Source organism: Pholis gunnellus, assembly GCF_910591455.1.
Source record: "Pholis gunnellus genome assembly, chromosome: 15".
NCBI lineage: Eukaryota > Metazoa > Chordata > Actinopteri > Perciformes > Pholidae > Pholis > Pholis gunnellus.
The window spans coordinates 12,553,096-12,625,184 of record NC_136542.1 but is presented as its reverse complement, the minus strand read 5'-3'; the positions used below and the strand labels follow the sequence as shown (position 1 = coordinate 12,625,184).

The 72,089-nt window shown below is 41.6% G+C and overlaps 4 protein-coding genes across 5 annotated transcripts; 1 reads left to right on the top strand and 3 right to left on the bottom strand.

Annotated features, from left to right (window-relative positions):
* Positions 1 to 769: 769 nt before the first annotated feature.
* Positions 770 to 14,661, bottom strand: tmem63c (transmembrane protein 63C; the record flags this gene model as incomplete). Its single annotated transcript, XM_079174992.1, has 22 exons — positions 770 to 1,000; positions 1,558 to 1,632; positions 1,719 to 1,831; positions 1,946 to 2,113; positions 2,901 to 3,006; positions 3,108 to 3,270; positions 3,381 to 3,446; positions 3,575 to 3,661; positions 4,305 to 4,411; positions 4,497 to 4,650; positions 5,761 to 5,883; positions 6,053 to 6,186; positions 6,404 to 6,524; positions 6,605 to 6,685; positions 6,821 to 6,894; positions 7,287 to 7,395; positions 7,488 to 7,539; positions 8,424 to 8,566; positions 9,301 to 9,338; positions 11,004 to 11,091; positions 12,522 to 12,601; positions 14,452 to 14,661. The coding sequence occupies 22 exons, from the start codon at positions 14,659 to 14,661 to the stop codon at positions 770 to 772; spliced, it is 2,523 nt and encodes an 840-aa protein (XP_079031118.1).
* Positions 14,662 to 24,339: 9,678 nt separating this feature from the next.
* On the top strand, positions 24,340 to 26,116 carry zdhhc22 (zDHHC palmitoyltransferase 22; the record flags this gene model as incomplete). The annotated part of the gene is made up of 3 exons (XM_079175162.1): positions 24,340 to 24,389; positions 25,197 to 25,742; positions 25,839 to 26,116. Exons 2-3 carry the CDS (start codon positions 25,199 to 25,201, stop codon positions 26,114 to 26,116), a joined length of 822 nt encoding a protein of 273 aa, XP_079031288.1. The 5' UTR covers positions 24,340 to 24,389; positions 25,197 to 25,198.
* A 2,432-nt stretch (positions 26,117 to 28,548) lies between these two features.
* Positions 28,549 to 30,485, bottom strand: cipca (CLOCK-interacting pacemaker a; the record flags this gene model as incomplete). Its single annotated transcript, XM_079175015.1, has 3 exons — positions 28,549 to 29,531; positions 29,767 to 29,936; positions 30,380 to 30,485. The coding sequence occupies 3 exons, from the start codon at positions 30,483 to 30,485 to the stop codon at positions 28,743 to 28,745; spliced, it is 1,065 nt and encodes a 354-aa protein (XP_079031141.1). The 3' UTR covers positions 28,549 to 28,742.
* A 2,383-nt stretch (positions 30,486 to 32,868) lies between these two features.
* pgfb (placental growth factor b) lies at positions 32,869 to 46,135 on the bottom strand. 2 transcript variants are annotated; one of them, XM_079175010.1, is made up of 7 exons: positions 45,827 to 46,135; positions 36,249 to 36,285; positions 34,730 to 34,926; positions 34,551 to 34,630; positions 34,259 to 34,288; positions 34,086 to 34,148; positions 32,869 to 33,990 (listed from the first exon to the last, which is right to left on the bottom strand). In XM_079175010.1, exons 1-7 carry the CDS (start codon positions 46,010 to 46,012, stop codon positions 33,969 to 33,971), a joined length of 615 nt encoding a protein of 204 aa, XP_079031136.1. In that variant the 5' UTR covers positions 46,013 to 46,135; the 3' UTR covers positions 32,869 to 33,968. The 2 variants fall into 2 exon arrangements, 1 of the variants encoding a protein (XP_079031136.1); XR_013767424.1 differs by having other exon boundaries at positions 33,951 to 33,990; positions 34,555 to 34,630.
* Positions 46,136 to 72,089: the final 25,954 nt, after the last annotated feature.

Genomic DNA, 72,089 nt, shown 5'->3' with positions numbered 1-72,089 from the left:
ATCAATGACACCAAAAATACTGTAGCAAAAATAGCAACCATAAATTGATAATAGTTACAACAAGCTGCAGGTACAGCCAAGCTGCTTGTGCCTCCTTGTTGAGAGTGTACATATATTACAGTACATCTCTTGAGTTACATTCGGCACTCCGTCTGTCTGCTCTCTCACTGCAGATGGCTTCACAACTAGCTGCCCTCACCCTCAGCCTCCCTGAGCTCTGCGTTCGAGGAACCAGATATCACCCCGTGCCCAGACCACTCTGTCAGTCTGCCGGGGCAAGCCTGCTCACACCACCCACACTGATGGGAACTTTCACCTCCACTCATGTCCAAGTGGCGCAGCATGGAGAGAGAGTATCTCTGATGGCAACCCAAACGCAATTCCACCCCAGACACACTTTCATTACTTGAAACCTTTCTAACTTGCAAATGAAGTCACAGGAGAAGTTGCGATCCCCGTCATGTAGCATCCAATAGCTTTAACTGAAATAATCTGTACATTTAGGGATGTATCGTCTGTCGAGATTGGTGTTTTAGTTCAGGAGATGTTTGAGCAAACTGCGGTCTATGTATTTATCGTGGCGTTTACATGGATCCTGCTCCTGCATTCTTTCCTCTTCAGGTTCTTCATCAAGCCCGGTCTGTTCTCAGGGTCTGAGGCAACGAAGTTGGAGTCTGAGGTCAGGAGCGAAAATTCAGCATTGCAGCATTAAGCAATCTGTGTTCCCCAGGTGAAGGACGTGTGGAATCAGCTTGGGGGAATTTGTTTTTTACTGGAAGCCTACGGGGCTGTCCATGAGTGGGCTGGAGCAGTAGGGGTCTGGGGGATCTTGGAGTTCAGTCTCATGGGTCTGGGCGTGGCCTTCCTCACACTCCTCTTCATCCGCCGCGCCGTGGCTTGAACTTTGGGAGCTGGCCATGGTACCGTAGCTGTGGTGCGCCGGGGACGGCATGGGAGTCAAAGCCAGCTCTGGCTCCAGCAGCACGGACGCCACAAACAGCTGAGGGAGGAAGATCAACATATAGTTAATGATTGTATCACACAGTAAATCACTCAATTCAGATTGAAGTATGTTTATGTTTTATACTTGGGTTCGTTTACCCACCCTACACTTAACTCATGCACCAACTTAAGATCTTAACACATATTTAGTACGAGTGTGCATATCCTGGATCCAGTCTTTTAAAAAGTAAATGGCAATTATCATAAATCCAGGTTTGGATACATATAACCTATGTGCTTTGAAGGATCATGCAGGTGTTGGTGCATGTTTTAACTCAGTGATGGAAGAAATATGCAGATCATCTATTTATTCTTTGACAGGAAAGATTTTCTTCAGATTATTCCTCTGACATTGCTCAAAAATGCAATGCTCATAAGTGCAACACTGTTGAGCAGCTGAGATCGCAGATGTCAGAGCTTCCCACCAGCACAGTAAACGCACCAACAACAATACCTAATGTAACCTAAAAAGTAAGCAAAAATACTAATATGATCCTGTAAGATATGTTTAATGGTGTACTGTCAGGCTAATAATAGAAATATGAGATGCTGTACACTGGAGGCAGTGGTGGATGTTACAGTACTCCTGTCTGCATCAGTAAACGTCCCTTCTGCTGGCTGATCAGACATCTGAAACAAAGAAATAGCACATTATTCATTCAGTATTAGTGCGTCTTTAGCTGAACTTAGTCTGTGTGGGTTATGGCGGAGCTGACCTGATAGCTTGTTGACTTGTCTGGTTGCTTCCTAAGGCACAAGCGAAAGAGGGCAAAGGCAATACAGGAGAGCAGGGACACTGAGGTGAAGAGGGTGATGGGATGAACTGGACCTGTGACAGTAAGGTGCAGTAAAGTACAACTTCACAATGTTATATTGTACGCTCACAATACAATGACGGTTGCAGACACTGTTTCACAGGATAGAAATGGAAGTGATAAAGTACCTAATCTGAGCATTGAGAAGAAGAGCAGCCAGAACATGCAGAGGATGGGGGCCAGGATGACCTGGTTGATGGCGGCTCTGTGGATCCGTTGGCTGAGTTTAGTGGGAACGTATGCATAGTAGATGTTGTATCGGTCGACCATGTGCTTCAGGATCACATAGAGCAGACCTACCGTGGCAGGGAAAACACATTTAATTATTCAAAACACTAGAACATTCTTTGGAAAATTGACGGCGGTATTGTTGATTTGGTGCGGAAAGACAGAAAACTCTGGTATGGTCCTTTAACATCATAGTGATATTTTATTTGTTGTTCTCCAAAAGTCCACCGAACCCCACACACAAGCCTTAAGGGCCTCAAACACTGAATATGATGCTCAATGCAAAGTTGAATTCAATGTGTAATTACATTATTGTGACATGGCTACAGACTGACCCGATTTAAAACAACAAAAAGGAAAATATGTCTTAAAAACAAGCAATTTACGTTTATTTTTTCAAGTTAATAATTTTCCCATTTAGCTTTGGCAAGTATCTTGAGTTGTTCTTTGTGTTTCCACCCAATGAGATTCCACTCAACCAATGAGAGTATCTGCCCCAGAAAAATAACAACATGCAGACAGCCGCTGAGGTGAAATGCACAGAACAGCAGGGCGGCATGTATGAAAGGACCTGTTCGCAAAAATATTTGACTGCAGTGGCAAATAGAAGCTTGGTGAGCTCTGGGCAGAGACAGGAGCAGAGTGGGCGTCTGGCTCGCAACTCACTGTGTCTGGGTGTCTGGGACTACAGCAGCAAATTCACACAGTCTGCATCGGACTGGCAGGCAGTGGAGGAGAGTGAGGTTACAGCATGAGGGGAGACGACACATACACACACAAGACTAAGAGGGAAGGTGATGGGATGGTGAAGAAAGACAGAAGAGGTAGATGAGGATTTGTAGGTATGTTGCTCACCAAAGGGTGTAATGATGGGACATGTGATGCTGTAGGTCATACTGACTGCAAAGATACACATGGTCCAGGCGTACTCCAGGCCAAACTGGAACTCATAGGCCTGGCTCTGCATATGAACAAACACAGAAGGATTTTTAAAACAGAGCATGATCTAATGAACCTGCAATAACAACCCTGGGATAAACTAGGAGATAAGGCTCAGCTGACCCGTTTGACATGAATACGCTCAGCCTGGGACTTGGCAAAGCAGAGGCGGAAGGCATACACGGTCAGTGCCGGGATACGAAGCAGCTCCATAGACGTGCCAATCAGACTGGATGTGATCACATAGTTCACAAAGAATGCACCGTTGTCAGGAAGAAACACACACCTGCACCAAGAAAACAAAAGAAGCCTGAGTGTTCGGCTGTGACCGAAATGTCCTTTTAGGAGTCACGATACTCTTTGTACGTTTCATTTGAACAAAAAGAGTTATCTTACTGGAATTTGATCTCCTTCTGGTCCAGGAAGTTGACATCGAAGAGCCATGTGAAGAACAGGTCCAGACTACAGACAGAATTAAATAAGAGCAACAAATCAAAACATTGTGTCAACTCAAAGGAATTCTGTGAAAATAAGCATAAAAGCAGAAGTAATATGTTTGTTTTGTGTTATTGGATATGCTGTAAGTGTACCTGGACAGACCAAGAGAGGGCAGGATGATGACCATGAAGACCAGCAGGAAAAAACACTTGTGCATCGTTACTTGGTTCTCCCCAGATCTGACACATTAGATGAATAACATGGGATAGTAAGAACATCATTATGCAATGCATATTTAGTTATGTAAAACACATCTACGCAGTTCCCTTCAACATAGTCCATTTATAATGTGAAATAATGTAATGTAAAGTCAGCTGACTCGACATGTAAAGGACCGTTGGGTTCATTAGCACGAACGACGCTTTTCACTCCAGTAAACAGTTCATTTGCATTCGGTCCTTCGCACACATCACGCCTGCACAACACGTTTGTGGGGGTGGTTATGTAAAGAAAGGGTGCTCATTGGTGCAGCGTGAGGTTGTCTCCTTATGCACAGTAGTTCTGCTCCTCCTCCTGCTAGTCACCATGTGCCTTTCCCCTGCGCATGGTGACTACTGTGCATATCATTATCCTCACATGGAGATCTCTATGACAACCTGCCCAGAATAACAGTGCAGGGAGAGTGACAGAGAGAAGGAGGGAGGGAGTAAAAAGAGCAACAGGGTGAGAAAGAAAAAAATAATTGAGATGAGAAAAAAAAAAGAAAGCAATGCTGAGAGTTGAGAGGAAGACAGGCAGCTACACATGAGGGGTCTATTTGAAGAAGCAAAGGACGGGCATTTCCATTTCAGAGGAGAGAGATGGCTGATGGCTGGTGAGTACCTGGTCCAGTGGGACTCAAAGAAGGCGGAGTAGTAGACGATGAAGGGCAGGAGTACCGAAAACGCCCACAGCAGGAGGGTCGGGAAGAACTGGGTAATGACAGGGCTCTGGATTGAACAGCAAAATGAGTTATTAATGAAAACGGAAGAGAGGTCAAATGTAGCATTACGGTCATTACAGTTAAACTCTGACCCGCAGACTTTCCACAGGCCTCGTGACGTTGAACTTGTCCATTGTGTTGACGATGATGGCGGGAGTGGTGAGGAAGAAGAGCAGCAGGAAGAGGAGGATGTTGAGGAGGACGCATCGGAGCCACCAGCGAGATCCGCACACGGACAGGTTTTCCCTGGTGACAGGAGAATTAATGAGCGTCAATACACAATCATCCAGCAGGACAGACCGGGCATTTAACACACTACTCTCCCCTGACAAGCCTGTACTGTATTGACATAAGCCTGAAATAGCCAGCTCAGTTGCCTCTTGTATGTGAGTTGTGAGTCGTGAGTCGTGTTTCCACTGCACTGGACTGGAGAGCGGGTTGGGAACAGCACACTTCAACGCTCAGTTTTAATGAAGGAACCAAAGTACCTGCTCAACCCTGCAGCCTGCGACTGCTCCAGTTGTCTAGTTAGTGCAGAAAACACAAACACACTGCAGCCAATCAGGTGTGAAGCAGAAACACTGAGCAATAGCATGTATTTGGTTAATATCTTATGCATATGCATCACTCACTTGTTACATAACTGCTGTATTTTGTCTACAAGATGAGAAACATGCCTTATAGCTATAATTCAATCATGGATAGGGAATGACTTTGACTTGTTTTTGACATCTGCTACAAACGTAGTATATACTGATCTTAATCATCTTAAGTGTTGCTGTTGGTTAATTACATTTCTAAAAGAACAGCACAGAGCTCAATGGGTAAAGAAATAGGAACAGTATTGTGAATGTAGATATTCAGATTTGTGTACCTCTTGTCTAAATAAATATACTCTTTAAGATCCGTCATCACAAGCTGATGTTACATTAGCAAAATTACAGCCCGCGAAACATTGGTTTAAAGTCTAGCCACAATCCAGAGGTTTCCAAAGATACCAAATATGTCAAGATGAATTACAGGGAAATGTGTCTAAATGATGCGTAAGACATGTACAAGTGGATATTACACGCAAAATATGTGTCTGCATGCGTTTGATCCAGTTTTCTCCCACAGTCCAAAGAGACATGCAGGTTTGGCGAGTGTGAACGGTTGTCTGTCAGTGTACCAATGCATGCTGGGATAGGTTACAGCTCCCTGCAACCATGCACAGAACACATATTTGTAATGGATGGGTGGATTTCTAACTTGCAACAAAAGTAGTAGATGGTGTCAGTGTGAAAAATGTTGACTTTGCTAATTAAGGGAAAATAAGGTTTAAGAAACTGTGTGAGTACCGGTAATGTCAGTACTGACCAGATGATGTCACTGGGAGCAGGTGCGTAGGTGACCCCCCATGTTTGCGACTGCACCACAGTGGTGATGCTGGACTGCTGGGGTCTGCGACGGCAGCGTACACAACCGTAGTCCTTCACAATGCTGGAAGACAAAACAAGATGTACAAAAACGGGATCTGCATCAGTGCTCAGTAACGTCTGCTTTTATGCCACTCGGTGAATTTTCTGGTTGCTCCCAGAGGTGACGGGGGTTTATGTGAGGAGAGGACCTGACAAACATAAAGCCTGATGTCATACTGTTGTTTACTCACACAGCAGTCATCCTCTCATCACGAAACGTCACAAAGGCAATGCTGAGCCTCTTCATGGAGATGCGGTTCTTCTCGGCATTAAACTCGTCTGTCCGCTTCTCTTCTAACTCGCTGTAATACTGTTCTGCATCCACCTGCAGATAAAAGTTGGAGCACACATTACTCACTGCTCATCTTTCATTCTCAGAAAGATCTTCAGATTTACAGTGGCAGGATATCTTGTTGCTGCACGTTCTTATTTCTGGATCGCAGTGCCATCCAGTGGAAACATACATTCTGTGCAGCACAACTGAGCTACAAGTATATACAGGCAGTCGCCCACTAATCCCAATTAATGCTGATAAAAAGTACCTTTTCAAAGCCACAGATGTCGCAGCAGAATATCTGAGCACATGGATGGGTCTTGATCATGATCTTCCCATCCTTTTGGGCCTTTGTGGCAAAATACAGCCTCCCTTTCATTGCCTTGCGTCTGCAAAACACAGCATCCTCAGACAAGAGCCTCACACTGATCCCCAACTGTGTTGGTCCAATCTGGAGCAGCTACTGTACCTCTCCAAGTCCAGCCTCATCAGGTTGTGGACATCAAAGCAGAACCGGATATCAGTGACAGTACAGCTGGGGTAGGCCTCACTAGTGAATGGAGCAAAAGGAGTTAATCATGACGAATGTGATGAGATTGTACGCGTACAATGGTTTTGTGACATGAACTAAACAAAAAGGAGAGGATTTAACTTAACAATGAAAAAGAGAAGAAAACATGTGTACTGGAAGTGTTTGGTGATGAGTCCTGGGTCAGAGATCTCTCTTGGTATGGAGGTAATCATCAGTGTCCTGGCTACCTGAAACACAGAAAGCAATCATCATGAGGAGTAGATACAATAAACTGATCACATTCATTGTCACTAGAGGATGAATCTTAATGACTTTGGCGATCCTCTGACTTTTTTTTCAGGTTGACGTTTGTGTCCTGGATGGATTTCCATGAAATTTGAAACACACGTTCACGTTCCCCTCGGGATGAATTGTAACCACTTAGTTGACCCATTCACTTTTCATCTATTGCAACCATCGTAATCTAGTTCATGAGCTAATGACCTTCCATCCAGCCTCAGTGGTATTTTTTTGTTTAGCCCTAATTAGCATGCTAACACGCTAGACTAGAGAAATTGACTGAATGAAATGGATATGTATGTATGATGTATTGAAACAGTATGATGTGATGGCGTCAGACCTTCTCATCTTCTCGGTACTCCAGCCGTATCAAGTGGTGAGCCATACACAGCAACGTGATGATGAAGTAGACCAGAGCCAAGATGCTGTGGAGCCACAGAAAGCTGTCCCTATGAGGCACAACAGGTGTTTAAACGAATATAGATATGGTTTCTGTGCTATTTCATGAGATGTGATGTCATTCCCAAAATGTAAGACTTACTTTGCACTAACATTAGCCAGTGTTGTTCTTCCAAAGTTTTCCGGACTGTCTCCTGTAGAGATAATGAAACGTGACAGAGAGCGAGACATTTTAATTTTCTAACGACTAAAAGGAAACTCCTCCTCTTTTGTCTGTAGGCAACAATGAAGCAATGCCACTATTCAGAAAAAAACCTTCCCATTTAATTTAATGACATCTTTCTCATCCCAATGACATTTCACACAAAATTCAAACATGGCGGTCGTGCCAAACTCTGGTGTTTTAATTCGGGCACCCTTTATTTGCTGTTACCATGGCAGCCTGACATCGGTTGTTGGTTTATTTAATGACTTTGGTGACACACTGGTTCATCACATGATAGCCAGCAGTAATAAAAGAAAGTGTCTGTGGACAGCCCAGCTCCTCGTAGACCCCTTAATGACTCCTGCCTTCATCCTGTTATGGAATGGCTTACTCAACACTTTCTGCAAAATAAGCACACAACTAATCTTCTGCACTATCCCACCCTTCACACCTACATGTGTATGTTAAGAGGATATGAAGCGCCTTCTATTCCTATAATCCGAGGCTTGACGCTACAAACTCCCATTTGATGAAAGGCAGCCTTTGTGTGTATAAATAGTAGACCTATAGTTTCACTTCATAATCTTGTTTTACGAGTTATTTTAAGTTAAAATTACCTTTTGAGTTGATTCCAGCTTTGATCTAATTTCATGTATGCTATATACTTCTATATAAACTCAGCTTTACCACAGATTGTTTTAAGCCAAAGTTTCATTGCATTTAACCTATACATCCCCTCACGCTTGTGATTGTCTCTGTGTGGCCTGGCTTCTCTCCCTGCGAGATGCCTCTTACGACTCTCCTGAGGTTAAGGATATCCCTTGGCTTTTCAAATAGTCGGCCCACTCGACCATCATCTAAAGATAAACATACCCAGGAGGTTCCCAGAAAGGTTGACCGGCAGGATGATGGCCAAAGACAGCAGGCAAACCACTGTCATGAGCAGGATGATGTGGCGCTGGAAGGACAGGTATGTGACGGCGTCAATGCCGCATTTGCTACGGATCTCGTCATCCCTGCAGAAACAGAGAGATGGGAAACTTTCAGAATCCCTGAATCCCATATCCAATGGATCCCAAACGCTCTATGCCACATGGCAAACAGAGAGATTGTTCTTGAGGTGTCAATAATGGGATTTCCACACGTGCACATGTGATGGGACACAGAGCGGTGCAAATCTCAATCTGAATATGTCTGCAGCTCTGTCTATTGCCAGGACCCATCATGAGTAAAACTGTGGCACCACTACTTTGGTGCCAGAAGCATGCGGTTGCCAGGCGGGAGGTTCAGGAAACCCAGTGTCACAAAATAGAACAAAAAGAAAAGCATGAAAAAAATGAAAATGCAGAAAAGAGGGACACGCTGGTCACATGGCGGCCCACACATTGCGAACTCTCAGGGTGGGTTTGCACTTTCCTACGGTGAGCCACTTGCACGGGAGCTAAAAACAGAAGCACCCAAACTCCACCATAATACTATGGAAACTATGGGCACTGTGGAAATCATCTTTTCTACAAGCCTAAATCTGTTGTGTGTAGTCAGACTGGAGCGAGAGCGGGAACGGGAAACCACGGCACCAGCGGTCGCATGAGCCCAGACTCGTTTGTTTTTGCTGCTAAATGACATATAACAAGAGACTTTACATTTGCCGGTGACATCAGCTTTGAAGACAGAGGGCCAATAAAAGGATGGAAGCTAAGATGAGAGAAGGGTAGAAATAATTACAAGGGAAACTGCTTTGTATACTTACTTCATATGGTAAAGTGATGACAGCCACGAGCAGAAGCCCTGGAAAGAGAAGAGTATCGTAAAGCATCCCATTGATTAGATATTAAAGATAATAGATGACATATGCATACAATTCTGTGCACACCACATCTGGCTGCTTGCAAGCATCCACTATTTGCATAGTAATAAGGTCTGCAGAGCGACACAGAGGGGGAGATTTAATAGGTCTAGCCTGGAGCAGTAACCACTTTACTGCAGCCTCAGCCTTGAGTAGGAAAAGGGCGATGACTCCTGTCTGACTCTTTGTCTTTAACATGCAGGGAGTGACCTCAGTCTATCACACAGGTGTCATGGAGTCACACACTCCAGATGAGTAATGAGTCAAACTTTCCTCTTACAACAGTTGACGCAATGCCATCTTAAGACAAATGGACTTATTTGTAAAAGTGCAGTAGGCGGCATTTTTAGACATCAAGATATCATTGGTAAGTTAACTGTGACACCTCGTTATAATTACTGTAAATAAATGAGAACATGATGAGGAAGACTGGTAGACAGTCTATCATCAGTGGTATTGTTGATGATAGTGATGTTTCTGCATTTCCCATAATGCCTACTGTTTTATATTTTGTGCACAGAGAACTGGAGTCTGTCAGTCTGTCAGTCTCCTCAAATGCTATGTACGCCTATTCACACATCCGGCTGACAAGGAGCAACATTAGCATTCATTCAGCATTGTGTTTGTGTCCATCTGACTACTCTAAGTCCAATATTCACTCTCCTTTCAGCTCTAGTCTCAACCAATCAAATATGTACTCCTGCGAAATGCTCCACTGCAGGTTGCTAACTTTGAGAATGGAGCTTGAGCGCTGTGAAACCAAAACAATGAGATGACTCATCTCGATCTGTAACCTCTTTCCCATTACATTTAGCTATTTAATACATTGTTAATGAAAACATATGACTAAGTGCAGCTTTAAAGTAAAGCAGCAGAACCACAGTCAGAGGTCAACTTAGAAATGGGACCAATGCAGGTTTCATCACACAGAATAGACAAATATTTTTTGAGGTAGGAAATGCATTAAATGAAGCTTAAGCGCAAGTTCAGTCAGGCAGACTCTCTCCTCTCCTTGTAATTGCTCTATCAGCTGATTGGGTGCGTGCACTTTTAAGTAACCAACCAGATTCTGCACACGGTTTCCTTAAGCCAATCACATCGTTGCTGTCAAACTTTGAATAGTGTTCTCCTCTCTGCTGCTGTCAGTTGTCATTTCAGCTTTAAGCAGACGCGACCCTCCTCCAGCCCCGTCACCTCCAGTCAGCATCACAGCCATGCTCCTGATTCATCATCAGATTGCAGGAACTCCTTTCACCACCACCACCAGTGTCTGGACACCAGGGGGGATTAGGCCTATTGGACCTCAGTATCTCTACCCTCGGTGATAGCACTTCAGGATGGAGTCCAATCGCCAAAGACTTTGCACTTTTCATATTTGATGCATGTATAATAAATCATTGTTAAATTATAAAACAAGTCTCTCCTGATTGAAATATTTTTGTTCGACCTTTAGGACACATGAAATGTGTTTTGTTGAGAGAGGCGGTGTCTGTGTGTTTGCTTAGGATGAAGGATACCTTTAAATGATCTGAAAATGCTGTTAAGGGGCTCCTTGTTGCTTTTGGGAGCTGATGAAAAACTCTAAGCCAAACAAAACAAAAGCTCACCATGTCCTTGGTCTCAGAGTCGGAGGGGCTGGACTCTGACGGAGACTTCTCTTTCTCACTTGGTTCTCCATAAAACAGGGATGTGAGACTGAAAAGACGAGCAAAAGATTATCATTTTGATCGTGGCCTGACACGACCTTATCAATGCATCCAATATGTAATATGTCAGTGCTGTAACAGTAAAGACATAATGTAACTGCTCTAGACGGTCCCACAGTCCCAAACTGTATACGTAAAGAAGACATGAAACAGATTCAGTATGGTCGAATCTAATAAGCCAGTGTGATGATTGAATTTGTGGATATTGCTCTCTGGGCCGTACCACTGACAGTTCAACATTGTGTCAAATTAAGCAGCATAATTTAATCAGTGCGAGAGAGGGCCGCTTGGCAAAACACACAGATGCTGCTCGCCCTTGGGTGTTATAAAGCCCCTGCCGGTCATGCAGAAGTAAGCAAGCCCGTACTCCAGTAAAGAGGCGACTCAGGTCAAGCAGAAGAAAACTGCTGCAGACTCGCGCAGACGGCCGGATGGTCATTGACTCATTTTGTATCCTTAAAAAGGTATTTGATAATTGATTACTTGTTTAAAGGGTAAGCCTGGTGATATTCTTTTGTTTTCTTACCATCAGCACATCTAATGAAAACGCCAAAAACAACAGTGAACCATATCTTAGCCTAACAGGCATTGTCTGGGTAGCCAATGGTTAGTCTAATGCATGTTAATTCGCAGTTGAACATTCGATACACAAGCATTATTTTCTTGTGTTTGAGTAACATTTGCTAAAAAACTACAATGCCTTTTATAGAAAACCTGTTTACAGATTTACCTTTACTAGGAACCAGTGGACTTTGAGTGCCACAGACAGGGTACAAAAGTATTGAGAGACAGATTACAGATACATTGTTTTGTAGTGATGTTTTCATGGGTTTTGTTGACAATGAGAAAAATACAGAATAACGCATTATAGCTTTGTCCTTTAAGTTTTTTATCAGGGTGAATTGGCCAAACATTGGCTCGTTCAAGCCTCTAAAATGTGAGGATTTGCTGCTTTTCTTTATTCTATATTGCTGTAAATTTAACATATTATGGTTTTCGGAATGTCGATCAGAACCAAACACGCAATTTATTTCCAAAATGAGTTAAACCCAATATGGAAATAATTATTAGTTGTAGCCCTAATATTAAAAAAGAGTAAGACGACCATTTATTCAACCACTTTATTCATATACTCTGTATGTGTATGTCTGATCTGTGTTAACATTTTATTTTCACCGTTAATACAAAATACATGAATACATTTGCATTCATCACTAAAATAACAACAAATGATTATTAGAAGCAAAGGCAGAGTAGCTCTGTGCAGTACTTTGCCTCCTACGCAGTACCATTACGACTCAGCAGAGGGAGCTGGAGGCCTCAGGGTCAGGACTCGGGAGAGGTTCCACTCAAAATCTTAAAATGTTCCACTGGCTCACAAACCAGAAGTGTATGAGCTGTTATGTGTGATGGATTCACCTGTCATTCTCCATCAGCAGAGCCAGGCGGCCATAGTCCCATGCAGCCTTCCTCAGACAGGAGAAGATGAGCAACAGGAACTAGAACACAGAACCAGAACATGAGTGCATGAAGCTGCTGAGAAGCTTATTTACACAATTGCACACACACACACACACACACTCATCTGCTCTGGGCCTTATCCAAAACCTTTCCATACTGCATGTTCATAAGGAGCCTACACATAGTAGACAGGTTCAAAATGCAGCAGCAATAATGAGCCATCGTCTTTCTTTAGAGTGGTACGTGGTTGTCTTGGAAACTACCAGAGACAGGTTAGCATGCACACACGAACACACGCTGTGCACTACAGCCAAATGAGTGTGGTCAATAGCAAGACTGAATATGAATAGCCTCTATTCAGCCACAAATGGAGAGCTAAAGCGTAGCATCACAATGAAGTAAAAAAAAGCCTGTTCAATGATATATTATAGTACCCAATAGTGAATTCATGCTTAACAGCTCCGGTTGAATATAAAGAGCATAACTGGGCCATGATGGATGAATGTTGAAAAATAGAAAAGCATTAAGCCATTAATTAATTTGAGTTTAAAAGACATTTGGTTTCGTGGACAAGGATGACAGCAGCGTTAATAAGAAAAAAGCCCCCATTAAGGATTCATTCTTTAGTGATCTAGAGCCACGCATAGACAATCACGGCAGCCTTGACTCAGGCTTGTAGCTGAATAATGAGTGCATGTTCACATTAACAGTCAGAGTCCAAACTCCTTCTTTGAATAAGAATCCCTCCATTATCTCGCTCTTTTTCCCAGTGTCTGTCTCCTCCCTGTTGTTTTGGTCTGTTTGGTCTTGATGCGTGGGCCTGCTCTCCTTCAGTCCCACAGATGATTAAATCCTATTCTGTATGATGATGGAATTGATGCAGAGGCGTGCTCCCGTCACCTGGGGTGGGGGGGTGGGAGCACGCTTTGACTCATGCTTGTCATTAAGAGACAGCAGTCGACCCTCTGTGTTGTCTTGACAACTAGGCAGCGATAAAATGAGCCAATTAAAACACGGAGGTGGCAGATTGAGAGTGATATCAGCGCAGAGATTAAGTTTGACGAGGCCTGACAGCCTATTTTTATAGGAGGAAAATATGCAATTATGTTTGTAATCAGTGTACACACTGTATTATGCTATGTGACGGGAAAATTCTAAATTGCAGATTTAATGCAGTTTGATATCTATGACATGCACACAATGTGTGCATTTGTGTGTGTGTGTGTGTACTTGTGCATCACTACGAGGTCCAAAAGCCTCGACAACACTCGCACCTAGGAGCAGCATAAAGTCTCAAAGTTTACCAAACCACATCTCTTTATACTGTCGAGGGAATACAACACATTTATAATGTCATATCCAATTTCATATGGAGGAAACCCATGCAGGGGATGAACTGCGTGACACCTCCAGACAGAAAGGCCCCAGCTGTGTGACCCCAGGGGCTTGTTTTTGTGTGGTGACAGTGCTAATCACTTCACCACCTAGGACTGCATATGACATTTGCAATACTAAAGTCCCAGTTTACATGTTTAGTTTGTTTGCTCATCATAATTGAAGATAGACTAGTGAAGGGGTTCTAATAGCGGAACGCAAGAGGGGCCTGGGTTCGATCCCGGGCTGTGTGGAGTTTGCATGTTCTCTCTGTGTCAGTGTGGGTTTTCTCTGCATTCCCCCGGCTTCCTCCCACAGCCCAAAGACATGCAGCTAAGTTTAATTGATGATTCCAAATTGTCCGTAGGTGTGAATGTGAGCGTGAATGGTTGTCTGTCTTTATGTGTCCTGTGATAGTCTGGCGACCTGTCCAGGGTGTACCTTGCCGTCGCCCAATATCAGCTGGGATAAGTGGTTAAATATAATGGATGGGTGGGTGTGTGTGAGTCAGTACCATCCATAGCACGACATTGATGGCGAGGACCGTGGGCACTCCTCCAAACGGCAGACCCTGGAGGACGCTGCTGCGGGAGTGCGAGCGGTAGCATCTGTCCGCAGTGCTGTTGTCTTCCCCAAAAGAATCCAGGAAGCTGAGAACATCCAGCTCCACAGCTGTCCCCTCCACAGGGGAAGCTTTCGTCACTAACAGCTCAGAGTGCGCCATCAGCACTGGACCATACCTGAAGAACAGATGAAAGAAAGTGGTCATTAGCCAAGCTGTTAAGACTTACTGTTCTCTCTCTCTTTAAGCCTTGACACACACCTGTTGAAGCTCCCAGATGATTGGGCTTTACCCACCGTGATTCATAATGTAATCCCATTGGGTTCACTGATAATTACTACAATGTCTGTAATAATACAATGATTGTTTGTTGAGATTGAAGTGACACTTTTGCTAAGCCGCTGCGGCTAGTTTATCTAACCTACTGTTTAGCATTTAGCTAAAACACTAAGCTACTTCTACTTAGCATAAGAGGAGGAAAGCCTGCAAAATTAATCCGTAATGGGGTTAAAATAACAATATTGTTTAAAGTTTTCCGGCCCAGCTGGGTCAACAAAGCAAGGAGAAGCTCTGGTTACATCACACAGAGGGAGAGTGACATAATTCTCTGCTGAGGTAGACATTATATCCACTGTATCTTTACAAATATAAAAGCTGTTTAATGCTATATTAATGGTCTGATTTCAGAATATTGCACCTTTAACATACAAATGTTGTGACTCATTTTTCTCAGACAAGTACCTGCCACTCACTCTAAGTGCAGTATTGATAAGTATTGAAAGCATTTGCAAGGATCAGTCTAATGACCATCACACTCCATTAGCAGCTATTGACCGCCGTGTCCGTTTCTTTATCTGACAAATGGAAGTGGAGACCTCACATGAAAGCGACATGCTGATTGGATGACACTGCAGGATCTGTGAAAAACCACAATATGTGTCAGGAAGATGCCCATTTAGCCATTTAACCATGTAGACAAAAGCATATTTCTGTTGTGAGAACTACAAGAGTCAAAGCTTAAACTGTTTACTCCACTGCAATTTTAAACAGCTTGTTGAGGATTGGCAGTTTATGCGTATCCCCTCGTCTACAGAGGCATGTGCAGGATATGATCATTCACTGCCATGGCCACAGAATGGAGGACTGGACCATCTGTCCTCCAGCAGCACACACTCTTCACACGTTCGATCAATACACTCCAGAATCCCAGCTGCGCAGCTTGTGTACACTCCTCACCGAATAAACAGTCGGAGGAAATGGGGCAGCAACAGAGTGCTGACAAAGCTTTGCATCAATACAGCGGGTGAAAGGCATCAATCATCGGATTTCATGGGAAAAGAAGTGAGATCCCATGATATTTTGAGAGATTGCAGTGACAGGGAACACAGTAGTAAACAAACCCGTGCGCTACGCAGCAGTAAATGGCAGACAAAACTGCATCACAACCCTCCGCTGTCCAACTTTCACAAGAGATGTGAGGTAATACGAGATTGAAGTGAAAAAAAAAGCTTGAGGAAGCTAAAGGCCTCCAAACTGGCACACATTACTGATCCCAATGTGTGATTTATCACCGCGCCAATGATGTCACTTCCTGAGAGGTCTTGTGAGGCATTTACCAAACAGCACTCATTGAAGCCACAGCAGGATGTCTGGTGTAGGAGGGCGAGCTGATCAATGGCAGTGCTGCTGGACTTCTGTACATCACACTGTCAGAGAGGTCTGGAGATTTAGTTTAAAAATGAAACCCAGTAATCTTTTTGCAGCTCTTTCTGCACCATTGTCGTCTCTTATACTTTCTGTATAGCTTGCAGTCAATATTCAGATGCTGTCAGCATCTAAGCCTCCCCGTGGAGACAACTGGGGAGGAGATCTCCTGAGGATGGACCACAAAGCAAATCCATAATGTACACACACACATGCAGTCTGCAGTGCTGTGTTTCCACAGAAGCTGAGGTTTCACGCTTTCTCTCTCTGCCAATAAATAAGCCAGCGATATGCACAAAAAGATTATTTTACAGCTAAAAGTGGATCAATAACCGCATAGGCTTACAGTACAAGGAGAGAGCATTCGGTTCTCTGAGAAAAAAATAAAACAGTTTCATTAAGGACATTTAATTCACAGGATTGTTTCTATCTTACAGTAATGAAATGGTAAGTGTTGTGTCACATTTTCAAATAAAATGATGACACATGATGATTGAAAACTAACAAAGTGATTTACAGGAGATGTTGAAGTCGTGGGATCAATACAACAATAAATCAACTAAAGTAGGTTGTATTTAGATACAAGGCGTTGCTAGTGATAACACTATGGTGATACTGTCTGCAGCATTTGCCTGTTCTGTGATTAATTCAATCATCATGTTGAAAAGCCCAAAATGGAAGAAAGTAAACTGTTCTGTGCCTATTTTTATACTCCTGTGATGAGCTAATGGCAGCAAACAAATCAAAGAGGAATTGTGTGAACTGTGACATACAGCAACAGGAGCTGAATCAAACAGAATTGATGCCTTATATGGAAGAAAATACAACTAGCTGTAAACAAAATTTGACATGCAGAAGCGTAAACAGACCTTCATCGTCCCATTGCTGTTCCTTCTTCCTGCATCAGACGAGTCATTCACTTTGAGCGCTGCTCGCTGCTGATGCTAACAGTTCAACTCTTCCTCTCCACCTCCAGAACAGAGCAGGATGCTGAAGGATACAGGCTGGCTGTGGTGTGGTTTCACACAACATTTGGACAAACGTCACAGCATGACTCGGCAGTTTAACAACAAGACTCCGTGGATATTATTTCTGTCTCACCCATCGTATATAAACACGCAAACAAGCTCACAGTTATCCCACGGTATCCATTTCGTCTCCAGCTTATTGAAGTCTTTCTAATCCTTTCCCTCTGCTCATTTCTCTCCTCCTCATCCCTGACTCAAGCTTCCAAGCCAACGCGGCAGATTACAAAATGATGTTTGGCTTGGTTGGCACCGTTGTGCCTCCCGCTGGCAGCACGAGTGAAATCTCTCCTCTGTGCTCAGTTAGACTATTACGATCACAGATGCTGAAGTCAGTACAGGAGCCGCGAGCTGGTGATGAAATAACTGAGTTTGAGTCAGAGAAGCAGAAAAAGAGAGCAAAAAGCTAGCTCAGGTCAGCTAATCAGCTCATTGCGCCAGAAAAAACAGCTGAGGTATCTGTGTATGTGTGTGTGTGTGTGTGTGTGTGTGTGTGTGTGTGTGTGTGTGTGTGTGTGTGTGTGTGTGTGGATGCCATCCTTGACGTGATACAGACAAAACAATTAAGCTGTAAGTCGGAAGGTTGATAACTCGCAATAAACCCTGATTCAATCCAGATATATTTCATCACTCCCTCGCAACCTATTGATTAAATCAGCTTCTGCTGTAGCCTTACCGTGAATTATTTAAAAGCGTCATTATTTCGGCGGTGTCACCAACTGAAACTACTTGTCACATAAAGAGAAAGAAACAGACTACAAGAGTCCACAGCTACCAGTGAGGTTGCACTTTGGCACAGACTCTGAGCAAAATGACAACATGCTTACAATGACAATGAAAAGTTGCTGATCTCCAGCAGGTATAATGTGTAAGATGGTCACCATCTCAATTTAGCATTCTAACAAAATCAAATTAGTACTATATACAACATACGGCTGGGGGTGAAGGGAATGTCATTAGTTTTGGTCCTTTTAGTCCTATTTAATTTTGACCTGATAATGGCACTAGATTAAAAGCCTGAGGATCACCAAAGTTATTAAAATGTGGATATAAATGTCTGTACCATATTCTGACCATCCATCCAGTGGTTTTTGAGACATTTAACTAAAAACCACAAAAAGTGAACCTCATGGCGGTGCTACAGGAAACGTCTCACCAAAGTTATTAGGATTCATCATCTTGGCACCATGGACTCCTTTAACCGTGCCATTAAAAAATAGCAGCTGGTGCTCAAGAAAAAGACAGGAAGTTGCCAAAGTCAGTAAAATCGATCCTCTGGGGTATTCTTGTACAAAAGAATCATGACATAGCATTCAATAGTTATTGAGATATTTCAGTAGACTAAACTGCTGGACTGACCGACGTTGCCCTTCATGGCTTAAAACACAGGAGGAAACAGAGGAGGATGGTATGTGTGTTGGCATCCACTACTCGCATTTATTATCCTTTAAATCACTTTACCAGACCCCTCAAGTGCTCTGTGATGCTGAAATCAGAAGCTGAATGTTACCATAAACAGATGAAACATCGTTACATCCAAACATGTCTTACAGGGGTCGGGTGCTATTCCCAGCTGCACCAGAACCTAATGATCACCATAAACCATTTGGTGGACAGCCCCCCGGAAGAGCTTCCTCTCTCATCATCAAACATTCAGTTGCACCAAGATTCATTGCCTGCCTGAGGGAATGAGAGAAATGACCCTGTTTTGCCAGAGAGATGAACCATAAATAAAATGTGAACTTGTGTTGACTTCTAAACCTCTGCACCGTATCAACTGTCAGCTACTGTGAGATAAGACTGCCTCCCAAGGAGAACTTGCAATCACCATAAATAAAAGAGTAACGGCTTCAGAGCTGTTGTTCTCTCCTTGACTGCAGCCTTGTTGAACATGCAGTATTCCCATGCCCTGATACCTGCGTGGCAGTGAGAGGTTTGACGTTTCTCCTGTCAACAGCTTCATCTCAAAGGCCCAGAGCCGGTAGAATATTCATGAGTGATTGTTAGCTGTGCTCCGCATGTTAATCTAAAACTGAGCCGCTGATTATGGAAATCCTGGTGTTTAAAAAGGTATTCTGTTGAAACAATCCTTCTCTAATGAACTGTCAACAAGCCAATAAGACATGAGTCATGACACGAGATGACACATTGTGGAAGCAGATGCTGAGAGGCATGGGGGCACACTAAGAAGGCAACAGTGGGTAGACAAAATAATGTGAACGCATCTTGACTTGAAGAATGTCGGCTTTAAAGATGTCTTATCACACCAGAGTTGACGGCGTATATTTGCTGTAATGAGACCACTCCAGCTTATCAATGCTCCCATTCACTGTACATGAACTACACGGCAAGCAGGGACACCTGAACACGATCTCGTTATAAAGCTCTGAGCACTAATACGTTGCCTCCACTGTTCTGGGAAGGCTTTCTACAAGATTTTGGAACCCGATACAAGTATTTGCTCCTTGCCATAAACACACCAGTGAGTGAAAATTTTGCTTGAAATATGATTCTATGCTGTAGCATCAAGACTCATTTTCCCTGAATTGATACTGAGGAGCCCACACCATGAATATGAGCCCCAGTTTGTGGACAGAAACGTACACATGCTTTTTTTTTAATAGTGTATCTTCTCTGTAGCTTGTTGGGAAATTTTAATGGGGATGCCATGTGTGAGTGCATCTTATTTTCAGCTCTACAGGAGCTCCAGGCCCCTGCTGTGATGGTTTTAGCTGGAGGGTGGTGTTGGGGGGTGTGGATGGGCAACCCTCATCAGGCTTAGCCTGAGGGGGGAGAGGAGGCGGAGAGGTAATCACAATCTGCTCACCACCTGCTCAGTGGAAGAGGGAGGAGGCTTTACTCTTTTCATACCTCACTCTCTCTATCACACGACACACAAACACAGATCACCGAGGTGTGTCTGCACAGGGCTCACAGGTTTTGCAGCATCCCCCAACCAGCCTCTTTCTGAAGGCTGAATGAGCCAAAGTATGACTGGAGTGATGACTGCACACACGGGCCGTGATCAACAAACCAAACACCTGCTTCCTGTCTGGCTGCACATGCTCAGTAGGCCCCCAGGGGAGGGCTGTCTGTCTGCACCTGCATGTGTCCTGGATGAACCTGACTCAGAACAAATAATCACAGAACAATCTGTGTTTTCTCTGCAACTCAGAGCTTCTTGAGGATTCCACCCACAGCTTCTTATACTGCTGGAGCTGATCCTAAAAAAGGGCCTGAGAGACCTGAGAGTCTAAATTACCTTCACTCCCACATCTACAAAAACTGCTCATCTTAACAGATGCCTTGAGATAGATGTCTACTTTTGGTGGGCATCTCGAACACATCTAAAAGGAATACGCTACAAATCAAAATACAACGTGCCTCAACATACTGACATAAGGTCAACCACGCATTTAATTAAAAAGATACTTCATCAATGCTGTTTTCCAATAAGCTTGTTAATTACTCCCCTTTATAACATTACACTACTATTCCAAAGAACAGTATGAAGGCAGACAATTGCAGACAAATGCCAAATGTTTGGAGGAAATCAATCTAAACACATACAGTCAAAATGGTCAGCAATAATGTGAAGTAAGGCTTAAAATACTATATCTGATATTTGAATTGAATTTGAATTGAATTTCATCCATAAAATGGCACAAACTAGTTTGTGCGATGCAGAGCTCATGTTGACATGTTTCAATATCTTGTATTACTCGAGTAACAGCACAAAATCCAGAACAATTGATCAATAATCAAAGTAGTTGTTGTTCCTGTCATTAGACTATTTAATTCATTGACTGATTGTTTCAGCTATAATGGGCCATTTCTTTTTCATTTGTAGTTTATGGATAAAATGAGCAGTGTCATCATGTACAAATAACATCTGGATCTGGATCACAGCCAACCAGAAGAGTGCTCATATCACAACATCTAATACATACAGGATATCTATTGCTACAAAAAGAGGTCCTATATCAGATGGGACAACTTGTCTTCATAGTCAGCATAACATGTGTGACAAGTGAGAGGACAAGATAGTGTGACATCTGTGAATATCTTATGCTCCATGCTTACTGGTGTTTTAATAAGCTTATGGCAGCGTGCATTTTTGCTGGTGAATATCTGTGTATCATATAACAGTTACAATGCTGCATGTGTCAGTATCACTGTGATGGACCCCTGTGGAATAGCAGGGAAGTTCACAGCAGGCATCTCAAATAGCAGGGAGCCTCCTTTCCACCGACGACATCAAAAGAACAAAGCCGTGTCTATGGTACATTACTGCTGTGGTCAGATGGCAGGTGGAATACAAATGGAGGTCTCACAAAATCATCTGCTGTTTTGTTCTAATATTCTGTGTTCGACTTCCGATCAAGAGGCTTTCACCAAAGTGTTTCCTGATATTTTTATTCATACACACCACCACCATTAGCATTAGCATTAGCACCAACAGAGAGGGCAGGGGAGGACAGTACACGGGAGTGCAATCACCACAGTCCTGAGCTGAACACACTGAAAGTCTTTTCATTATTAAACACTCAATATAAGTGAACTCCTGCACACTATCAACACTTCATTATGGTAGTAGACTTTCTTCAGGCATTACAATTTGAAAGAATAATATACTTAAGCCTCACATTGAACAAGACAATCAAAAGGAGTCAATTGCACTTTCAATAAAATACTAACATTTAATATTATGCAGGGGTTTAGGGAGGGTTATCAAACATTCACCACTTGTTTGATTAAAAGGGTGTGGTAAAAAAAAGAACAGTTTTCAAAAACTACCATTTTCATTAATGACTTTCCCTGAAATCCTTCTTGAAATGTCTTGTCCTTAAACGCACAACATCTCTATTCATGAAAATTCATAAGCCTGGGAACATGACAGATCTCTCTGATTAACAAACTACTGACACCATCGATTTCATTTATCCTCAGATCTGATGAGCTGTTTGTTTACGGACCTCATTGAAATACAATTAGGTACCTTAAATCACTTTTCACCCTTTTCCACATGCATGAAATTAAAAAAAATTAAAACGCTTTCAAATGCTACGCACGGATGACCCGCTAAAATGTCAAAAACCCATTAGAAATCTGACATTTCAAAGGCCACTTCCCTTCATCACAGTCAGGTGCAAAATGGCAGGAGTTGTAAACAGCATACTATCGAGTCTGCCTTGGCTTTACAAATGACAAGACTGCATATACAAGATTCAACCAACACAGACTTGTGTTTAGATTTAAAAACATCATTATAAGTTACCGTCAAACGAAATGTACTCAGTATATAATCAATTATGACCTCAGTTTACCACAGAAATGAATATCATTGCCTACTAGAATGGATTATACTAGGAGGCAACAGAGCCAGTAACACTGTTAAACCTGCTGAATATGCAGCAGAAAGATGAATTCAACAGGTCAAACTACCTGCGCACTTGACCAATTAAAGCTTTATGTCAGTGTAAATCCAACAGAAAAACAGCAACAACAACAGGCTACAGCAGAGAGAGAGAGAATAAACAGAGAGAGAGAGAGAGAGAGAGAGAGAGATAGAGAGAGAGAGAGAGAGAGAGAGAGAGAGAGAGAGAATAAAGCATGGTCACAGCATGGCTGTAACCCTAAAGATTTCGTATGCACTATTATTACTATTAATACAGTTGGGAGTTAAGGTTGCTCATTAACGGTCTCCCACCCATTTTACTCAATTAGGAACAATAGATGTTGTAGAGCGAAGATCTGTTTTGGGTGTAATAGCCTGACACGTTGGCAGAAACATCTTCATCCTGACTAACCAATAACAACACGGTACTATAGTGCAGGGAGCCTTTGGACGTTTAGACTCAATTCTAAAATCGTATTGTCATAACTGAAAGAAAATGTGCCTCTCTCTCTCTCTACAATCAAGACACATTTCGGCGACTGTGTTCGCCCGCTTACTGCAGCACTCACAACAGTCTGCACACCCACCTTCCTCCTCCTCCAGCTCTGTAACTTGATGGAAACGATTGCGCCATAAATAGCGCATTAAACCCCTCCAGTCCACGTTTAGATCACCACACGGATACATTACTTTTTTTTCTTTTTTTTAAATCACATCGTTTACCTCAGAAAGCTTCCGGATCGCTGGTGTCTGGTGGTGATGGGTGCTGCTTTGTTTTTTTTTCCTCCAACACCAAGAAACAAGAGAAACTCCCACCTTCTCAGGGGCCGTCTGACAATTAAACACCTGCCTTGAAGGCTGCTAAGGGAGCGTCAAGGAAACACCTATAGCTTGTTGTCGTCTCTATTTTTAGGATATACACTTGATTACTATATCATTACCAGTTTTCATTATACAATAATTTTGCTGATGTAATTAGTATTGTATCTCTAAAGCTAAACGATACCAGCAGAATAACTGAGATAACATAACGTAAGTAAAATATAATAAATCTATATCCCTAATGTGACAGCACTCAGACTAAAAGGTAATATAATTGAGGATGCATTACTATGTTTTTCATGCATTGTGTCAACCTTTTAGCCCTATTAGCCCAGACAGACCGAACTAATCTATTTTCTAACCAACCTTGCATTACTATTAGAGTTCATGAGCCAACTAAAAGTAACAGTAAATGCATCGATAATAATATCAACATAATAACTAAAAGTATAGCACTCATAGAGACCTAAGTATTATCAAATGTAAGCTACATTTATTAAACGTATTTTAATAATATTTTGCTAATAACACTGGTAATACTTACCAAAGTGGCAGATTTATTGTATTTTTATTTTTGTATAGCTTTTTTAATGGGGTAAATGTTTGGAATACCTCCTCCTCCACTGTCAACAATCAAATTTCAATAATGTACCAACAAAAAAAAAGATCAATACCATATAAATGCCATATTTTCACACAACTTCTCCTACGTCAGATTTGGGCTGTTACTATAACCAGTGAGCTACCCAGCCAATTAAAAGGAAGGACGCAGACGCATCCAGACCAGCAGGCGGCGGTAGAGAAAGGAGCTGACACCCCAATAATAAAAAAAGAACGTCAATGTGGATCAACATGACCTTCTCTGCGTTTGAATGAACGTGCTCTGAGCCGAGGCTCCGCGGTGCTGAAAGGACAGCTCCTCCGCTCTCTGACATCTGCAGGTAGGCAGCCTGGACACCACGAGGGTGACTCTTTTAATTGTGTCGTCATGGGAATTAAATGATTGACGCCATCAGTGGCACCGTCTGAGAAAACACGAAGGAGAGGAAACCGCGATAGAGTGCTTGTGTATGCTCTCCGTTATCTAGGGCAGTGATCGACCCCACAGTAAAGCTTCCCACCATTTACATAAACTAACATAAACATTAATGTTTAGGTTTGGTCTGTGGGGGCCCCTTCCTTCCTTCTGTATGTGCTTTGATTCTCTGTGATTTGCTCATCTGTTAGTGCTGTACGTTAGAAGATCACAGAGAAAAAAAAGGTGAGATATTTTTAGTATTCTCAGTGGCCCCTTAGAGTCTCTAGACCCTACTTTTCAGAGAAATTAGTTTTTCCTCAGCAGCAGACTCACATTCTCTTTATCAAATGAGCAGCCAGAGAACACATTTGTATGAGCTATGTGACCTTATAGGGCGTGTGCTACTTTCACTAAGACGCTTCATGTAAATAGTCCTCTGTAATGTGCGTATTTCCATCAGAACTGTTAAAGCAATTTGCAAGAGCCATAACAAGAAAAGAAGATATGTTGTAATAAATATAATGTACATAATAAGTATAATTATTTGCTGTTGGGAATGTTATTATATGTTCTATCAAATGTTATGTATTAAATAATAACGTAGACAAGACAACTTTTCTTTTTTCAAAGTAAACTTTTGAAATGGAGATGTATTTTGTGTCAAACTGCTGCTACACATTCGCTCCTCTGAGGCTCTGATAACGTTCTGCTTGTCTTCACTCTCACACAGATATGTTCACCAGGATGTTAAAACTGAGGCTTCTCAATGCTGTAGCACCTGCCTACTTCTTCATAGCTACAGCGGTCACCTTCATTTTACACTTCTGCTTCTTCATCCCAACAATCTTCCCAAACCTGATGGCGTCTATGACTCTCCACACAGTTGTTTTCCTCTTCTTGATGTTCAACGCACTAGGAAACTACATAATGACCATTAAATATCCGGCTGAAAGCGCCAACGAGAACGTGGTTCCGGTGTGTTCGGCGCACTGCTCGGACAAAGTGGACGCACACTACCTCCTGAACGGTCGCCACTTCTGCAAACTGTGTAAGAAAGTCATCCTTAAGAGGGATCACCACTGCTTTTTTACTGGAAACTGCATTGGCAACAAAAACATGCGCTACTTCATCATGTTCTGCATCTACACATCGTGCACTTGTTTGTACTCGTTGGTTCTCGGTGTGGCCTTTCTAACAGTGGAGTACTCCATCTCCTTTGAGAACCCGCTGACCTTCCTGACTCTTCTCCCCCTCTCCACTAGTTACTTCTTCACAGGTGACCTGATCAACTATTTCAACTAAAGCTAATAATCCAAGATACATGTTGACTTACTGAGCATTACGATTTTCCTTTATTCATTCTTTCCCACAGGAACAATCTCAGGCTTGCAGTTGTTCCTGGTGCTGATGCTCTATGTGTGGCTGGGCATCGGCCTGGTCTGTGCAGGCTTCTGTTGCCAGCAGGTGCTGCTGGTGGCCCGGGGACAGACCTGGTGTCAGATGCAGAGGGGGCAGCTCGTGGCGAACCGCAGCCCTTGGAGAAACAACCTTAAGGATGTGTTCGGTACCCGCTGGATCCTTGGCCTTATCCTGCCTGTGCAGACTGCGGACACAGGCTCTGAAGACACAGATGCACATAAGCAAGACTGAGTGATAACCACATGTCATAAAAAAAGCTCCCAATAGGTCACACAAGTGGCACGAGTTGTAGGAAAGGCTTTCTTGGGATCCATGTGGTGATTGATTTGAAATACTAAATGGATGCTTTATGACCTTCGCAGTAGTTTATGAATTAGGTGGCTGTTAGCACACATTCCTTTAAGGACAGGAGCCATATATCAAAGTGAAACTGTTGAATAGGTGCATAGTGTAAGTATATCCTTTAAGTAAGTAGCTTTTGATAAGGCAATATTAAGACTAATAAGTTGGTCGTTGGGGACATTCATCCGTTTTACATGCACCGCTACACACTTGCATCATCATATAAAGATGGCTTTTCATAAGTGCATGCATTCCCCGCTTTACATTTTTATATCACGCTATCGATTTTGAAGGCCTGCACCACACGGTGCTTTGAGATTACCAATCAAGTGTGTTGTTCCTTGTAGGCTGCTGCAATGTGACGTTCAGGAAACTTGGGGTAGTTTTCACAACAATAATTTACTTTGACATTAAGGGCTAGGAGACAAGGGAACTACAGTATGTGTCTACAGCATAAACTGCCGGGCTTGACAGCATTGTTTTGACAAGGAACTGTCACATGTTGAGACAGATTTGTACTAAAATGAATGTGACTCAGACAGTGCAGTGATCTTCCTTTATAAGAATGGGTGGGGGAAATGTAAAGATTACCATAGTATTGTATCCAGGGTATTATTCACAATGTGCCATAAACATGTCTTATATGCTTACAGATGACCCCAAAGATGATGTATTCACTACACTGCTAATGATAGGGTCCTTTGTTTAATAAAGATAATAATAACGTTAATAATAAGGACGTTTCACTGTAAGGCTGCTGCTACAGTTACTGGCGTATTCAACATCATGTCAAAGCTGTTTTGGATTTCAACAAATGTACTTTTTAGAGCTATTTTGTCTATTCCTGTTATACCAATAAAAGTATTTAAATCCCAACAAACAGACGTTCTGTGTTTTTAAAAACTGAGCTAGGAAAGTGAAATAAACGACTGAGAGGAAATGGTCTTCAAACAGAGCTTTATGACAGTCCATTATCAGTCAAAGTGACATTTGCTAAAGAAATAACACAGAAAGCACTTTTCACAATAATAGGAAAAATAGAAGAGTAATCCTAAAATGTAGTTTGTAACCCATTTTACAACTAAAGCTAGTCTGATTATTTCTTAGTTTTATATTTACTCGTGATTAGAAGATATTGCAACAGCAGCATATTTTTGCTAAAATAAATAATACAACAGTTAACTCAACTTAACATGTAAAACTGAAACATTAATGACTTAACTTACTTGTCTTCCATGTTATTCTTTCTACATTAACTCTGGACTTTGTTTTGTTTCTGATATGAATATCAAATCTTTGGAAACCTTTAAGTACATTCAACTTCCTTCCACACGAAGCTCACAATTTAAGCTGCTCAAGCATATTCATAAGCTTGAGCAGTGAAGTGCAAACATGAACATATTCATAAAGGCACAGGCATCCAAATAAACACGTAAATTCACATTGGTTTATCAGACATCATTTTCCTTTAGGGATAGAAGCTGTAACGTGTCTATAAAAGTTGTCAGCCATCTTATAACTAAAGTGAAAGTGTCTGTAATATGAAACTATTTAGTTGTCATTCTTTGCCTCGATGTTTCAATTTACACACAACACTAACACTACGCTTAAGCAGCAGGAACGAACATGGCAGCAACATATAAAAAGTCAAGAGAAAGAAATGTATGGCTACAGCACCTCACTTGCTACTGTTTAAGCTTTTGCAAATGCCTGTGTGGTTCTTAAAGATATATTTTCAAAAAAGGAAATTGCTTTACCAGTGAACTGACAAACTCCTTATAATGTGCTTGGTTTGTTTATGGTCATTCACACAGCTTAAGTCTCGGGTAGCAGAAAATATTACAAATAAATAATAGTGACTCGAAGTAACAAAATGATATAAAAAAAGGAAACAATGTTATGGTTTTGCCAGCCATCAGAACGCTCACTGAGCTACCAAGGTTGGTATATGTACTTCCTCACAAAGGAGTAATCTGCTTATTCACTTTCATTTAACATCCAATTTAAAAACAAGGTAAATGGACACTGTTGTTGATTAAAGATCTCAGTAAAGAGGAAATTGAAACACAGGCCAAATGTATCCACACCGGGTTTAAAAATGATTCTTATATTTTCTCTACAGCCATCCCATATAAAGAAGTAACCTGTGCCTTCATATGTAATGTATACTTACTATACTTTCTATTTTGAAAAAAGCAGAGGCAAGAAAATGAATTATAGGCAAGGGTTTAAAATGTAAGCATGCTGCTTAACTCCCACTTGGTTTTTATATGTGCTTCTGCTTCATATTAGACCAGCAGTTCTGAATGTTTAGATGATTGGTACTGTCCTACTTATAGAGCGTGAAAGTAGAGTTTAGTTATAAGTTATTTTATGTATAATGCTAGATATCGTAACTAGACTATTTTACACAAAGACGGCTTGAGTTAGACAGATTTGAGATGTATATTTTCACATTCAATAAATCATCTTGTGACCCTCTGATTGAGAACCGCTGGTCATGCCCATCACTACGCTACACCAGGACTCTCTGAGCTTTGGCTCCACATTGCTCCTTGTCTGTGTGCTGCAGAGAAAGGTGCAGTTTAGTCCAGAGATGCGGGTCTCCGCTGCTCTGAGCCTCCAGCAGCAGAGCCATTTGCTCCTGAAGCTGCTGCAGCTGGCCTTGGGTGCGCTTATTCTCCTTGATCAGCTGCTTTGTGCGCATGGTGATCTCCAGCAAGCCAGATTTGTTGAGAATGTTGTAGGTATTACTGAAACGTTTCAGTTTGTTAACGTCCATTGAGAGTGCGTCGTCCTGGTCAGCATCCATCCTGTTGCTGTCAATGTCTGTCATGAATTCATCCGCGTAGGGGAGCGGAGAGTTGCTCCCTGCCAGCGCGGAGAGACACTCGTCACTGTCCTGACTCTCGGCTGCCTGTGACTGGTTGTTTGCTGCTTCAAAGCTCGAGATGGATTTGATTGTAGTCTGCAGTGCTGGCTGCAGGCTGGGGGAGCTGGAGAGCCTGTGGCCGCGGTGGCGCCTCTTCTGTCGCTGGTCATATCCTGACGTCGAACTCACCCTCACCTTGGAGGATCCCGCCCTCTTAGAGGGCTTGTCTGAAGGGTGTGGGGCAATTTTGGGATGTGACTTGAGGATGGGCATGCAGCTTTTTGACTGTCGGAAACTTTCAGAACCCGTGTTTGAGGAGCTGCTGCTACCATTTGATACCATGGTTTGAAGGAGAACCATCTGTGACTGAGGCATCACTTCCAAGGGTGAAGGAAAGCCCCACTGTTTTTCTGCTGGAGCCATCGCGGATGGCTCGAGGAAAAAAACAACTTTAAATATCATGTTTCAACCTATAGTGCAAAACATATATTACAGTACTTAAATACAAGGAGCATACATAAAATGAACAAACATATAATGGTGAAATCACAATGTACAAAAAAGACTTTACATTTGCACTCTTAGCCAAAGGTGATTTCACCCTGAATTGACAATAAAGCCCTGGATTAGTGCTAGGCAGATGTAGACACACATTGCTGTATTTTACCTGCTTTAATACAAAGTTATTCATGATGATCATTGGAGAGAGTCCAGCATATGAGCCTCCCATCACAGCCACCTGCGGACCAATCGGGTCCTGGCCGAGTATGGACCCATTCCTTCTTGCATCTTCAGAGTCAGTCAGATCGACTGTACTAAGGTGCTCAGAGCTGGCATCTGACAAAAGAGGGAGACAAGCATATGGTCTCGTCAGGTTTAAAAGCAAGGTATTTACCTCTCTATTGTGTATAGTCCCTGGGGCAGAACATTAGTACTATGAAAACAGTGGCAGATGTAGATAAGCGTCTCCAGAGTGTCTGGAAAAGGATACCATCAACATGATAAGGAGGGCTTAACCAGATCCAGGTCAGTCTTAATAGTGAATAGAATAAAGGTCATATGAAAAATTAACAGTATACCCTCCATAGAAAATGTGACCTAGATCCCTACATCTGATTATGGCTGACCTTGTTGATAGTTATTTATTTCTAATTATGGAAATGCTAATTATATACGGGTACACTCAGTTTACTACACTACTATGTCAAAATAAAACATACATCTGGACAAACCCAAAACCTAAAAGTCTATAACTATAGAGTAACATAATTTAATCAAACCTGAGAAGCCCGAATCTCTCTCCAGGTCAGACTTGGATGCTCCAAAGTGTGTTGCCCTGGTGAATGACGGTGTCCTGTGTCTGTCGGGTCGACTAACACTGCTCATGTTTGCCTGGAAAAAATGGAGAGTTAAGAGTTGGAACGTAACTGACACGCTCAACACATTGCTTTGACAGAGTTCAATGTGCTTTAGCCTTGAGTTATGGTTATGCAATGGCAAAATAAAAAAAACATTAGGTTGGTTAACACTAAACAAACTCCAATTGAGACTGAAAAAAGTGAAGAGACAGAGTCAACTTGTAAACACACAGTTTACATACAGTTTGTGCATTTATTTTTTACACTCGATTACTTTTTATTGCTATATTTTAATGTCTTTTAATGTCAGATCATTGTTCACTTCAGTTTGTTGTGGAGGAAATTTCACTGACTGAATTAGACAATACAAGAGAAAAACTACAAGCCTACAAATAGGATGTTGTGTTTTGACATTAAACATTAAGAAGCCTGTACCCCCCATATAGCCAGTTTAATTACACAGCTACTGTAAGACATGCTTTTCAACATTTAAGCATGTTAGCGAATAAAAGATGCCAATGCCAACAATACACATGATAACCTGGGATAACCTGCAGCTCACACTTGCTTTTTATTCTTTATTTTTTTTTAAATACCATACACCATTTAACTTTAACTAATTTAGATAAATACCCTGCTTCTGCAAAAAAAAAATGGTGGTATGTGAAAGGCAATATCATCAGTTATCTGTGTTCACTGTTTCCTGTCCTGCCCCTGCGCTGCTAGCTCAGTTAGCTCAGTTAGCTGCTAGGTAACGCTAGCTACCGCAGCTTCAGCTTGGCCACGAGACCGTTGATTGGGATATTTGGCTGAAAGTATGAGCTTACACACCTTATCAACACGCCCTTTGCTTGAAAACAAATATCCGTTTATACCGGCATCCAAGATTGGCTACAACGTTAGTGTGTTTTTCCTACAATTGTACTCGACTCTGGTTGAGCTTCTTCTCATTTAGGTTTAACGACAGCTTGCATCCTTACTCTCGCATTACTGCCATCTTCTGGAGTTACTTAGTGTCCTGATGGTCACATTTCCCCATCTATCCTGTTCTCATGAGGAAGCCATACAAGCATATCCTGCAGTCACAAGCGGGGACTTAATTGGAGAATATATATGTATATATAATTATATTTCAATTATTATACATAATAGAAATGGGGGAAAGAGAGAGAGAGAGAGGTGGAGGAACCAAAGAAAAAAACTTTTTCGATATAATTTGAAAATGTAGGTCTATAAAATGCATTTATGAGAATTCTGCAGGTGTCATATATGATAAATATGAGCCTGCATTAACATAATAACCAATACATAACACTTACACATGGGAATTGCATATCTGATGGCAGTGCTCACAGCGAATGTTACAAGAGCAGAAGGGATGGCTTTGAATGCTTTTTGTTTGTTAATACAAACCATGTGATCCACAATAAAAACATTCGTGCTCTTGGTGTGTGCAGTTTTGTATTTCTACTTAAATTAATAAAATATGGTGCTTTTGTTGACACCACATCCTTTTCACACACACAACAGTGTGACATAACAGTGATTATATAAACGGTGTTAATGTCGATATGTATCATCATTATACACCATTTGGAGGACATAATATGTCAACAAGATTTCACTGACAAGCGCAGCTTGAAGAAAGAGTGGGTAAACAGTGATGTTACTGACATGAGGAATACGATAAGAGGTCAAACACATGATGATGACACAAACACACATGATAAAGGGAGAAGTTGGAGCACATCAACTTACAAAAGGAGATGGAAAAATACAGGAAAAAGCAAGTCTTGCTCAAAAACCCGAAGCAGGAAATGACATTAAGCTGCGATCTGTGCCAGCCACTCAAAGTCTTGCAGTGTTAGGCTCTGTTGACACCAGGCTGACTGGAGAGGGCCTGATGGAGGACGTTAGGATGGCCCCGGTGGCCTGCAGCCTCATAGCCACAGATCCTAAACCACCTCAAGCCTACCGTGAGCTTTGTGGCAGACACCAAACATGGAGATGAGTCTCCATATAACCACAACATCTCTGTCAAAAGAGAGGACATGTAAGGCCTGGCTCTAGACAACAGGGGGCCCTTAGTGAGTTATTCTTTGGGGGTCCTCCTTACTTTTTGTGTGTGTGTTTGTGAGACAAGTCAAATGTTTGGACCACACTGCTGGACCTGACAAATGTCACCCTTAGTGTGACATATGTAAGAGCAAACGTGCATATGGTCAGTAATACGGGTTAGTCCGGTATATAATGAAAGAATCACACAAGACAAACTGACAACCATAACAATTTAATAACAAAATAAATATCTAAATGAAATAAAAATACTAACACAGTAGAAATGTTACTTTGTACATTTTGATAGAGATTTTCTTTGTGTAGTACATGAAAAAAAAAAATACAAAAGGACAGAATTTTACATAATTACTTCAACTGATCCCTTCCAATAGCAGACTAAGAAAGACACCTGTGCTCACCAGGGAGGACACACATGTGTGCTGTTTAACGCCACAAAGCACAAAAATGCTTTTTTATCTGTGAATAATTGCAATCACAGTAAAACAAGAGATCAATATGTCATCACCAAATTAGTACGGCTTAAGTGTTTTGGTTACTGTCGTATTGATCTGCCCATTCCTCCTGGGCTTGCCACGTCCATTCTGCAGTCTACAACACACTTCCAGGTGTGATTTGAAATAAACTGATGAAATCTGATTTGATCCAACTCTCCAAAACAATAGAGAAAGATAGATTTCAAAGAACAATTTCGATTTTTGACAATTTGATACTTTATAGTCATTTTTTCATACACAATCTTGTGTGGACACGTCTTCAGTTGATAGATTTTTTTGATCAATATTGCTCTTATGTAATGAATTGACAGTAAACACGTTATAGTCATGCCTGGTCACATGGCAATACTGTCCTAAATCTAATCTTATTTAATCGATCTATACAATATTTGATCATAGAGCAGTTTTAAACACTAGAGGGAGACATTTCATTGTTGCATGTGCAAAGCAGCTGCACACTCAGTCCAACATGTGTTGCTATGACAAGTCAAGGTGTCTTAGATAATGTTTAACAAAAAAAAATGACAAACTTTTTAAAGATTGCTAGTCCAAATATATTCTGCTGTATCAATAAATATAGATTTAAAAAAAAGTGTAACCATCTTTAAATACCAAAGAAATGACCAAATTACAATAAATGATACAGTAATAACTAGTATAAAAGAGAAGGCGTCGGTCTGTTTGGTTCGACATTGCACTGGCTCCCAGGGATGTCCATTGTGTCAGGTGTAACAGCAGTGTTTCCACCAATCAAAACACGCTTCCGGTTGAAGCTTGTCATTATAAACGCTCTGCCCATCAGCAGGAGGGCATGTCAGCAAAACAACCCAGCTGTTTGAGTCTCTGGCTGCAGACACGGAGGAGACTCTGGATGCTGTCACTGGGTGGGAAATAAATAGTGAGCCACACTGCAACTGAGGGTTGGACCGCCACTGCAGTTACCTGCGAGGGTTCTGGCAGCTGAAAAAGAAAAGAAAGAATGATGGGTTATTTAATGCTTTTAACTGCTAGTTGGAGGGTACATGAATATCTTACACTTGAGATTGTGCCATCACCTGTCACAATCTTTCGTTTTCTGTCTCTCCTTTCTCTTCCTTCCTCTTCCTCTTTGCCTTTTCCTAGAAGGGGAACACAATTAACAATGCGCCTGCATTCTCTCAGATGGAACATTAATATCATTTTTAACAATCTAAAAACGGATGCTATTGCAATATATACCTGTACTTACCTTTCAACAGTCACAATAGGTTTCCTGACTCTGAGGAACAAAGCAATACATTAGGTAATAAATAGTCATTGTAAGTATTTGTCAACCCTGTCTCCTAGAAATTACATTTATGCATTCATTTGTTATACCAAATATGTTTTGTGGTCAACGTAATTGCTGGATTATGTTCCAATCATACAGTCTATGTAACTCAGATGTTATTACTTTGCTGACATACATTTGAAGGCTATAAATGTCATTTCTAAGTAGACACGGTTGATATTTGAATACAAATTATGACTTGTTTTCTTACCTACATTCACATGTCTGATGCTCCACAAATGTCATCTCAACATATTCTTGACCCGGCTCTGATGGCCTGATTTTCAACAGCTGAGGGATGAAACCAGTTAACGTTACCATTAGAAGCAAATTAGGTAAATACAGTAAATTGAACAAGAACAATTATATTTCACAGAGCCCTTGTCTTACCTGCATGGTGACGTTTGTGGTGTGAGTGGGATGGCACTCCAGGTTTTCGTCCCCACAGCAACCTGCACACCTCACCAGCGGCACACAGGCGGGGCTGTAGATGTGCTCCACCTCTGACGGGTACTCCTGTACCACCTCCACCAGCTTCTCAATGGTCCGGCAGAAGCTGCGACCCCACACTTCTTGGAACATCAACACTAGGATGAGAGGAGGAGGAGGCTATGGGCTACTTTGCAGTTACAAACGAGTCCGCTTGTTTCGTGTGGGAGTACTTGCATGCAGGTCAGATAAATGTATTTTGGTTTAAGAGCTGCTTCATTTTCTGTCTCTCTCGCTTATGTTTAAAGTGCAGAGTGCAATCGACGTCCAACTTATTTGAGCTTGTGTATGTGACTTAGTACTGCCAGAAAAAAAAACCCATTTGAATTTGAATTGAACTGCACTGTTAATGATCATACACAAACAGTCTCAGTAATTACTTCAATAACCCAACAATGGCAACCTTATACCATGTACACAGAAACATGACACCAGTTGCAATACGCCAGTGTGTATCCTGTTTTCATTTTGAAGTAAAAATGTTTGTGTAGTGTACAGTACGCTTTCCTGTGGGAGCATATGTGTGAAAGTGTCCCAGTTGCACAGTCTGTGGGGGAGGAACAGGGAAGACTACGTCCGAACAAACAGAGAAGGAAGAGAAAACAAACATTGGAAACATGGCCATGACCAGAACCCTGCTGGAGCTGGAGCTGAGCCGCCCAGCAGGCACCTCTGGGACTACGGTGACCCCCGGGGTCACCGAATGGAGCCTCACACCACAACAGCTGTTTATAAAAGCAGACAGGCTGGAAGGAGAACGGTGGGGAAGCGTCTACGGTAGAGAGATGAGGCCACAAACTTTATTGTTATACAGCGCAAAGGGCCAGTTCACTGGCCAGTTACAGCTCCTTATCTGCTGCTTGTTTGGCCTTTTCTGTTTCATGCACTCTAATCCTCTGGCTGCAAGTTCTACAGTCAATCCATTTCTCTTTAAGTAGCATTACTTTATAGGGAGGAAGAGGATATGAAGGGAGAAGTTAAGCAGTTGTGTAATCTCTGCTAGTCCAAAGTTGTCCTGCAACTCGCAAAATTCAGATAAAATTCATTGACTAACTTATATGCAAGACTCAAGAGCTTGGTCATTCATAGTTCTCAACTGTATTTTGTCAGTGCTGGCATTGATGTATTTGGTTTGCATCAGACTACTTTTGTAACAGTCTATTGTGGGTCTGTTTTTTGTCAAGATTCGAGTGTTGAGAGATGGAGAGTTGAATGTTTCTTTTTTAAATATCACGGTTGTTATTACCGAGATATTGCGATACTCCAACATCAGACCATAGTTTTATGACAAACACTGTAATAATCTGGTTTGAAAAAATAGTTAGAACTACTTTTTAGTATTGTTGTAAAATGTAGTTTTTAAATTACACCTCCAACGGTCAGAGAAGATTTCATAAGTAAAACAAGCAGGAATTCTTACCTTCAGTTGTATTGCTTATGTGTGACAAGGGAAGACTCTGTGAAACAGAAACAAATGTTGGTTATTTATTCAGGTCTCCTGTGACTACATGTCATAGTGTAAAACCCTAAATCTTTTTAGTTGAGCAATCAAATGAAATGGCTGAGACTGAAACACGGATGGTGCAAACATTCCTCACACCTTTCAAACTTGAAAATGCAATATATACAAAATATCCTGGATATAAAGACAGCACCAGTCTGCAGTGTCACCGATATCAAGTATATTTGTACTCCGGTGGTGACAGCTGGAACTGCAGTGAAATTAAACCGACGATCACGCACCTTTTTTTCCACCCTGCAGTGGAAAAGTCTTCCTGACAAGCAGCAGATCCAGTCTGTCTTATACAGTATATCACGTCCCTCTGTGTGCCCAACTGTTTAGGTTCAAAACCTGTTTCCTGTGGTGTAAGATTCAGTTCTTTATTTATTTTCCCCCTCCGTCTTGATTTTTTCCCATCATCCCATGATAAACAGAGTGCATTTCCCATTCGCCTGGGAAAACACAAAACCTCTAGTTGACTCCATCTCAGGAAGGGAAATCTACGTTTGATAAAATGCCCTCCAGCAGAAGAGCTGAACCGGCGACAGACAACCTGCCTCTGCAATCCCTCCTCATCACCGGTGTCACATTTCAGTTTTTATGTAACACACACACACACACACACACACACACACACCTGATGATATTTATACTGTAACACTGTCTGTGAAAGTAAGACAGATGGTGAGATTGAAAGTGATGGACCAAAACTTGTTATATAATAGCGCACAGACAGACAACGACAATCCCAAATGATGCCAGTAAGGAATGTTGCGTCTTACACCATCTGTCCGTTGCTAAAATGTATCTACTTCCCGTAAAAGACCAAAATTAGTTTGAGGGTGAAGATAGCATCTGTCAGCAGCACAGTGCGACACAATTTTTTTTTTTCTCTAAGTATTGTGATTAACGAGGTATGTCCTGCTTTGATGATGATGCATTCACACTTACACAGACATTTCCGAGGTTCTTGTAAAACTGTCACAGAGATAAGTGGCAGGGAAGGCTATGTATTTAACAGAATGTACTGTACCACAGACTTCATATCAATAGAAGGACAAGAGCTTCCAGTAAACCACTTATAAGGTTCGGTTCTTCACGAGTTAGGGGATCTGTTCAGGCATCTCCCCCTTTTTAAAAAAGTGTCTGGTGATCTGGCCAAAGTGTACAGCTGTTCCTCTGTCAGAACAGCTGTTCTATTGAGTGGTTTTCGCCGAACTGTGTCGGCTATACAACAGCACCACAGGATATAAGCTCCGCTAGCAGCGTCATTCACAGCACGGGGACGTCACAGTTCAGTTTAAAAGGTTGTTTTAAAAACTTCCACTCTCTGGGGTATTGCTGTTTTTGTCAGCATGTCCAGCAACGCCGGGCTTGTAAAATAAATCCTTTTCCAGTATTAATTGGCGTATGATCTGTACTTCTTTTCTGTTGCTGCTCCACATCACAAGGGCTTTTTGGCTCTGGCTCCTCAGTTGCCGTTCAGAATGTGGAGAGGTATGGGGAGTTTTCTGACCTTGGTCATGGGTTAAGCCTTGACATGGCGAGCAATCATCTTTGGCACCTCCTGTGGTTGAGAACAGAGGAGTGAGCTGCCCACAAGAAGCTGCCAGATTATGAAAGGCTGCATGAAGATCCTCACGTAGACATTCCGTCCTCCTTGTGCACTTGTAGTAATACTGTGTGATTAATAGTACCTGTGAGGTAATTCAGCTCTGGTGGGAAGGGAGAACCACTTAACTTATGTGTATAAACTTGTCTTAAGGTTTCTTTCACTTCATTGCCAGAAGACCTTGTTCAGGGAGTTTGACTCTAGCATTGCTGCACGTCATTTTCATTTATTGATTTCATGAATTGAGTGTTAAGAGCTTTGAGGCTTAACTGTGATTAAAGGATGATGGAATACCTCTACTTTGTGTCCCGTGCAATCCACGAACAACATCTGGGTTTTGGGAAACACGAAAACTGCTGTGAAATCAATTTAAAAGCTACATTCCAATAACAACAACAACAAAAGGAAAAGATTTCTACCATATGCCGAAGGAAGAAATATATGAGCAAGCTTGATTTCCTGCACAATCTAATGCTAATTACTGTTGATGGTAAATTAAACATCAAGACAAGCGCATAGTGCAGAAAATAAACTGCCGCAAAAGCAGCTGTTGATAAATTGTAGTTAGAGGTTGATTTTATTACAAATGATTTAGCAATATAAAATGTTGAGTGATATGGTGCTGGGGTTAAAAAGTGTGCAAACAATTAGCCTACTTTCTCACTGGATAATTAACATGGTTCCCACTCTGGTCACTCTCCCATAGACGTTGTTTTCAGCTCTTGACATCTGCTTCTCAGAGAACTTTTGCTTAGCAGCATTTATCTCGAAGCCTCTGACCAGATTGTGTTGCAGAGTACCAGTGAGTTTGATCAAAAGATTAAAACATCTACAGCAGTTAATAATGAAAATGTGGCATATGTTTCTGAAGTCTCTAGTGAAAGTTTGTAAGCTGCTGGCTGAGAGTTTTCTCCGTCCTCTGGGTCAGATCAGAGGACCTGTTGTGTCCCTGGGCTCCTGCTGTCAGGCCACAGAGGCTCCGGGCCTCATTACGCTCCACTCCCACACAGCTGAACTATGTCATCTTTAACCTCTTTGCTTAACTCCATCTGTCAGAGGAAGGGCAGCATGCGTAGGGAGCAAAAACAAAACATGATGGGGACCCAGCGTAATGGTCATGAAAGATTTTTTCGACTTTGAGGGTCAAGCTGGGGAGGGGGGTGATGGGCTATTCCACAGCAGGTACTATGGCCACTAGCCAGACAGATCTGGATACCAGCCAGCATATTGTACAGTGTGTTTCCTAAAGGGAAACGGAGACGACTTCCAGATGAATGCCGATAGGTTTCTATGTCAGTTGAGCCTGTATAGATTGGACAACTTCTCCTGTGTGACTGGACTGGAAAATTACGCAAAACTGTGTTAAGTAATTTAAGTTTCTCTTCTCACTTGGATTTCAAATCATTGACAGTAAGGATGAACCATGGTGTGTTTGAAAACAGTTTCAAAGGGAAGGCATTCTAACAAGCCAAGTAATACTGATGACACGCTTTTATTCACTTTGAATGACAAATGCAAAACAGTGTGTAGTAATACACGTACTAGGACGAAGTGTTTTTCATTAATATATTGTTCATATAGTATATCCATAGTCAAAGCTGTCATAAAAGATGCTAATTTAGGTTTGAGGGTGACTGGCTCGTTCGGTCACAGCTCTTTTGACACAATGCCAAAATGTTTGGAGTTTTCTTTTTTGAGTGAAAATGAGTCTTTGAGAAAGTTGGCACGCTTTGGCTGAGAAGCAGCTTTCACAAAAACATATCCATATTTGGTGTAGTTTGAAGAGTAGAGGGATTTCAGTATTAAATCCAACAAATTAAACCACTGACATGTGATTGTCACCTGTCAGCACACAAATTCTATCTTGAGTAATAAAAGGTGTAAACTGATGCTACTAGCTGTAGTATCAGTGAGTAGTGATGCATTTGTAGTCCTAATCTCCTTCGACAAACATCTTGCACACTGATCACATTCAGGCTGAGTCAACTGCCTGAGGATTGAGGAAGATTTTTCTGGTTTAAGATTACGATAATCCGGAGTGCTATGTACTCGGTTTGATTGGGTTTTTGGAAAACCCCTCTTCAATCCTTCTCTAGCAAACAACGATCCCAGCTAGATTGAGATTCATGCCATTATTTACATTGCTTTCCAAAAGGGTCTACTTTCAAACTTAAGGGTGACAGTGTGGATAAACAGACCACAGATGAGATGCAGGCTTCTGTCAACTAAATCTGGTCTTGAGCAGAGTTTGGTAAGTTGGGGGGGGGGGGGTGCCCGCAGAGAAGAAGTTTAGCAAAATATGTAGAGCTGGCAAACATACTCCAGACCAGTAAAGCACCTGCATCTCCAGCTCACTGAAAACATATAGGTCAGGAGGAACTGTGTCCTGGTTTTGGCTTGACTCTGAACTTGAGACCACACAGGGCAGAGAGCGCTAAAGCAGAACAAGTGAATACAAACAGAGACGGCTAGACGAGTGAGAAATAGAGCTGCCTCCCTGCCTCACTGAGCGTCCTCGTCCATCCTTTATCGAGACCCAGATTCCACATCATCGACACCATGACCGTGACATTTATTCTCAGGCCTCTTACGTGGCCTGCAGATCACTGCGTCTATTCTCAGCCACTACAAAATAAGCAGGTTACGTTTTGTATATATAAGGTGGGTGAACCTACAATGACAGCGGTGCCATTACAGGTCTGAGAGTATTCAGCAGGGTCACTATGGTGGTCAGGTCTGGGCTTGTGATCATAGAGCACTGCCAAAACACCAACAAGCTTCAGCGGAGCATGTGGTAAACGTGCCACAACACTAAGCTCCTCTGGGTGAATGGAGCCTTTAAATTATTCCACAGATAGACACACTTTTAGTTGGGGTGTCACACAGATTCAAAGCCACACAGTAGCATAAATAAAGAAATCTGTTGCTGTTTGATTTTGAAATAAGTCTAGATTTGGTTTTACTGTACCATTTCATGGCTGGGAGCAGTTACTTCTTTAAGTCTCAGCTGGTTTCCTGACCTCACTGTGATGACATGAATCCAGGAAGAAACTGAAGAACTTGTTGTTACACTACAGTTTTTGTACACATCACAAGCTAGTCTTCATGCTAACCGTCCCTTTGCTCAAGCTTATTTAATGCACAAATCTGAGAGCGGTATCAATATTATCTACCTCAACCTCGCAGCAAGAAGGTTAATACGCATATTCCCCAAAATGTCAAACAATTTATCTAAGACTACTTCTTAAACAAATATAATTATATTGTTTAATATAATGATGTTGAGACCTTCTTCAAGATTGCAAACATTACAAGCAATCATGTTTTCTCGGAATAGTAATTTTTGAAAAAAAACAACAACAGTAAAATAGGGTCAAGTGACAGGGGAGAGGTAAAGGTCCTTATAAATGTTGATTTAGATAAACACCATTTCCTCAGTATAAGTCCATTAATTCATGCACAAATGTTCCCCTAAAGACACACACAAACACACACAACCACTGTATAAACCATGGACCCCATCCACAAACATACATACACACACACACACACACACACGACACAGGTCTTGAGATAAGACTGACCGGTGGTAATTGTGGTCTCTATTACAGTAAACGCTGTTCTCCCTGTGTAAACCATAGTAAATTACATCCAGATGGGAGATTAAAGCTGAGTAGACGGCTGCCCCGAGCGCCACCGCTCCTCCTCCTCTGCAGGAGGAAGGAGAAATCCATATTTCCTGATTGCGATTGCGGCCCTCCCTTGGGCCGGGACATTACAACTAGAGAGAAATACCACAACAGTGCAAATAAGAGCCCTATCAGTCAGCAAGTCACTGCCACTGCGTAGCCCAGCATGCAGACATCTGGACTACAGCGGTGAACAAGCGTGTAAGAAAGACAAAGAGAAGGGGGCACTTGTTTCATTGTCAAACACTGAGCTGCATCTTGACAAAAACTGTTGCTCTTTGATTCCGAGAAACTGAAACCTACACCTGATGTTTACTGTTGATGTTTGAGGAAACCTGCTGATGAAACTCTATTGTAACAACTGGAAATGTGACGTCATGCCGTCTACACTTGGCTAGTTATGAACAGGAATGAGAAAAACACACAATGCACACAAACACGGCACACGTGTGCGACACAGATGGTCAGACTCAAGTATTGTTTTGCTGCCGGTGATGACGTAAAGGAAACACCTGTGGAACGTCATGTCCTCACACATAGAGAGCAGAGGAACACGCTTCACTGGTGAAGTGGTGGGTCTAACTGTCTAGCAACATCAAATGAGTTAGGCAAGAAGTGATTCCTTTTTCAGATTTCAATGGTTTTATCCAAGGAAAATGCTGTATTTTGACACATAATTCCATCATCTCATACCTTAATAATCTTAATTTCATCCGACACTGATTTTTCTTGATATAATGGAAATATGTCGACTGCTTTGCCTATAAAATCCTTACTGTTGTCAGTCAAGTTGTTTTGATGCAATATTTTACCTGCTTTTATCACTATGACAATAAAAAGGAGATACTGTACACAAACGGCTCTATTGCATTTTTACAAGGTGGGTGAAAACAGGAGGTAACAGGTACTGCAGATTTTAGCAAAGCTCTATTGAGTGAAGTACAAGCTAAAACTAAGGGTGGATATCCACAGTGATGTAGACACACACACACACACACACACACACACTGTGCATATACAGTATGTGGTTTATATGCACAGGAAGTACCAATAATACACTGAACCGGAGAATGGAGAGTGTCTTGGAACAAAATAACCGGTGGACAGCATTGGTAACTGAGTGACCAAGAGGCCACCATTGTTCAGAGGGAAACCCAGGTGCTTCCACTCAGGGGCCATACATGAACGGGACCAGGACCGTTTTTAAGAGAATGAATCACATCTGACAGAGTACACACCTGACTTGAAATCACAGGAATTGGAAGAACATGAGTATCAGCAGTGTTGATTCTGCTTGCTGTTAAATCCCAACATACAGTAGCAATGATGTTTCTTGTGCAAAAGGTAACTAACTGACTGACTGACTAACGGTCAGTGACTGTGTGCAAAAGGTAACTAACTGACTGACTGACTAACGGTCAGTGACTGTTTATGCTTTCATCAGCACTGGTTTAGATACTGAATTTGTTTACTCAGCTTTAATTTCCTCAAATCTCATCACGCCTGTACTTGTCCTTTACACATTTTTTACCAATCTACAACACCAGTGACAGCTTGCTTAGATGTGTGGAGCTGTCATTTAGAACATGATGATAAATTAAAGCTTAAAAGGAGAAAATATATATAAAACAGTGGTTAATTTCTACAGTGGAACAACTACTGCTGCTGCTAACATAGACTTTGTTTTCTCATGGTTCCCACCCTTAGTGTGAGTACAATAATGTGAACATTTAACCTCTTCTGGTCTTTACTCTTTGATTTATCTGGCAACAATCTACTGACATGCAGACAATGTTTATGTCAAATAAGCAGACATTGTTTTATCAAAGAGGTCACAAGCCAAAAAAGGTTGGGCACTACTGCAGTGCACTGTGATACCAATCACACAACCTCAAGTCAATATGAAGACATGAGGAAGAAAACAACATGCAGGGGCCACAATAAACATCTCACTTGTTTCATCAAACATATTCAAATGACAGACCTTTGTTTAAAAGTCATTAAATGTTTCTACAACACACGCACTGGGCTATGCTGTAAATCCCTGGTAGTAAAGTAGAGATATTAAGCACATGAAGTTAACCCCACCCTCTCTCTTGGCTACTCTTAGCGGACATGAATGACTGCATGAGTCACAAGGCTGCTGACGGCAGCTCCAGCTGCGACTATAATGAGAAATACTCATAATCAATAAGTGACACTTATTTATGGGTAAAGAATCCCAAAGAGAGACATTTATAAATCACATTCCCAAGCATATGGCTGATGTATACTTTTTCCACTTTGGTAGGCCCAACAGTTTATTTTGGGGGGGGCTGACAGGACGGACACCTACCAGAAGAGTCTCATTTTGCCACTATGACTTTAAAAGAGCTGCTAGAATGAGTGTCGCTTGTCTGCTAAAAATGTGGAATATTTGGGTCTTTAGGTGCATCTTTGCAAAGCAACCGTTCCTTTTAAAGCTAATCTTTCTACATAGGCAAATATTGAATGGCAAACGACGGGTTAGAGAAAGACCTCAAATATAACAAGCTCAGATCCTCACAGTCAATCTGTATCAGCGGACAGGTTGTTGAATCTTAGAATTGAATGGTTTACATTTGCTGTCAGTCTCTTGGGCAGCGGAGGGGCATTTAACCTGCTTCACTTTATGGGCCCTGGATTTTGTCACTCCTATTTTGACTGAGCAGGCCATGAGCTGATTATGAGGATTAGTGGAGATGTGGTGATCCCATGCCTCTCCCACTCACGCTCAATTCAGCAACAGCTGCAAAGTCTCCGGCTAGAGAATCTGGTGGGACATGGAGCTTCTTCCAACCTTGAGACCCTGACTTTGTGAGTGTAAAATGTCTAAATGTGAACAGCAGTCTGGCAAAAGGGAAAGTAAAACAGTGTTACTTAGTCCAACGGGCTGCAGCAGTGTATGAAGTGTGACTGAAGCACTGAATGGACACAACAATGACCTGGTTTTGCATTGAACATGACAGGCATCAGAGATAGCTGCCAGCAGTCAGCCACCTTGGGACGAAATCAGAAACTGAATGGGTCCAAGAGCCTCAGCGCAAGTTGGCACAAGTCCCGCTGTCCAATGGCACATCCTCTTACAAGTGTTTCTAGCCTTTGAATGAGATTCACTCCAGTTTCAGCTCTGTCCTGTTCTGGCACATTTTCATTTTAAGACTAAAAGGCAATGCCAGGCAACAGAGAACAGAACATCTTTGTACCACAGTAATCCCCCGCCAGCCTGACAGTGATATGACTGGCCTGAAATTAAGTTTCAATAGATTTTTTTTCACACAGACACACACACACACACACACACACACACACACACACACACACACACACACACACACACACACACACACACTGGTTCATTTTTATCAGCTTGATTGTTCACACTGCACGTACATATTTAACATAATATATGCTGAGATGAAACAAGGCGGGGAGGAAAAGCTGCAGTTGCAGATGAAAAGAAGAGAAACTAAAGACTGGAAACTTGCTTACCAGTTTTACCTGATACACTGCAAACAGCTTGAGACGAGCTTAGCAGCTTGTCAACTCACCAGGATCTGGTGAAACTATCGGTGTTACCTTTCAAATATTTATTGAGGATTGCTTATTTAAGGGAATTCTCACCAGCATGGGAATCAGAGTGTTTTCTGATGGAAATCTACACTGCAAAGAAGAAAAGAAGAAAAGAAAAGAAAAAAGACCTGATACAGAAGTGGGAATGTGTGATGCATCTGTAATTATAGTCTGAGTAAGAGCTTAGAGGATCTGCCACATCCAACAGTGAGTCACTTTGCATCATGTGTTCTACAGGCAGAGTAGTGCAGTTTGTCACGTTTCATTTTATGAATGAACTGAGCAGAATGGCGCTCATTCAAAACGGTACGAAGGTGTCAAAGCACAATGGATTATTATCACTTCATCTACGTGGCTTCTGCTGACTCGACCATTTAGCTTACATTCTGAGACTGATAGCTGTTAACATAGAATAATCTAACAATAGGCACGTTTTTTCAATATTCTATCAGAATGATGACTTTGTAATTGTAATGGCAACACGTAGCAGATCCAAATAATCGAACTAGTGTGGAAATCCCAACGTGATACATCACAAGTGTGAGTTAAAATGATAGAAAATCCAACTTCTTGCTGAGCATAACGTCTCACTGAATGTAACTTACCTGTGCAGGTGAGAGCAGCAGATACAGCGCCACCGCAGCCTGGATGACAAGACCGAGTTTCATTTCGCGATGTCTGCGAGTGGAGAGGAGGTGATGGCTCCCGGTGTACACAATAAAAAAATCCAAACAAAGTGCCAAACTACTCAGAAAAGAAAAAGAGATGCTGACCGGGAATTTCCAACTCATCCGCCCTCCCGGTTCAGCAGGGCTTGCCGCGTGTAACCTGATGAAGTGGATTGTGCTTACTAAGGCCCCAGAGGCGAACTGAAACGTGCTGTGGCAATAAGATAATACAACTAAAGTTCTCAAATCCACTGAATAAACTGAATCAAAGCGCAAATCCTACAACGTCTCTGCAGCATGAAATAGTGGCCACCAGTTTTGACAAATCATATTCAGTGCAAAAAAAAAAGAAAGAAAGTAGTCTATTCAGTCCAAAAACGTGACGATCCGCTCCATGTGTGAAGTTGCACCGACAGTTTCAGTTTTCAGTCCTGCTCTGAGCTGAGCTTTTGCTTCTAAGTGCCACTCCGCCACCTTTTCACAAGCTGACCATTTAAATCTCCTCCCCTTCTCTGTCCTCCTCTTTGCTCGGCCTCATCTGTCCTCACACAGGTCCCTGCCCCTTTCAGCTGCAATATGTAATGATAATTTATGTGATGATGCAAATGGTTATTGCAGAGACTGTGGCACTGCTGCTTTATTTCTGGATGGTAGACTATACACCACAGGTGATTTACAGAGTATAAGCAGACTTGCTAAGAAGCCTCTCCTGAGGACTTTCTTTGTGAGAGCTATTCAGGCAGGGTAAACATTAAGAGATCCTTTGCAGTGGTGACATGGATGGTATACTCATTGCTGTCTCGGGCTCCAGGACGCACAGAGATTTTCCTCTGAGGCTTTAGTATTTGCAGAGACAGAAGGGGAGATTCCATTACTGTTGACCCACAGAGTTAATCTTCAGTGTGAGACTTCTGTGTTTGGAGAAACCCTGGAACGAAAGGATTCCTTGTGGGCTTCCACACATTCCTTCAACAGTGCTGAATAGCTCCACTGCCTCCTGCTATTGTACAGACCACACTCAGGAGTGTGGTGTTTCTAAACATCTCAGACACTTTGGTGAGAGTAAACCATCCCCCCATTACCATCGTCCCGGACCGAGCATCAGTAAGTGCAAACAATCAGGGATTGTGAAAGACATTTCCTCTGATAATGCTGGGCAGTTTCACAGGAGTCTTTTTACTAAATTGTATCTCAACATGGCAATGATGGATGCTCTTAAAAACTCAAGGAGAGGACAGAATGGAAGTAAGAAAACATTGACTATTCAGGGAATTGGTCTCTACAATTATTCCTTCTGACTGTTTTACTATCCACCTCATTGCAGATTGACGAAATATTGCCCAGAGGCTGTTTTCTGTCATCTAAGAAATTAAATGAATTCATCAACTCCAAGCAAAAGAAGGCTATGCTGATGTACTGCACATGATTTTGTTTTATATATTTTGAATAGAAGAGCTTGAGACCATTACGTCTCCTCTCTGCCTGCAGCAGCAGCAGTGTTGACTATTTGCTCAGATGACATAGCCAGACTCTTACTGCAGTGCTGCCATCTGTCCAGTGATCTATCTGTGTTTTTAAAGGTGCAGAAGCTGATGTGGCCTAATAAGATCACTGAAATTGTTTGCATTGTAAATACACGCTGACAAGATAAGCAAACCGGGCTTGAGTGATAGCGTATTCCAGGAGGAGAGCAGATCTCTGGTCCCGTCAGATGGTGAAACAACATTGAGGCCAAAAGCAATGAGAAAGATGAGACTTCATGTTGTTGTGTTTGGAGAAAAAAAGACTGCATTGATTCAATATTCTTTCCAAAGATGTATTCAATCAAGATGTTAACCATTTGAATGATGCCTCTTTAACGAAATCAAGTTCTAAAGGGGAAATAGGCTTCTGTTTCCTTTTCTGCAGATAGATTGTTATGATCAGGGATAAAAAGAAAAGACTTTCTTCCTGAAGTCACTGATCCAGAAATTCAATATAAAGATCAAAATGTCAACTTCACCTCTTCGCTAATTTGGTTTTGCAATAAGGCTTCATGATTGAAGGAAGGTCAGCTGGTCGAATAAATAAGTCCCTCGCTGTCCGCGATGTCTCTTGATGATGTGAAGACCGAACGGGTGGCTCTCAGAAACTAGAGTGCCAAAGTGAGCACATTTCCCTTTTGCTGTTGACCCCTCATTTTCCAAGATTGCAGAGTAAAAGGTAAACAGATGAACAACATTAATGATGTCCATTCATCATTGTTGGGGCAGCTTTGGTTTCCTCCACAGTGGGGCCTTCAAGGGGAAGGTGGGAAGCCAGGGAGCCCCTTACTTTGAAGGATCTCATTAACAACAGTTAGAGCCCTACAGGGAGACCGAAGTTTCTGATTATCATCTTTGATTTAAATAACGTGCCTTGAAACTGTGAATGTTACTGAATACATATTTAAAACACAAATCCAAACGCAAATGGATAAGAAGGCAGGGGACAACCTGCACAACAGGCTTCTGGGAGATGATGTAATCTGATTTTACTCTTTTTCTACCACCTGGACTGCAGAGCCAAACAGGATACGACAACATGTAGGATCCAGACCCTTTCTTCCTGTCATTAATTAGATGTGACAAACCGTGAATCTTTTCCTTCTGAGTCAACTGCATCATTGTGACGAAAACTATATTTTGAATATCTGGTAAATAGGAAGTGTCCCAGCCATGAGTAAAAAGCCGCTTACCGTTACCTAAGGTGATTAGCATTATATCACAACACATTCCTTCATTTAAAACGTGTCAAATCCTGTTTACTCTTCCAAGCTACATTGACATATTTCGAGCACAAACACATTTTTGTTCCAAGGTTGTCAGGTGTCATCCTGTTTTCATGCCCATGTCTGTGCATGTGTGAGCATTGTTTCATTCTGTAGGAAGTCAGTCAACATGTAAACAGACAATTGGAAGTTATTTTAGTCTGGAGGTACCATCAGTCATTGCAGAAAAATCTAATCTAATCTATAATACTATTTAACTTCATGCACCTGTGTCTTGGACGTAACAATGTCAGTTGGCCTTAGTAACCACAGGCCACATTCTTGATGTCACAAGGAAACGTGGCTCAGTTTATTCTGTTTGATATGAGGAGCAATTACAGCAAACCATATGACCTTAAATCATTGCTGAACACAAGTTGTCAAAGGGAGAAACGCTAGCGGAAAAGAGTTGAGACACTTCTGTGCTCTGGCTTTGACATTTTGGGAAATACACTTGTTGGCTTTCTTTCCCCAAGATTTAGATGACAATATTTATACCACACTTAATATCTGTGCGCTGGGCAGTGGTATCAAATCTCTCAGGTCACTCTCAACAAAACATGTGTGTTTTCCAAAATGTCAAACTGTTCCTTAAGCAGACAGATGAAAATTCAGCTTAAAAATGTTCCCAAAGACACTTTCACTCACATGTTTACTTCAAATCACATCTAGTAAGGAATATGCATTTTCTCTTTTAATTAACAGATAGACCGGCTCAGGTTTGGTAACATCTATACGTAACATACATGACAGATACAATGTAACGAGGTCTATGTCTTTCCACGAGGCTGTGCATCCCCCAACTAACTGTGCAGAGGACCCTGGAGCACAGCGACAGCAGCAGCGCTCAGAAAGGAAACTGAGTGTTTGTCCAAGATAAAATTTCAGCACCTCTACAAGCTGCGGGGACAAGGGCCTGCAGTTGGTAATATAGAAAAGGAAAAACAGCACAGAGTGAGTTATCACGGCTTGTGTCATTGCCAGTTGTAAAAGCCGTTAGCTTTATAAATGGAGAGCGAGCGGCGCAAACTGCGCGGAAGTGGTCCCGCAGTCAGTGAGCAGGTTATAACTCAGGCCTGTGGTGATACTCTAAACTCCATTAAGAGGTCCCACATGTGGAGCACATTCACAAGTTCATGGGTTGATGCTGTTGGGGGTGGTTCAGCCTGGGCCATTAAAAAGTTCAATTTGATAATGTTTTACAAATGCTTCATGTTAAAACATTCTCTTCACATTAAAACCCCCCAAAAAGATGTTTAATGTAAATATATTCAATTTAGCGAGTTCCATCAGGTGTATTGCAGCAAGTCTCAGATCCTTCTGTAAACACGCTTGCTTGTAAACTGTTAGGATTTATTCAGGCCCCTGACATGTTATTAAAAGAGATAAAGGAGGCAGACGCTAATGGAATACACCCTGTAATAGTACGTGTTGCACTGTGATCGATTGGAGACTAGATTTATTCCTAGAAGTGGGGGACACTTGAGTAAACATGAACACAATCATGCTGCAAGATTTACAGGACTGCAATCGCACTTGAGTGCTGCTGTTTATTTTTTCTGGTTACAGAGTGTTTTTTTAAACTTCAAATTAGTTTATCCTCCCTTTGGGGCTATGTGTAAGAGTTTTAAAAGGTTTCCCTCAAAAAAACACACACACACACACACACACATCAGCCACTTTCATAAAATAAACCTGCAGTGACAGTAGCTGTGTAACACTTGTGCAATTACCCTAAACATGGCATTCAAGTTTTTGTAGCTCAAATCAACCTTTCTATGGCTGCACATGAACTCAAATGAAAAACATGTTGTAATGCTTGACTATGTAGTGCTGCTGCACACAATTACAACATAATCATATACAAACACTGCACCTTTATTGCTGTCTTAAAGGGGATTTGGACAAATACTCTTTTTGTTTTCTTTTGCTGAGAGTTAGATGAGAAGATCAATACCACTCTCGGTTCTGTAAGGTAGTGTCAGCAGCCTTAAGCCTAGCTTAGCATAAAGACTGCAAACAGGGGGAAACAGCTAGCCTGGTTCTGTCCATATTGAAATCCACCCACATTATCAATGCCTCTAAAGCTCAATAAATAATGTGTTATATCACGTTTGTGTAATCCGTTCAAAAACAAATGTAAAATGATTCCTCTAATAACAGAATACGCTTGGATCCAGCATAGCGGGATCGGTAATTATTCATTTACACTGTTAGGTGTCAACACAATGCCAGAAAACTGGAATGACTCACACTAATTCTAACCCACGGAGATTATTTTTTAAAAGCAGTGACTTCGAAGTATGGTGATAAAATGATCGATTGACTGTCAGAAGAGGAGCCCTTAGAGAAAAAGTACAGAAGTAGGCCGTGGCCTGAGCAAGTGTTAGGTGAAGTTCATCTGTGTGCAAATGTTTACGCAAACTGCAGCCAAGCAAAGTTGTGCACTGAGATTTGTTTATGTGTAGAGAAATATATGCACTCAAATAGCTATAGCTTGTAGAACAAGGAACAAGAAAATGGGAGCAGAGCAAGGAGAGGGTGGGTGGAGGTCAAAGAGCAAGGGAAAGTTAATAACTTGGAATAATAAATAATACAACCCACCGATGGGAATTTGGCAACAGGGCCATTTATTATCATCAGTTAATTCAGTTCGCTTGACAAAAATGTCTGAGCTCCTTGCTGCTTTGTGGCTACTGTGCACTTGCTGGGACAAGGAGATTTCATTACCCAAGACAATGTGTATGTTTGTTGTTTCACTCCTGTGATTAAGTGTCTGGTCTTGAAGTGTTGCTGCCATGGAGATGCTGGAGACAACTAATCCCAGATGACGCTGTGCCCAGAGGGGAAGGATAAACGAGGACCACCAGGGTGGATAAAAGAGCTTGACGGTGACACCGGCTCATGCATTATATTAACTTAAAGCAATGCAACGGATAGAGAGCTTTGACCAGTGCAACTCAAATTATATTCTCACTTTGCTCAATTAAATCAGCCTCAGTTCTCTGTGACAACATCTGCATCATGGCTTTCAATTTGTGACGGAAACATTTCCAGTGACATTGGGTGACGTTTAATTTTCCACTACCCTAATAAAGAAAATAAGCAAATAAATACACAAGCTCCAGGATGGTGAGGCTGGGGTTGTGAGAAAGGAGGAGCAGACGTTATTCTTTCCTTGCTTTGCTGATGTCAGCTACGCTGCACAGAAACAAACCCTCAACTAATCCAGACATACCCCTCAAATATTTGGAAATAATTGGGGACATAAAATGTAGCTTTCTGTGATTTCTTCAAGCTGCATCCCAAAAATCAAAGCTGATCACTGATATGTTGTTGCTACGAGTCCTTCACAGTTCTTCCATTGCAACATAAGACCTTTCAATTCCCTTATTACATTTGCAGAGATTTCAGTAATGCAGTGTGTTTAGCAGAAGAATATGTTGCAGAGCCAAGACTCCTTTCTTCAGAAACCAACTGTGAGGTCCTTCCAATATGCATCTGTGATGAAGAACAGGACATGCACCCTGTCTGTAAGACTGACATCCAAGAAATATCAAGCGTGATTACAGGCATGATTGCTTTCAGACTATACAAATCTGTTACCAATGGCAAATGCTTTTTATCTCCTGAATGATCGACTCGGCAAATGATTGAAAGCTGGTGTTTGACAATTCCAGAAGTAAGATCAACAAAACCTAAACGCTGTTCTCGTCTGGGTGTTCAGGAGCAGATCTGGCATTGAAAGGGTTGGGGGGGGGGGGGGGGGGGGGGGTTTAGAAGGTGTCATGATAAGCTTTGAACCACAGTGGAAAGAGCTGGTGTTGAATGAACACAGACCACTGACTGACTCCTGACACCCTGAGCCGTGAACGAGTGAAAATGTGCAGCGCTAATCAGGAGAAAATAAACAGAGCAGCACCCTCCGGGCATCGTGGTAACAAGAGGAATGACTGCAGCATGGTGAGGCCTAGACGTCATGAGACATTCAATACATATTCATGTCAGTCTTGTAGTTGTATGTGGAAGCAGAAACACCAATAGACCAATGAATCATCACCTGATTTAGTTTTTACAACTATAAATTGGTGGGGGTGTCACTGCGATGCAAGCAGAGGTTCACTCACTCACATGGGTTACTCTGGATTAAAGCCAACGAGGCCTGAGGGAGCCTGCTTACAAATGGTGAGCCTCGGAGGAGCCAGCGTGCTCTGTCTGGGGGACTCCATCCTAATCGCCAGGATCAGGGGAACTTTCCCATCGAGATGAGAAGCAGATGTCTCTTTCTCTCTCTCGCTCTCGTGCTGTCGGACCGACTCTGTTGCTGTCTCCCTCCCTCTTTCAGTCAAACCTAGCCCTTCGTCCCCAGAGGGACATGGGGAGGAACATGAGCACCATGGGAAGGGTGGCTGTCCCCAAGCCCGATCACATGACGAAGGAGCCCTTTTTGTGGGAGGCACTGCTTTAGGTACAGAGCTGTGAGCACATGGAGCCGGTCCAACAGCTCCCAACTTTCTCATGGAAAAACACAAACAAGGCGATTTGATACAAACGTCATGTTCTGGCAATTTCCACTTAAGAAGGACAAGTGCTGGCTAGCATGCTTTTCTAGGTAGACTGGAGATACTTTGACTTCACTATTTTGTTCCCAGTGTTGATGTAGTGTGTGACCCCTGACTTCTGGCAGGAAGAGGAATCATGGAGATCAGACTGGAGAGACGGATCCACGCCTCCTCTTCTCATCATGCCTCTGGAGTTGGTCCTTTCACCATAAATACTCTGACTTTTATGCACCTGCGGCTCCTCTGGGCCCTGGCTTTAGCTTCCCTCGAGCCCAATCCCTTGGCTCCTGTGGCTCAGTTCTGACGTGCATACTCTGACTTACAGCGTAAACAGACAGAGACGAACTGTGGGCCAGTCACCGGGTGTTTGTTCGTGGTCTGTAAACAGATCAGCAAGAGGAGGAACAGGAGCTCCCACTGGAGATGAGACTAACTGACTATCCTGAGGCGGGAGAGCAGAGGGATGAGATATAAGGCTTATATGAATGCCTGTTAAATGTCCAAGTGCCCATCATCCAAGATAATGTTTTTGGTATGAGATTGTTTAGGCAACTAGGATTCCTGGGTGGTTAGAAAGATCATCCCTAAACCAAAACACTAAGGTTAAAGCCCCCAATTCAACATGAATTTCACCTCCTGAAGTGTCTTGAGCACGACTCTGATTCCCTGCAGGCCTCTGCAATGTTGCTCTGAAGCTGAGGAGAGGAAGCAAACAAAAACAATCCTTTGGGAATAAATAAATATCTTGTTTCGTACAATGCCTAACAATAAACAAAACGGTTTAATGTGATTTAATTAAGGGGGAACTGCACTGATTTGTTTGTTAAAGGCTTTGGGGAGTGCTACTGCATACGTGAAAAATGTTGTACACTACAGAGAGCCACAACATGTGCCTCACTAATTGGTCTACGTCAGCTAAAGACTATACACGATTCAAAATGTAAAGAATTTGGGGGAGTGGAGTTCAAAAGCAGTGAACTTATCAGCTGTCTGTAGCCCGCCCATGGCTACATTAGCGACTACTAGCATAACACACCCACATCTCTGTTGGCAGTCGTGTTGCATTGTGGGTAACGCAAGGTACATTACAAAGTGCAATAAAAAATATGATATTGTTGGTTCTGCTGCATCGGTTTTGGTACTAAAAAAAATAAAAATCCAATGTAATAGTGAGTGCAATGCTAAATCGGTGCAGTTCTCTTATAACGTATAGGAGCGGTACAGTGTTCTGTGACAACTTGTGTGTCTTATTAACAGACCATGACATGACCCTGATTATTTGGGGTAAATGTTAGGAGGGAATTCTGGGGCAACTGTCTTCAGCTTTCAGTTGAACATCTAGAACATCCTCTTTGCAACCCTTATCATTGTCATTGTGGTTACATCCCATTGACCTCTTTAGCCATAGCTCGGAAAAATGCTTAAAGTGAGATACCCAAAATGAGCTCCTCAGCCTTAAGGCTGTTATGCATATTTCTGGTCTAATTTTAAAGGTAACAAGCTGAGGAAATCCTTGCCTTGTATATAATTTAAATTTCAAAGGCAACTGAATGGATACTTCTACACCCAACTGGGACTGTGATCGAACCAAGGCCACGAACAGTCAGAGCCCCTTGCAGTGCAGCCTAACTTGACCAAGATGACTGCTGGCTGCTCACTGAAACTTCCCTTCGGCCTGAACTTTACTGTAGAACCGTGAGTAACTATTTTTGCAAAATAGCATATGCCTTGGTGAAACATGTTGGCAAGAAGATAGATTTGTGTCACTGTGACCATAACACGTGAAGTTTCCCAGCTGAAACGTTGTGTTTTGAGTCGAGAGGCGTTTAGGTGCTGTAGAAAGCTTGGAATTTCTATTTTCCAGCGAGGCCATATTACTAATTGTTATTGTCATAGCTTACTGTAGACTGACGGAAGAGTTGCACCGGATCTTTTGAACACAACTCGTTCATATATTTACGAAGGTTATACATGCACGACTCTACTGTTAAAATACTTCATAATTAGACATAGTTTAACATACCGTTGGTTTTCAGATTCTGAAAGCTAAAGACCCCATGTTTGCAAAACAGTATGAATATCTTCTGTAAATAGACCTGGCGCAACTTTTTGTAATACCGTGATCCGTCTGGTTTAAGTTGAATAAACAGCTTGTACACATAATTTAATGATTAGTAATTCAATCCTTTTTTAAATACAGTAGCCTAGGCCTATATTTCAAATCGCTGTTTGGTGACAGTTTTATCTTCATGGCGTATAAAGCCACAAAATATTAAATGTCAATTAAAAATCAAACAAATCAAATTGAGAGAAATGTTGACTATAAACTTCACACTGCTCTGTCGTGCTGTAACGAGCAAAGCACAATGCACATCTGAGGCTGAAAAGCGAGTCATGGTTGAAGGTTACTGAGGAAGATTACCGAGACTGGCAGTGTTAATAAGGCTGTGTTTACATTCTGCGGCTCCGTGTTTAAGCAGACCTGAAAGACCTGGGATTAAAAGGAGGCTAGTGTTGGCTTGATGGTAGACACACTCAGATGACAAAGTGGTGCCGATGAGGGTTTAAAGACTGTGTTCAGGAAGTACTGAGTGCTTTCATATCAGCAGGATTGATTGCTAGAATGGTATGCATGTTCACATCAGCAGAACTGCTCCCTCATTCATTAGACTTATCATTTGTATACTTTACAAAACCCCAAAACACACGTACAGCCAGATAAACTAGGTTACTTCTTTAGTGAAATACTGAGTACTTAGTTTATAGTAAATGACACAGTTCCTCTTCTCGTGACACAGTTATCAACAATGCACAAATGCACTGCTGCTGGTTTAAATCAGCTAATCTGATTATAGATGATTCCAGTTGCTTGGAGACAAAATAAAACACCAAATGCACAAATGTGGTGTTGCTTATGTGACAATTATTCCCTCACCAACAATCTGACAATTGCTTGCGAGAAAAAGTCCAGTAGTTTCAGACTGTAGGGGATGTCAGGGTGATTTCTAAGCTATTATTACAATTGGGCCACAGAGTGACTCGGGGTGGGTTTGACCCTTTTTTCTCAAGTTGGTGCTACTGTATAACTTCAGAAGAAAGTGAGTGACACACTGGAGCTTTATATATAGGAAAACCACCTGACAGATATTAACTGGATACAACGGGGAGGAGTTCATAATTTGTCAGACATGAATTCAAGACCTTGACAATCATCAGGCGTCTTTGTGCCTGTGATCAGAGAAGAATCACAGTCTTTTGTTTACACCCGATTCCGTATTCTCCCAACACACAAAAGCAAGCACTTAGTACTGGACTCATCTATCATTTTGACATATTTTGGAACTGAACAATTGCCACTCTGCTCTAATGTTCCACCGTCTAACCTCTTGGGTCTCTCCGTTCGCACTCCACTACACCTGGCTGTAAAGAAACACCAGCCCACAGGCACCTGCGCAGCCAGCACGCTGCAGATGGAGAGATTAATCACACAGCGGATGAATGCTGGTGATTTATGGGGAACTGTGACAGTGTGGTCATAACATGCAGTGATGTATATGCGGGATGGCCTGGAGACTAAATGGTATGGCAGGAGACGAAATGGGCCATTATTTGTAATTCAACGCTATAGGTCTCAAACCAAAGGGGGTTCCCCTGTCTCTTAACCAGGGGATCTGAGGGAAAGGAGCAGTCCCATATCTATCGCCTTTGATGGTGCAGTTACAAGTGATTCCCCCCTCCCCCTTGTCCTCTTCCCTGTGGTTTTCTCCCTCTTCTTATTATTCCTGCTTCTTCCTTCGAAGACATATTCCCACACTGTGACCAGAGTGAATCTAGGTCCACTCTGTCGTGACTTTGTCCACTTTCACCGCAGACATACCCAGCAGCTTTATGGCTCTGCCGAGGGCGAGGTTAGAGGGGGTGAGGGGCTCGCCATCCCGAGGGACCAAGCTCTCCACAGTCTTCCACATAACGGATAAACTCTCACAGATGGGTTCTGCCAAGTGTTTTTTTACACACTCTCGTGATATCAGTAATTAAACTGGTGCTCCCCTCCTCTCGGCACTCTGCCCCCAGTGTCCCCTGGGAGGACTCTTATCAATGTGTAGAAGTCACTGAAGGAAATGCCAACTTAACTTGAAGAGCCTGCACACTGCTGTTCATCTTCTGTCTACAGTGACAAGGGATTTGCAGCTGCGAGGAGGGGGCCGGCATGTCTTGTAACTATTAGGCAGTGTGCCCCGTGGCACTGTGGACGCTGGTGAGCTACAAGATCTGTGTTGTGCACTCCGTCGGATCCTGGATCAGATTACAGGCCTCGGAGACGGGGCACAGAGCAGGGAAGCAACAGGATTACGCTGAGCACGCAAGCATGGGAAATGCTCTCATGAATAGACAGACCTTTTTACTCTGGGCAGGAAACACAAATCTGCAGATGTTGAACAGCTGGGAGACATCAGAAATTACTGCATGGGAAATAAGTACTCGTGAAATAAAGTGCACACTGCTGAGTTGTGGATGTAGGAATTGTCAAACTGAAATTAACTAATTGGATTTCTTAAAGGAGAAGCAAAGTGTAATTGATCTTTGCTGTTCCTGTTTTTGTGTTTTGTCTTATGTGCATATTCTAAACCCGAAGAAGGCACGATTGACAGTTGATGCATATTTATCTCATTGCTGTGGAAATGAGATGTAAGCTGAGCAGAGGAAGAGATGAGAGCACTTTGTAATTTCAAAGATGCAGGCAGATAGGAACTAAAATAATACACTCATTGTCTTGTCAAAAGCAGATGGTATCTGAAATGGTGTAATGCATGCAAGCCAGGAGCGAGTCTCTTGAGATATTGGAAATAAAGCAAGTGAAAATCCTCAAATTAACAAGAATTGGTCATTCACATGAACTGGCCCATTTAAGATATCATGCTGTTTCGTGCTTATTTTGGACAGTTTTCTGCTCTGTTCAAGAAACAGCAATCATAATTTGTGTATGTGTATAATTCCTTTTGAGAATTGATTTACCTTCAATGACATGCAGAAAATGGGAAACACTATACTGTGCAGTACTGTATTGGATAGTGGAACCAGAAACATCTGTTACAGTGCACCAGTTTGACATTTGGAGCACACCACAAGATTTTTTAAAAGACCAGTCATGTGTAGTTTTTCTCTCTCTAGCTGCTTTTGTTGTGCCTTTTTATCTTCATATCTGCAAATGGTTAAATTAAATTCATAATTAAGAATATCATATCACAAACATCTGTCTCAAGCTTATAAACTATGTGACCTCAATAGTACAATAAATGTAATTGCTCCAAAGCCCTTGAGAGCCATAAAGTCAGCCATATCAGATCAATGAAGCATTTTCAAATATTTTCAATAAAAGGAATAAACTGTTATTAACAGCAGACATTTCTAGGTTCAGCAGTTCACATGTTTTTCTATTCAACAACAAAGAGAAACATTTCTAAAATACAATTAAGAACAAATGTTGTGTAAATGATATGTCAGTAAAAAGTAGACACGGTTTTCCTTATGAAAACATAAAAGATTTTTTATCTTCGATGACTTAATCTTGTGTTGTCTTCGCCGCTTAGAAGGGGAAAGAATAATTGTCAGTAATGCAAAGAAAATCAATGAATGCCAATCAAAGAAAGTAAAATAAAAGTTGTGGTGCACACTTTAGTCTCTGTATATTAATGTTAATGTGAACTGAAGCCAGGATAAATATGAGGTCAGCCAACTGAACGATGTCATTTGTGATGTGAACATGTATTTACAGTCGCACATAAATCATCAATCTATCTATCTATCTATCTATCTATCTATCCATCTTCCTCTCTTACCTACCTATCTGTCTATCTCAAATTACCATTGTATGTACTTCTGTATATCTGGGTCACCTGCACAAGCATACAGATATATTACAGTCTGTCATAAGTAATATTGAGAATTTGACATGATCAGCATACGTATGCAGCTCTTGTGTTTTGGACTCCGTTAGACTCTGGGAGACTTGGCAATCGCTAGAACATCTGAAACTAGCAAATGCATTTCCTGCTGAAAATGTGTTGGAATGCTGAAAGTTGGGTTAGGGTTAGATAAAGTTATCGCAAAAGAATTGCTGAAAAAACAGAAATGGGAGACTACCTGTCTGAAAACTGTTGAAGCCCGAAAGCATTTAAACTGCACTGCTGAAAACCCTTCTAGTTGAAATGTCTAACTATGGTGTCTGTAGCTGAAAGTATGAGGAAGAAGAAGGCTTTGAAAGTTGAGGAAGTTTAACAAAGTTAAATAATTAATAATTCAAGCTTTTATAAGCTTGAATAAAAGCTTGAATAGCTTAATAATTCAAAAAGTTTAAAGATTACAAATGTGCAAAGTCATATCACCCCTCTCCTGCAAGAGCTGAACATTTTAATAGTCGAACGGTTTCTGTGGCTTAAAAAAGGTCCTCTGGTTCTCAAAATCTCTAATGACTGTATGAGAGAGAGACAGAGAGAGAGAGAGAGAGAGAGAGAGAGAGAGAGAGAGAGAGAGAGAGAGAGAGAGAGAGAGAGAGAGAGACAGAGACAGAGACAGACAGACAGAGAGACAGAGAGACAGAGAGACAGAGAGACAGAGAGACAGAGTGAATGAGTGAATGAGTGTGAGAGAGTGAGAAAGACAGACAGACAGAGAGACAGAGAGACAGAGAGACAGAGAGACAGAGAGACAGAGAGACAGAGAGACTGAGTGAATGAGTGTGAGAGAGTGAGAAAGACAGACAGGCAGACAGACAGTTAGATGGACTGAGTGAGTGGGAGAGAGAGACAGAGAGACAGACAGCGAGAGCGACAGCAAGGCAGCAATTGTTTTGCAATTAATTTCAGCTTTCAGCATTCCAACGCATTTCCACCAGGAAATGCATTTTCTAGTTTATGTTTACTTTTTTATTTTGAGATGCAATGCAAATGTCTTAAAAATGTAAGCTACTCACCTTGTATTGTTTTTTTGTTGGATATGATTCAATTGCCATTGTTTTAATGAAGTGGCAGGAATATATTCATTGTATTAGTGTATATGCAGCATTAACCCGTGTGTGATGTTAATCAAGACTCTAAGTTTTTTTAAATAACACAATTTGACTATAGACAACATAGTGTATAGGTAAAACATAATGGGCCAAAGCGCAAAACCTCCTATCTGCCGAATTTTTTGATTGCCGAATTTCACTTTGGATGATGAGAACAAGGAAGACTGTTCATATTCATATTTGTCTTAAAATAATTCCGCCCTTTGTTGAAACTCAATTTAGAGCATCGTTTTGTAGAACCTCTTCCAACTTGCACCAAGTGCAAAAGATCCTATCTGCAAAATGATCCAGGCATTTTTCAGATAGGGTAGGAGGTGCATGTCTTTAGGCTGTGTAAGATTACCGGATCACCCGGAGAAAATCTTAACAGACATGGGGAGAACATGCAAACTCACTCAGTAAGGCCCAGGCTCACTCATGTGAACCCAGGGCCACACTGAGTCTCCGTGCTGGTCTTTGGGAATGGCCCATTTGAGACCGAGGGGATGGGGATGGGGGTGGGGTATGCTTGATTTTAACTCCACGACACTGGACTTCGATGGGTGGCAAGGGGGTGACCGGCAGATACTCCTCAGACCACTCAGACTGTATGAGGGGGAAGCTCATTTGCCCAAACCAAGGCTTGCACTCGTCATTGGATTTGTCCTCAGTGGGGGGCTGGGGTTTTTTGGAAAGAAGGGCCAAAGCATTCTTGCGTCCTGACTGTAACTTTAGCTTCTTTAGGTCATCCGTCAGCCTCTTGTTCTGCTTTTCCATTCTCGTGTACATTGACTCGTAGTTCATGGAGTTTTCATGTTCTGCCATCAACTGTGTTCGCAGGTCTCTCATGTCACACTGCCACTGCTGGAACTTCGAGATGGGGTCCTCCGGCAGCTGTGCCAATATGCTTGTCAGGCACTCGACCTCAGCTTTCTTTTTTTTCAGAAGCGCTACTGTTGCGTTGCGGTGCCGCATCACTTTTTCCGTCTCTGCCTTCGCAGCTGTGACCTCGTTCAATTTGAAGGTCTCCATCAAGGCCTGGGTTTTCTTAAAGGTCTCAAACATGTTTTTTGTTTCTGCCAGCTCCAACTCCACGCTTTTCAGCTGTCTTTCCACAGAACAGTAATCCTGCTCAGCCTTGGCCAGCACTTTGTTCTTTTCATCAGCCTCACGTTTGAAGATTCTGATGTCCTCCTGCAGGTTCTCTGTTGTTGTTTTGTTGTCATCGAGTTCCACCTGAGCCTCGAGCAAGTTCTGTGAGGCGAGATTTCTCTCAGCCGTCAGGCCCTCAGTCTGGATGATCAGCAGTCTTTGCTTCTCCTCTGATTTACAAGTCAGAGACAGTATCTCCTCATCTTTGGACACACTGTGCTTGGTGAGCTCTCTTTTCTCAGTTTGGAGTTTGATAACGAGGTGATGTTGCTTCTCTGTCTCTTTTTTCTCATTTTCCAACTCCATCTTCAAATTAATCTCATTTTCATTCAATTGGTCCACCACGTCTTCCAGAGCCTTATATGAAAGTGCATCCGTTTCAATTTTTACTTTCAACGTATTGATCTCCATAGTCATTTGATGTATTTCTGCCTTGTAAGCATCCAAATCTCTTTGGTGTATGCAGTCGTCATACTTATGTATGTCGACAAGATCCTTAAATTGAGTGCTCAGCTGTTTCGCCTTGCTTTTATACTTAACCAGGTTATCACTAGTTGTTTTGTATTCAGCATTCAACAGCCTCATTTCTACACGCTCAAATTCTATATCATCGCTCAGTTCTTCAATTTTTCGGGAGGCAAAGACTTCATCCTCTAGCAACTTTTGAATGTGTGCTTTTTGTGCTAGGGTCACCTTATGAAACTCCATAATTTCATTATTGAGTGTTGAGTTTTGAGTCTGTAATTCCTTCTTCTCGAGAGCCCACTTTTCTTGTTCCTTCTTCAATTCACTTTTGCACTCCTCTAAGTCTTTTTTTAAATGCTCTGCATGCATGGCCCTTAGAGCGGTACGTTTTTTTATCTTGGTAACCTCAACCTGTTCTTTTTTGAAGTCACTCTGGGCTGCAACAAAGATGTCTAGTTGTCTTCTGAGACTCCTGTTTTCCTCCTGCAGCCTGTGCTCGCTTTCCTGTAGCCATCTATATTCAGTATACATCGGGATGTTCGCTGAAGGCATTGTGTTCGCTGAAGTCATTGTGTTCGCTGAAGTCATTGTGTTCGCTGAAGTCATGTCTGTTTGAGAAGTAGTCAACTGATGAATATTAGCAAGCCGCTCTATATGTGTATTCTGGGTGCTGTGACGTTTCAAATGCGCTGTGACGTATCAAAGGCGCTGCGTCGATCAGAACGCGTTGCCATAGAGACGCCCTGAATTGTTTGTGGACTGGCCTCGTCATCCCCCGGAAGTAAGCCTGCATAATTCGAGGTAAACTTTAAAAGTAACGCTAAGTGTTTAAGTAATTCCAGTTGCTTATTGCAAACCAACATTACCGTCCACTCGCATATAACTGTAACGACCTTGTGACGTCATCGTAGCTCAAGTTAGCGGTTAGCTGAAGTTGTCGTTAGACTTTACCGTGTAACCACTAACTAACCAATGGTGTTATTCAGTTTACACATGTTTGTCTTTTGAAACAAATCGGATTTGATTAAAGTTATAATTTTGTACAATATGTGTTGTGGAAAAGCTATTAAAAAGGCATAACTGTGTTACTAAGCAAAACAAAGGCCAGGTTGATTTAGATTTTTAAATAAGGAGTACATTTATACATATATGTAACTATGGAAAATATTTTCAGAAATGTGCTCTATGTGGTCTATTTAGTCTTTTTTATATCCCCTATAATGTTCCTTTAAGGTAAAATGGGTTTGGGTTGTTATGGGCTAAAGTTTCAGATCTTTGCATGTTGCACCCCCTGGTGGTCAATTTAACACATTGTCCAAAGTGAACTCTCATGGATGTTAAAACTGTAAATGTATTGTACATCAGTGCCAAATAAAACCCTGATATGTTGACATAACCTATTGAAATCTCGATGCAGATTTATACTCCGGACAAATGACTGAAGGTCTTTTAGGAAGCTTTCTGATGAGGTTGCAACAGAGAGCATTTACCAAGGACATTCCTTATTCCTTAAATGTGTGTGATATTTGCTAGGAGGGATAATAAGATGGACATGGATGCCCTTTGACTCTCCTACAACAACTAATATGAGTCACTTCACACAGTTTCCCTGGTACCCACTCTCTCCTTTAGGCCCAACCTGTAATCACCCATCAGAAATCAGGGCTGCTGTGTGAAGAGCCACTCAAAGTAAAAATTCAGAATGACACTATCCATCCATCCATCCATCCATTTTCCTCCGCTTATCCGGGGTCGGGTTGCGGTGGCAGCAGGCCAAGCGGGCTGACCCAGACTTCCCTCTCGCCCGCAACATGAGGGGTGCTTCATATTCATATTCATATTCGTGGTGATGTCTACTATTATCTGGGGAAATTTATATTTTCATCTTAAGAAGAATGTGACCCACAAAGGATGTAGTCACACAGTATTTGTTTCATTTTGACATCAAATAAACTGATTTATTTGATGTTATTAATGTTAAGAGGATCAGTGTTGGATCCTGACCTCAGACAACAGTATGTTGGTTGATATATCTTCTCCTAAAGCCATCTAACCAACATGTTTCTGCACATAAGCTTACTGACACTATACTCATCTCTACTCTTCAGTTATTTTTAAATGATATTAATAAATGAGAGGAAGGTTGAGTTGAACAGATCATGTGAAAATTCTGTCTGTAGTGTAAAAAATGTGGCTAAACTGGCGATGTAGAAATGGGGTACCGTGTTCTGTGGAAGATGTTTTTGAAGCAAAATTTAACATTAGTCTCTATGGAGCAGAAAGTTGTTTTTCCTCTCAATTAAGTGATTTTGTGCCAAATGTGTAAATCGGTGGGATTCCACAGTCACTTTTCTACGACAAGGACAAGATTAGCTACGTTAAAATCAAACAAATATATATGAAGAGTGAAAGTTGTGGAGTCAGTAGCAAAAGACAAATATTGTTTTCACAAGATTCTGAAGCTGCTCTTCACTCTAGCGGTGACATCACGCACTCTAAGCTGCGCAATACACACCAATTATAAAGGCAGAAAAGGACTGAAAAAATCATAAAAGTTAAAATGGGACAGTTCAAAAAGTATAAAAGATATCAAAAAGATTATAACATACAATAATAGCTAGGAAGATGTTCATTTAAGGAACATAAAGTCTACCAGAGCACCAGGATTTAACCTTAAATTCAATCGTTTAATGCCAAAGCAGCTCTCATTCCAAATCATAAAATGAAAAATGAAAGCTTGAGCTTTAAATCCCCTAAAATAGAGAGCCTCTGTCTTACAGAGTGTATATGCCGTTGTGTATTAGGAACATTACTGCTGCATGATAAAGGTGGCATAGAATTCAATAATGCTGGCTGTTATATTGTTGTTGCACATTTGATGATAAAAGTAAAGTAAAGCAATGTTCTAATCATGAGGACACAGTCAGTGAGCTGCAGAGTCGAGCATCTATCCACACCGTGAGTTTTCAGAAGGATCCTAAATCTTCCTCTTTGCAGCAGACCACCTCGTCCGTCTTGTGAAAATCTGTGTGAATTAATACAGGACCTCAGAAACAGATGGCATCTGGCTTGCAGCATAAATTACAATCTGCCCACTGACACAAGAGCTACATCAATTGATTCAAAGTTCGACTTTGTAAGGCGTGTATTGGATTGTATTTGAAATGCTTGAAACTCAATATGATGATTGGAATTAGGCTTTATTAATACATTAAAGTTTGTTTAATTCAGCATATACATTCCCAGGGCCTTGACTGTGAGGGAGCTGGGGTCTTTCTGCCATCTCAAAATGCAAAGTGGACCATATAGATTTAGCATTTGTACACTAGATTACAATAAGGCAGTTGTGTTATTTTAAGCAGTATTTCTCTCAGATTTCTAAACAAAAGACAAGAATTTAGTCTCCCTTTAAAAAAAAGACAACACGTGGGTGTTTAAAAGCCCTGAAAGGCAGTATGACCTGTTGGTTTTAGCTACTAGTTTTACTGTAATTGGAGGACATAAAGTGTAGAGACAGTTATCTGATTTCCTGAGACCAAAACATAGAAACAATAGTTCCAAATGACAAAATGTAATCTACAAAAATTAAATTAAAGCTCAAACATATTCTTTAATGAACATACTCTTCTGTGAATATTTCATTAATGTTATTTACATGAGTGAAACAAAAAATCATACATCTATGATCAACCTAGTGCAAATGAATGTTCAGACAAAAGGACAGAGTTATCTTTTGATATTCCTTCTGTAATGTGCAGCTCCCAGTTGAGAATATCTACACCCTTAAGAACATATTCTGCCCAAGTGCAAAACACACCAAAGCATAACAAGACTGTATTTTCTTTGTCTTGAGCATTTTTGAGCAAACTGTAACCTCTTTTCTGCTCTATTTCAGTGCCTGAGGGAATGATCCTGGTAGTGCAATTAGAAGGTTGACCACTAGGTGGCAGTCTGGTGACAGCTGTAAAATGATGGTAGGCATATACAACATAAAGCACTAACTTTATACTCACACTATGGAACCAGAATGTGTATAATAACTGTGTTCCTGAGAACAAAATGCACACATGGGATTTTTACTAAAACAACATTTCAGAAATTATGAATCCTACAGTCAGCTACAGTCAAATAATGATGGAATTAGTAACACTAAAATGCAACAACCGTTTTTCTGCAAACAAATGACTTTACATAATTTCTGCATTTACAAGACATTATAAATATAATATGACTTTCAGCACCAGCGCCTGGAAAATGGCAATGATGTGTTATGACACTAGTTAAGTAGGAAGGTATTACAATATGTTACACAAACATACATGCAGTGTAATCTGCAGAACATAAAAGTAATACATGAGAAATTAATGATAAAAACTGCACCATCAATCTTGAGATTCAGTTGTGTGAAGTAAAAGAAGAAGTCTGGCATGGTATTAATCATTAAAGTTAATGAGATGACACGTGGTAACGTGGCTGCATTTACTTTGAGTTCATTTTCATTTTTAATGTTCAGTAGAAGTGTTTGTGTTTTAACTGAAAGAAGAAATGATAATGGCTTGAGAGAGAGAGAGAGAGAGAGAGAGAGAGAGAGAGATTATATATTCTGTCCAAAATAAGTGCAAAACGGGTCATGTTGCCAGTCACAGCAAAAACAAAACCTTCCCTGTATTCACACTTACGTTCATCAGCCTTCATTGTCTGGTTGTATGGTACCAAAAGGCTGTTTTGTAACAATGTTTGCTGACTTGCACTTTCTAACAACACTTCTTCCTATGGCCAGTGGCTCTGTGTGTTTGAGGAACCATAAAGACCCAGAGCTTAATAAATCAAAGTGGAAATCATGTAACTACCGCTGCTGGGAGGAATTCAGCCACATGCCTCCACTACCTGGCCCTGTGCACTGCAGCCACAGGAGACAAATCTGCTAGAACTATGGCGGCCTCCCTACACCATTCTTCATGAAGACAAACAACAGTGGCTGGTACAGAGGGCTCTGTGGAGAATTTCTAAATCACTTCATATATATCACAGTCAATACACATCTCAAGCAGGCCATCAGAGTTCAACGGGTTTGACTGAGAATTTACCCTCAGGGCTGATAACCCCCCCCCTGCCACTGTATCAGATTTATTTAACGAGCAGAGGGCAGAGTAGCTTTAGGCTGAAACTTCAATGGGACTATTAGTCGGAAGAGGGACACCCATCGCTATATTCAACTGTAATAGAGCTGATCTACGCTTTCACCTTCCATGACTGCTGTGTATTGAATTGAAGTTTACGCTCTGAGTGATCGTCTGTCGACTTATCTGTCAAACCACTTCTGGGACTGATGTCCCTCGGATCCTGATCTGTGGATGCTCCATCATCAAGTCGCAATTTCAATTTGTTCCATGATTTGGTTTATGACCAGATACCGGACAACTACAACACTCCCATCAGCCTCAGCTGCTCTTTGTGTTGCTGAATGTTAGCATGCTCACACGCTAGACTAAGATGGTGAACATGGTAAACATCATACCTGCTAAACATCAGCGTGTTAGCATTGCCATTGTGAGCATGTTAGCATGTTGATGTTAGCAGCATTTTTGCCTCACAGAGCCGCTATAGTTTAGACTCGAAGTTACTAAAAAGGAATTCTTGTCCCATTTTCTCACAGGTCAGTCTTTACAAAGGGGCAAAGAAATCCATTTATTAACCGCTTCGTGTTGCTGCTGACTTGATGGATTTAAAAACTCTTCATTAATGATTCATAAACATTTATAACTGCAGGTTGGCTATTTTATTAGAAAGTGAGAAACACTTATTAATGGATTACCAATATTTATACCTGCTGTATTACCAATGCCAAAAACCAAAGGGATTTTTCACAACCTGGCAACCTAAAAGTTGATCGTATTAATGGCTACAACATATAAAGCATTGGTGAATTATGTATTTATTAATGAGCATTCAACTTAACAACCCTTGGAAACAGTAAATAGTGGTTCCAGATATTCTATTGTAACTCAAAACATTGTTCAGCTAAAATGCGTGTTTACTATTATGTAGTCTGCAGATGCAATCTGTTGGACAGCATCTGTTACAATAAACATCCTGAAATAATCCAAATTCAGAGCGGGTGAGAGTGAGACAGCCCCTTAGCTGATATCGATGTGAACGTTACTAACAATCCCGCCTGGTCAATCAGACTAAATGCCCTTCTCCCTGCTGCTGGTATCGTCCAGCCTTTGCTCCTCAGCCCCCTCACACTAGCGGCCTAATCCATCATCCTGACTGCAGTCAGGAGGGAAGGAGCATGCCGAAAAGCTCCGAAGAGGGATTTCATTTTGTTATCTCCAGAGACCATAAATCCCAGCAGTCGCCTCCTCCCAGATTCTGCAGGTGAGATCAAGTTACAATTCACCCAGAGGAACACAGCTTTTGTCCACTTTTATGAAAGGAGAACAGAAACCCCCTGCATCCTGGTGATGTGATTAAACACACGGGATAACATACGGGATGTGTAGATATCAAGTATGGCAGTATGATGCATATGTGTAACGAGGCTTCTGTGATATTGTTTTTTCTGCTTTGAGCCAAAGAGGTATAGTTTTCACCAGGATTAGAGTATTGTGCAATCCTTAAGTTATCCCAAGGATTTATGGCATCATCACATATTAAATAAATCATCTGGTTAACTTGTTCTTGACAAGCAGTGTGCCCTAATGGTAAAAAAAACACCTAAAGCCCCCCTCAACTCAAAAATGAGTTTTACATAGGTGTTCAACCTTTACAGTACAGAAGGATGTATGCGCAATGTTTCACATGTATCTGGTGAGTGTGAGGGGACCTTTCAACCTTGTAAGTATCGATTACACCCAGCACTGAAGTTTCTTTATCGCAATCTAATAGACAACATGTTTATTATCTCCATCTGTAAATATAGTTACGTTTTCAATACACACAGATCAAAGAAATATATTAGAATGACTGAAAGAAGAAAGAAAAAAGTATAAAACACTACAGCAAATCTAAAAAGCCCACACAGTATTCTGTAAACAAATGCCTCAGGATGGAGAGCCTCACTGCAGTGTTCAGCCAATTGGATTGGTGTATTGATTGTTCTTTATATACTATAAGGTCAAAAGTTAAGTGCCTTCTCATATGTTTAAAACATATCGCTATATCCATTTTGCTGACGCTTTCAGTGACGTGCCTCCATGCGTCCCCTGTTAGCCAACATTAAATCATGTGTACGTGTTTTACAATGCATGGCCACATGTGAAGACGCTGACCTTCAGTAAATTGGATACCTAGACGGTCGCTTGTGAAATTTTCAAGAGCAAAATACCTCTAGTTAGGTATGTGATAGTCAGGGTAATTGCCTGCTGCGTCTGTTGTACAGTACATGTGACAGTAGTGACTTGTAGCACAGTTGGTAGTGTGTACTGCACATACAGTATTTAAACGTCTTCCACTGAAAGCATGTTCAAACAGGCATGAAGCATAGCAGAGAGGCAATTGGCATAACGGAGAGGCCAAGATCAGCAGATCGTCTATTTTTAAAAATGCAGTCTGGTTATTTTATATTTTATTTATACTCGGATTGACATCCTTAAAAGAGAGCCAGCAGGCTCATTCGCCAATCGCCTCCTTGAGGCAAATTAACTTTTGTTGCTGAAGAGAGACAAAGAGGAAACCTTATAGGCCGCTCAGCGCTCAGTGAGTGACTTCACAAGCAGGTGACTGTTTTTCTTTGCATGGAGACAACAAAGAAAGGTCATATGAGGCTTTAAAGGACATTATGATATTTCATCTTGTGCACAGCTACAATGAACAAAGGGAGAAAGTAATATCAGCACTCTGTTGTTGTGCAAGAGAATAGCCTCTATTGTAAGAAGAGAAATATCTATTTTTTCTGGCATGATCAAACATTCTTAGTCTAAAGATTTGATTATTCATCCTGTAAATCTGCTCTGGTAGGATTCCTAATTTTGCTCACATTCCCTTCCCTCTCTCTAAAGCCAAACACTACCACAGGGACCCGTTGATCAAAGTTATTAAATATTTACCACGCTTGACCTTTGCGGGCCAACAAGCCATGTTGAGTTCACTATATTCAAATACAGCACTGTCTCCTGCCGAACAGAACCTCTTTCTCTCTCTCGGCTGCACGAGCCAGGTTATCTTTAGTGCACATTGAATATTTATACAGCAGGTGGCTGGGGAGTCGGTCACTGATCTCTAAGGTGACTTGCTGAGTCTCTGTGGGGGGGTGCTGGTGCGATGGGGTTGGCCTGGGATGAAGTCACATGGGACATATTGTCTCCTCAGTGTGTCCTTTTATTCCACTTAGGCAAAGTATAGGGTTTAATGCCTATCACAAGCACTGAGGAGAAGAGTCTATGAGGTATGAGAGTGAGGCAGTGAGTTATGGTCAAACTATTATTTGATTTATCTCCAAAAATACATCATATCTCAGCATCAAAATCAGAACCAGCATCTAAAAATAGAAGCCAGACTCTTTGTTCACGCTAACTGAACAAGCAGCACAGAATAAACACAGCTGTGCAGCAACAGCAAGATTGCTTGTCTCACCACGAGTCGAACAAATAATAGGAAATGTTTAAGGATGTAATGAACATGATAATAGGCTCAGACTCGTAGATTAATTCTCCTGAAATAGAGGAGGTTAGAGGAGAGGAAGGTGAAACAATGTTCACCGGGGATGCTATGAATGCTAATCATGCTCCTCTGAAACCTCATTCCATACTCATGACTGGGGGATAATAAGAAATCATATTAAAGAAGATACGAGAAACCTCCTCTCATGATTGCTTTTAAGATATCGCTCCAAGGATTGAATGATTCCTATGGAGATCACTTGGCAGTGATGACACTTTGACGCACTACGGTGCTCTGTGTGCCTGCAGTTGCACAGTGCCTGCACTTGCTTTGTCACAGCTCATGCATAAACAGTTTGCTTATTGTTGGTTATAGCTGCAAAGAGTTTTAACGAGCCCACCACTGGCAGAGAGCAAATTTCCCTTTTGAACTGAAGTCTTTTTTCGAAGCATTTCTAGCTGAAAATAATAACTTAGACGAGCACCTGATGACAGAAAGCCACCACCTAATATTGTAATGCAGCTGTTTATGTTTTGTATTGCATAAACTATACAGAATTGTAGAGCCACAACAAAAGTAGGCGATTGAAGAAAACTTTTTTTGGACTGTATAGCGGCACAAACTTGTAAGAAAGTGTCCAATAATAAATTAGCAATTCTCAAAAAGCGTTGAAAAACTTTCTGGGCATTGGCATTTCATTGTTGTAGCCACAAAGCTGTCCCTGAACTGAACGTGTGAGATAAGTGCTTTGGAGCTCAAACAAACTGAAACAAAAGAACATGAGGTGGAGATTGGTTTAGTAAGTAAGAGAGGGGGAGGAAGCACTTCTGGAGTCCAAGGGCATCATAAACCCAAGCATGTGTCTGCACAACAATGCCAACAGGGGCGCAAATTCTCCACACACTGGGAATCGATTTCACACAGAGAGTGGAGGACTTGGAAAGAGGCGTATCGGAGAGGCACTGAAATACTGCATCTTGTGTTATTGGATTTGGAGCCCAGTTTTTTTTTTTGCGCAGCATCTGCAAGCTGGGGGATCCAGTCAAGTGGAGCTTTCGCGAGCCAGCCAGAAAACCTGTGGCCAAGGAAAAGAGAGGAAAGAGGAAAGGGGATTGTTCTGGGTTTAACTTTAGAATAAAATTCATGTTATAATACGCGTTTGAAAATGATAAGAAAAAACTTTATTTATGGCATAAAATATTGTGCACAAACTTCAATACCTGTAAACTTTTATATTTACAGGAAAAGAAACAAAAATAAAAATAACACTTGTGGCCTGCATTCATGTGTCGAGGGGAGTCAACAGCTGTAAACCAGTGTATGAGACAAACCTGTGCCACGTTTGTTTCTCAAAAGCACATTCATTTTTTTTATTGTGAACAGCCAATGGAAGCATCACAGAGGGGTCGAGAAAGAGTAGTCCACAAATATCAGAGAACAGGAAGAAGCAGTGAATGGATGCTGAAAATAGTGTCTTAAGAATGAATTCTTGGTGATCATGTTGGATATTTTTGTGTGGGGTTAAATGAAGAGCTAAGATTTGTTGAATCTTTGAGGTCCTTTACAACGAAAGCTAAAAAT

Coding starts and splice junctions, on each gene's coding strand:
- pgfb (XM_079175010.1), bottom strand. CDS start 46,012: ATGAGTTGGAAATTCCCGGTCAGCATCTCTTTTTCTTTTCTGAGTAGT. Junction 34,289..34,550: donor CATCAGACATGTGAATGTAG/GTAAGAAAACAA, acceptor TTTGTTCCTCAG/AGTCAGGAAACCTATTGTGA. Junction 33,991..34,085: donor AAAACGAAAGATTGTGACAG/GTGATGGCACAA, acceptor TTTCTTTTTCAG/CTGCCAGAACCCTCGCAGGT.